Source organism: Quercus lobata, chromosome 3 (genome assembly GCF_001633185.2).
Source record: "Quercus lobata isolate SW786 chromosome 3, ValleyOak3.0 Primary Assembly, whole genome shotgun sequence".
Classification (NCBI taxonomy): Eukaryota; Viridiplantae; Streptophyta; class Magnoliopsida; order Fagales; family Fagaceae; genus Quercus; species Quercus lobata.
This window is the reverse complement of record NC_044906.1, coordinates 282,687-354,218: the sequence shown is the minus strand read 5'-3', so window position 1 is coordinate 354,218 and position 71,532 is coordinate 282,687. Positions and strand designations below refer to the sequence as shown.

The 71,532-nt window shown below is 38.6% G+C and overlaps 8 protein-coding genes and 1 long non-coding RNA gene across 9 annotated transcripts in view; 5 read left to right on the top strand and 4 right to left on the bottom strand.

The window, feature by feature from the left end:
• Positions 1–13,608: 13,608 nt before the first annotated feature.
• On the bottom strand, positions 13,609–14,835 carry LOC115979656. The gene has a single exon (XM_031101711.1). The coding sequence runs from the start codon at positions 14,833–14,835 to the stop codon at positions 13,609–13,611; it is 1,227 nt and encodes a 408-aa protein (XP_030957571.1).
• Positions 14,836–18,596: 3,761 nt separating this feature from the next.
• Positions 18,597–19,408, top strand: LOC115979655. The gene is made up of 2 exons (XM_031101710.1): positions 18,597–18,832; positions 18,976–19,408. Exons 1-2 carry the CDS (start codon positions 18,597–18,599, stop codon positions 19,406–19,408), a joined length of 669 nt encoding a protein of 222 aa, XP_030957570.1.
• An 81-nt stretch (positions 19,409–19,489) lies between these two features.
• Positions 19,490–20,074, top strand: LOC115979653. The gene has a single exon (XM_031101708.1). The coding sequence runs from the start codon at positions 19,490–19,492 to the stop codon at positions 20,072–20,074; it is 585 nt and encodes a 194-aa protein (XP_030957568.1).
• Positions 20,075–34,067: 13,993 nt separating this feature from the next.
• Positions 34,068–38,088, bottom strand: LOC115979645 (MDIS1-interacting receptor like kinase 2-like). Its single transcript, XM_031101698.1, has 2 exons — positions 37,533–38,088; positions 34,068–34,468 (listed from the first exon to the last, which is right to left on the bottom strand). Exons 1-2 carry the CDS (start codon positions 38,086–38,088, stop codon positions 34,068–34,070), a joined length of 957 nt encoding a protein of 318 aa, XP_030957558.1.
• Positions 38,089–40,463: 2,375 nt separating this feature from the next.
• On the bottom strand, positions 40,464–41,351 carry LOC115979644 (probable leucine-rich repeat receptor-like protein kinase At1g35710). The gene has a single exon (XM_031101697.1). It carries the CDS (start codon positions 41,349–41,351, stop codon positions 40,464–40,466), a length of 888 nt encoding a protein of 295 aa, XP_030957557.1.
• Positions 41,352–41,590: 239 nt separating this feature from the next.
• LOC115979643 lies at positions 41,591–42,139 on the bottom strand. The gene has a single exon (XM_031101696.1). The coding sequence runs from the start codon at positions 42,137–42,139 to the stop codon at positions 41,591–41,593; it is 549 nt and encodes a 182-aa protein (XP_030957556.1).
• Positions 42,140–46,390: 4,251 nt separating this feature from the next.
• LOC115982143 lies at positions 46,391–49,809 on the top strand. The gene is made up of 2 exons (XR_004089518.1): positions 46,391–46,934; positions 49,342–49,809. It is a non-coding gene; the product is annotated as an uncharacterized LOC115982143 (long non-coding RNA).
• Positions 49,810–52,967: 3,158 nt separating this feature from the next.
• On the top strand, positions 52,968–54,664 carry LOC115982453 (aldehyde oxidase GLOX-like). The gene has a single exon (XM_031105063.1). It carries the CDS (start codon positions 52,968–52,970, stop codon positions 54,621–54,623), a length of 1,656 nt encoding a protein of 551 aa, XP_030960923.1. The 3' UTR covers positions 54,624–54,664.
• A 12,410-nt stretch (positions 54,665–67,074) lies between these two features.
• LOC115979924 (serine/threonine-protein kinase EDR1-like) overlaps positions 67,075–71,532 on the top strand; it is a 16,965-nt gene continuing 12,507 nt past the window's right edge. The window contains exons 1-2 of the mRNA XM_031102043.1: positions 67,075–67,705; positions 68,941–69,363. Coding sequence (XP_030957903.1) covers positions 67,244–67,705; positions 68,941–69,363 — 885 coding nt within the window. The 5' untranslated portion in view covers positions 67,075–67,243. The remainder of the gene's footprint in view (positions 67,706–68,940; positions 69,364–71,532) is intronic.

Genomic DNA, 71,532 nt, shown 5'->3' with positions numbered 1-71,532 from the left:
TTTTTTGTTTTGGTTATATGCTTAGAGGCTAGTATTCTTTACTTTCTTTTATTCTTTCATGCAATTTGAATTAGAGGTCATTTACAAATGTTATTTCTTTTATTGTCACTATTTTCATAATACTAAAAAATTAGATATTTATGCTTGATGTGTTCAAAGAAAAAAAAGAGAAACTAAATGAGACATAACTTGCTTGGGAATCAATGTTGATGATTCCTTGGATATCAGTGGGTTGACAAGACTCGAGCGATGATCTTTGGGCTATCTCCTGTAATACAAAGAACACTGAATCAGAGGAGACCGGTGGGGACCGGCCAAAAATCCTCCGATGATAAAGTTAGTTACTTTTGAACTCTCTGTAAGGAAGAAGTATTCTCTCAAAATGAAATTGTCTGACTCCCCTTACCCTTCATCGAAGAAGCCTTATACAGTATACGTGGAACGGTTATCTGTTTAGTAACCGTTCCCAATGTCAAGGAGTCCGGAGAATTGGGGGTAACTTCCATAACCGCTGTGGAAGTTACCTGGGTTGGACGGGCCGGTGAACTCGTCCATCCTTAGTAAAGATGGACGAGACTTCCACGATGAACTCGTCCATCTTTAGTAAAAGATGGACGAGACTATCTTGGAAGGCTTGCCCTGCGTAAATGATGTGTAGGATTCCATGAGGTATTGTCCGTCCATAGATGGACGAGGTTAGCCAGAACGCTTGGAACATTCACTTTGCCTATCGTAGCTTCTTTCGTTGGACGAGACCTATGGACGAGTTATGGACGGATGATTTGTGACACCATCAGTTGCCCCCTCGTCCATGTGAGTCGTCCAAAGAGTTGGACGTCCTTGGACGTATATGTAATTGGCTAATAATTACTGCACCACGTGTCATTTTTTTATTGGCGACTGATTCCGTCAATTTATTTTTTCGAGGTAGATGCCACGTGTCGTTTTCATATTGGTTGGGTCGTTTCGAATACCCAGGTCAGCATCCTATAAATAGTGGAATGCCTCCCTTAACCCTCCTCATTCCAGAGATTTTCTTCCTTGACATCCATCGTCTAAAGCCTCGTCTAGGAGTTCCTCTGCGTCTAGAGTCTTCTTCCGTCTAGAGCCAGGTACTCTTCTTCTCCTCGTCTTTAGGTTCTAAGTTTCTTTTTAGAGATGTCTGTTGCTTCCTCGTCCACTGATAGCCTTGATAAGGCTATAGACGAGTACTATGAAGATACTAGTGATAGGTCTAGTTCTAGCAGTGCTAGTGATGATAGTGGAGGAAGCACGGATGAGAATTACTTTTCTAGGGCCCCTGGGTTCCCTATTGAGGTCGTCCAAGAACAACTTAGGAGAGCTTCTGGCTCTCAAGCTGGTTCTCCGTCCAATCCTACGAATGAGGTAGAAACCGTCTTCAATTGCGCTGTAGGCGTCCATTCTAAGACGGACGAACAAAGGTTAAATAGTCTTAAATCTTGGTATCAAATCCTAGACGAGTTTAACCCTAGGCTGCCCGTCCGTGGAGAGTGGTGTTATAAACCCCGTTTTGGAATAGGCATCTATGAATCTTACTTCCTAGATGGCCTTAGGTTTCCTTTAAATGCCTTCGCTAGAGAGTTATTAGTTAAGTTAGGTTTAGGTGTTTGTCAATTCAATCTTAATGCATGGAGATTAGTTATCTCCATGCAAATTTTGTGGAAGGAAGTTTTTGGTGGGGACCATCCTCTTACAGTGGACGAGTTCCTTTATTGTTATAAACCTTCTGCAATAAGTCAATCTGAGGGTTTTTATCAGTTTACTGCTAGGGGGAATGATTGTAGGTTAATCAAGTCCCTAGCTTCGTCTGATAGGAAATGGAAGACGGAGTTCATTTTTGTTTCAGGCTTCTGGGCAGGGAACCCTGTGGACATTGGCAGGGATCCCTTTCCCCCTTCCACTGGGGACCTAGGGAACCTTCATCCAGAAGGTACGTCCCTTCCCCTTGTTTATCTTTATTCTTTCTTCTATTTGGTACATTTACAATTTCTAACCTTTGTTTGTTCGTTGTGTTGTAGCTACCAAACGTCCGTCCTTGAGTAAATTTCACCGTGACCGCGTCCACAGGGCTCGTCTTCATACAGACAGGAGCTTTCGTTCTCTTGTCACGCTCAGACGTCTAGCCAAGTGGGGTTTAGGTCCTGAGCCTTCAGACGAAGCTATCGCCCACGAAGTTACTGTGCGAAAAAGTAAGTTTTTAGCTAAACCTCCTTTTCTTTTTCTTTTTTATGTATACATTCCTGATTTGTTCATCTCGTCCTAGGAATGTCAACAATGAAAGAGAACAAAGGGAAGGAAATTGCAGGAGAGGGGAAACGTCCTGAGGGTCAGGCACAGGATCGTCGTGAGGGTCAGACACATCCAACGGCTAGGGATAAAAGGAAGTTCTTGCCAAAGAACATTGACTTAGAAGGGCTCCCTAGTCGTCGAGACAAAAGAGTTAAGCAAGGCTCGTCCAAGGTGGTTAAGTCCAAACCTCCACAGTCCCAGCCTTCCATCCAGGTAGTTGACGTGGACTCGTCCACCCCTGTTGAATCCACTCCGTCCAAGACTCCTCCGCCCAGAACTCCTTTGTCCAAGTCTACTGCACCTGGCTCGTCCCAGCCTTCTACGAACATCATTGAAAATGAAGATCTGGCTTGGGAACGTTTTCAGGTGGCAGTTCAGGACAAGGACATAAACATGTGCTATAACATGGGCCTGAAGGAGTTTGAGCATTCAGGCGTCCATGACCTCTTTAAGGTATGTTAATATCTTTCGTCCTTGTCTAGTTATCAATTTTTCCTCGTTTAATCATCCCATGTTGTTTTTTCTATTCATAGGCCATGTCAAAGTTTATAGCAGCGTCCAGACAGGCAACAGAGCTGGATAAGACGAGGATCTTGTTGGAGACGAGGATTCAACAAGTGAATGCTGATTGTAAGAAATGGGCTGAGGCTGCTGCAAAAGCTAAGGACGACGTCAATGAGCATAACAAGCTGATCGAGGAGCTGAAGACTGATGCACTGGAAAAGGATACCCGCATTGAAAACCTGCAAAAGATGAACGACGAGCTGAATGCTCGTCTCTCCAAGGCAAAAGAGGACGCTGTGGCTGAATTCAAGTCGTCCCAAGTGTATACAGACACTTTGGATCGCAATTATGCAGCTGGTTTTGAAGATTTCAGAATGGACGCTATTGAGCACTTCCCTGAAGTTGATTTTAGCTCAATCAAGCTTAACCTTGCTGCTGGCACAAGCTCTCTTCTCCAGACCGGCTCTAATGACGTCAATGTGGAAGACGATGCCAGTACTCAGCCTCCTCAGGACAAGCCTGCTGTGAATGCTCCCCCTTCTTAGGACGAGACTTTTAAGCTTAGTGGTCTTTGTTTTCTTTTTTGCTTGGTTTTATATTTCGTCCTTTGTTTTTGGACCTTCTTTATGTAACAAAAATACATTATACTCGTCCATGGTTTTAGGACGGGTCTTTTAAGTAAACCATTTCTGCTTTTCAAACTAATCAAGGGTTTTTGGACGTAGGATGTCCACCCTTTGAATGAAATTTTATTTTCTTTGCATGGACAAGTGATTTCATTTTCTTTGCATGGACGAATGCTGCTAAACTATTTTAACTCCAGCTTTAGCTCGTCCATGTCGAGAATACATATTTTTCATGTAGTCTAACTCGTCTTAGCAGGTAGTATTTTTAATTAGCTTGATTCGTCTTAAGACTTACAAACTAATTTTACATACCATCTTACTTATTTTGCCCAACTTTTTCTCTCGTCCAGAATTTGGATTGTTTCAGTTGGCTCCGCCTTGTCCATGATTTGGACGAGCGTGGATGTGGTTTTTTCCTTGCTTTATTCAAGAAAATTTAGACGTTACATCTTTGCGTCCAGAGATTTTGTTCGTCTTGGATCTTTCAACCCTCTTGAGGATTGACTTGGACGACAATATCATGGAAAATATTCACACAACATTTTGTACATAACATAAATATTGTTTACAGATAAGGCACATGCACACTGATGCCTTTTTATTTAATAAATACATACTTCATGACTTCGTCCATAACCATAACACAACCATAATAAGTAATAAGATAGTAGTTTCGAACTTCACACACAAGCAACACCAAACATAGTAGTATCAAACACAAACAGCATCACACATAGTAGTACGTTAGTAGACAGATAAGACCCAGTCTCGTCCATAGGTTCACTCTTACTGGTAGTACCTCCTCAGGTGCTCCACATTCCAAGGATGTTCCAACTTTCTCCTGTCCAAGGCCTCCAGGTAGTAGGATCCTTGCCTTTTACAGTTGATAACTCTATAGGGTCCTTCCCAGTTTGGGCCCAACTTCCCATGTGCTGGATTCTTGGTTGACAAAGAGACCTTTCTCAGGACGAGATCTCCTATGTTGAAACGCCTAGGCTTCACCATCGCATCATACTACCTAGCTATGAGGTTCTTATACTTTGTTGCCCTGTGTTCTGCGTTTGCCCTTACCTCGTCTATTAGATTGAGGTTCAGACGAAACTGGTCCTCATTATCCTTGTCTTGATACATCATCACCCTGTGATTAGCCATATGTACTTCTGCAGGTATGACTGCATCGCTTCCATAGGCTAGCTTGAAAGGAGTCTCCCCTGTAGGGGTCCTCACTGTGGTCCTGTATGCCCATAAAACTCCTGGTAATTCATCTGGCCATACTCCTTTTGCCCCCTCAAGCCGAGTCTTGATGATTTTCAACAGGGATCGGTTTGCAGCTTCAGCTTGGCCATTGGCTTGGGGGTGTGCAGGAGAGGAGTAATGGTTCTGAATTCCAAAGTGTAAGCAAAAGTCCTTGAAGAGTGCATTGTCAAATTGTTGTCCGTTGTCAGATACCAATACCTTCGGCACTCCAAATCTGCATACAATGTTCTTCCACACGAAGTTTTTCACATTCTGTTGTGTGATATTTTCCAACGGTTCTGCTTTCACCCATTTGGTGAAGTAATCGATGCCCACTACTAAAAACTTCATCTGCCTTATTCCCAAAGGGAAGGGACCCAAAATGTCCAGTTCCCATTGTGCGAAGGGCCATGGTGCCACCATTGGGGTGAGGTATTCCGATGGTTGTCTGGGGACGTTGCTAAATCGCTGGCACTGGTCGCAGACCTTAACGTATGCTTTAGCATCAGCTTGCATGTTCGGCCAGTAATACCCTGCACGGACGACCTTGTGGACAAGTGATCTGGCTCCTGAGTGATTGCCACATGCCCCTTCATGAACTTCTCTCAGTACGTAATTTGCTTCGTCCAGAGCTAAGCATCTAAGGTAAGGTTGAGAGAAACCTCTCTTGTATAGCACTTCATTCATAAGGACGTATCTAGCTGATCTCACCCTCACCTTCCTGGCCTCGTCCTTCTCTTCTGGTAGTTGTCTGTCTTTCAAGTATGATATAATGGGAGTCATCCAATTTTCTCTGTTATCCACCTGTTGTACTTCCGGGACATCTATACTTGGCATATATTGAACTTCATCTGACTTCTCTAATGATTCATTTGCTGAGGCTTCTTTTGCTATAGTATTAGCTTCCACGTTCTCCTCCCTTGGAATTTGAACGAAGTCAGCTTTTTCAAATCTTTTCACAAGGCGCATCACCCTACCAAGGTATTTCTTCATTCGTTCTTCCTTCGCTTCATACATCCCATTCACTTGCCCCATGATCAGTTGGGAATCCCCCATGACACATATGGACTTGGCTTCCACAGACTTAGCCAATTCTAGCCCTTTGAGGAGGGCTTCATATTCGACTTCATTGTTAGTCGCTTGGTACTGTAGACGGACTTTATGTTTCAGTTTATCTCCTTCTGGGGATTACAGGACCACACCAATTCCTCCTGCATGCCGTGTAGACGAACCATCCACGTGGACGATCCATCTCTTACTGTCTTCTATCTCATTATGACTTGGGGTAAATTCCGCAATAAAATCTGCTAGGGCTTGAGCTTTTATGGCATGCCTTGGTTGATACCTGATATCGAACTCACTGAGCTCCACAGCCCACTGGATTAATCGTCCTGCAGCTTCCAGTCTATTCATTGCCTTCTTGAGCGGATGATCTGTCATGACATTAATGACATGTGCTTGGAAATAATGCCTCAACTTCCTTGAAGCGGTGATCAGTGCGAAAGCTAATTTCTCCATTTGTGGATACCGTCCTTCCGCTCCTTTCAATGCCTTGCTTGTATAGTACACAGGTCTTTGCACTTTATCTTCCTTTCTTATCAATGCTGAGCTCACGGCATGCGGGGTTACCGCTAAGTATAAATACAATTCCTCTCCCTCCACTGATGGACTCAGCAGCGGTGCCATGGTAAGGTATGCCTTCAAATCTTTGAAAGCTCTCTGACACTCATCGGTCCATTCGAATGCTTTTTTGAGAACCTTAAAAAATGGCAAACATTTATCAGTAGCTTTAGAGACAAACCTGTTAAGCGCGGCAACTCGTCCAGTGAGGGATTGGATTTCCTTGGTATTTTGTGGTGGCTTCATGTCCAATATTGCTTGAATTTTATCTGGATTTGCTTCAATTCCCCTATGGGAGACCATAAAGCCAAGGAATTTTCCTAACGATACTCCAAAGGCACATTTGCTAGGATTGAGCTTCATGTGGTACTGCCTCAGTGTGTCAAATGTCTCCTGCAGGTTGTCTAGATGCCTTCCCTCGTCCTGACTTTTCACCAGCATGTCATCTACATAGACTTCCACATTCCGCCCAATCTGCGGACGAAACATGTGGTTGACCAACCTCTGATATGTCGCCCCTGCGTTCTTTAAACCAAATGGCATTACCTTATAGCAGAATAAGCCTTGACTGGTGACAAAAGATGTCTTCTCTTGGTCAGCCTCGTCCATCCTTATCTGATTGTATCCTGAAAAGGCATCCATGAAGCTAAGCAATTTGTGGCCTGCAGTTGAGTCTACTAACTGGTTAATGCGTGGTAGCGGATAACTATCCTTGGGCAAGCCTTGTTCAGATCAGTGAAGTCCACGCACATTCTCCACTTGCCATTTGCTTTTTTGACCATTACTACATTGGCCAACCAATCCGGGTAGTACACTTCCCGAATGAACTTCGCTACCATCAGCTTTTGGACCTCGTCCTTGATTGCACCATCTCTCTCGGGGGCAAACACCCTCTTCTTTTTCCGCACAGGTTTGGAGGAAGGACATACATTCAAACGGTGGGTAATGACACTAAGGTCTATACCCGGCATATCCTCGTGACTCCACGCAAACACATCGATGTTTTTCTTCAAAAACTGGACGAGGTCCTTTTTAATCTTCTCTTCTAAATCTGCTCCAACCCTGGTACACCTCTTAGAGTTATCTTCATCCAAAGAAATGTCTTCCAATGCTTCAGTAGGCTCTGCTACAACCTTCTTTTCTTCAATATTCATGGCTTGAACTTGTTCATCCATGGCCAACATGGCCAAGTAACATTCTCTTGCTGCCAGTTGGTCCCCTTGTACCTGCCCTACCCCGTGTTCTGTTGGAAACTTGACTGATAAGTGGTAAGTAGAGGTAACGGCTTTCTAACTATTCAAAGTTGGTCTCCCAATTATGGCATTGTAGGAGGATGGACAATCTACCACAAGGAAGTTCACATCCTTGGTGATTTGTCGTGGGTATGTCCCCATTACCACGGATAAGGAAATAGTACCCATTGGTTGCACCTTCATCCCACCAAAACCTACTAGGGGGGAGTTCACTGGACGGAGCTAGTCTCGTCCTAATCTCATCTGCTGAAAAGCTGGATAATATAAAATGTCTGCTGAGCTTCCATTGTCCACAAGCACTCTTCCGGTTGTGTAGTTTGCAATTAATATGGAGATGACGAGAGCATCATCATGAGGGTGATGAATTCTATCAGCATCCTTGTCCGTGAAAGTGATTGCCCGCTCGTCCGTGGATCTTGCTCTCGGTGATCGTCCAGAAAGTTGGACGCTCTGTACTACCTTCAAGTACGCTTTCTTGGACTTGGACGACTGGCCAGTCGAACTTCCCCCCAACAATGACTCTTATCTCCCCGAGTGGTGGTCGTGATGATTCTTCTATCTTTCCCTTCTGTTTCTCGTCCCTCTGGTCTCGTCCAAGGAAACCCCTCAACTTCCCTTGCCTTATAAGATTTTCAATTTGTTGCTTTAAGTCAAAACACTCGTCTATGTCATGACCATGATCCCTATGGAAGCGACAATACTTGTTCCTATTGCGCTTGTTGGGATCCCCTTTCATCTTCTCTGGCCATTTCAAGGAAGGATCATCCTTGATTTGCATGAGAACCTGTTCAAGTGGGGCGTTCAAAGGGGTATATTGCTGGTTCCGTGCTGATGGGCCTGGCTTCTTACTATCTTGGTCTCTCCTTTCATCCGTCCGTTCCTTCTTTGGACGAGTACCTTGCTCGGCATGACGACTAGGATTTGGATCCATTCTTTCAGACCTTTTCCTCTTCTTAGCAATGATTGCATCTTCTGCATTCATAAAATTTTGAGCCGAATGGACAAGTTCGGCCATGGACTGGGGCTCCTTTTCATAGAGCTTATGTATGAACAGATCCGAATTCACCCCATTATGGAAGGCCGCCAATAAGAGCTTATCATCTGCTTCGTCCACACTCAGGGCTTCTCTGTTGAAACGGGTGATGAAGGACTGAAGGCTCTCGTTCTCCCCCTGCTCTATTGTCAACAAACTGGACGAGGAACGTTTGTGCCTCTGCCCCCCAATGAAATTGTTAACAAACAACTTACTCAATTCTTCAAAAGAACTTACCGAATTTGGGGGTATTTTGCTGAACCAAACTCGCGCCGGACCCTTAAGGGTGGTAGGGAAGGCTCTGCACATTATCTCGTCAGGCACCCCTTGAAGATGCATGGTGGTCTTGAAAGTGGCTATGTGATCAAATGGGTCACGTGTTCCATCATACGAGTCCAGAGAAGGCAACTTGAACTTCGATGGTAGAGGGTGACCGTTGATGGAAGCCGTAAAGGGGGAATCGATTCTGTGAACCAAATCTTCTATCGGGTTCGCCCTCCTCATATTCTCTTTCATTTCCTCCATAACTCTCTTCATCTGGTCCATTTCTTCCTTCAAATGTGGTACCGTTCGTGAAGTGGTGCCTCTGAACTGACTTCCAATTTCGGTACTCTCTCTACCGCCATGACACTGTGTTTGTCCTCCCTCTTCACGTTCTTCACGTGCCTATCTCCTCATATTAATCTCCATTCTTAACTCTTGATTTTGGCGAGTCAACTCCGCCATAGCGTCCGCCATAGATTGTGCATGTTAGACAGATGGCGTCTGCATGACCGGTGCAGACTGGCGATCACGATGAGGGATGCTGCTCCCCTGATGGCCTGAGCTAGTAGCCCTTGATCTAGTCCAAACCATCAACCCTTTGTCACGGAGAAGTAAACTGTGAAACAATCTCCTCCCCACAGAGGGCGCCAACTGATGATTTCTTGGATATCAATGGGTTGACAAGACTCGAGCGATGATCTTTGGGCTATCTCCTGTAATACAAAGAACACTGAATCAGAGGGGACCGGTGGGGACCGGCCAAAAATCCTCCAATGATAAAGTTAGTTACTTTTGAACTCTCTGTAAGGAAGAAGTATTCTCTCAAAATGAAATTGTCTGACTCCCCTTACCCTTCATCGAAGAAGCCTTATATAGTATACGTAGAACAGTTATCTGTTTAGTAATCGTTCCCAATGTCGAGGAGTCCAGAGAATTGGGGGTAACTTCCATAACCGTTGTGGAAGTTACCTGGGTTGGACGGGCCGGTGAACTCGTCCATCCTTAGTAAAGATGGACGAGACTTCCACGATGAACTCGTCCATCTTTAGTAAAAGATGGACGAGACTATCTTGGAAGGCTTGCCCTGTGTAAATGATGTGTAGGATTCCATGAGGTATTGTCCGTCCATAGATGGACAAGGTTAGTCAGAACGCTTGGAACATTCACTTCGCCTATCGTAGCTTCTTTCGTTGGACGAGACCTATGGACGAGTTATGGACGGATGATTTGTGACACCATCAAATGTCATTAACCTTTAATTGAGCCGAGACATATATGGCTTAATTGAGGAAGATTGACTTTGTTTTCTTTTCCTTTTGCTTTATTTCTTGGTAACCAAACAGGGGATAATTGCATGATTGCAGGAATGGAGAAAAACGAAAGAAACATTTGTTATTTAACTTGGGTATTATGCTAATTACTTTAGGCTCACCAGCAATGAAAGTGTCAATTTCAGTTTACATAGCATCTGTATGTAGAAATGCAACAAAGTGAGTGGACTGTCAAACCAGTTAGTATGCATCTTGTGAATTATCCCAAAAGATTTTTGGCAATTGAATTTCTAGAGTCCTGAAATCCATTAATCGTTCGTTCGTTACATTCCATGATTTCCCTTGTAAGTAAAAAAACATACAGTAATTTTGTTGTTGACTCTTATTCCCAAGGGGGTTGCAATTTTGTGAGATGTTCCTATGCATTTGGGAAATGAATCTATTCTTTTGAAAAAATGTCTGCAAAAAGAGTATTGCAATAAATCTTCAATTAGGAGTTAGGACTACATCACCATGACTTGAGCAAGCCATGTTCATTATTTCATATATTCTGTCGAAATTTAGGAACACCAACTTAAATGTTTCCCAAATAACACCTACTTAAATTGTGTTGGGTAAATACTTTTTGGGTAATCTAATTAAATGAGTCTTAATGGGTAAATTCATTGGGTACCCTTTTTTTTTTTCTTTTTTTTTAAGCTCTTCTAAAAAAAGTTCAAAATGTTTATAAGAAAAAAAATTCTAACCCTTAGTCCCTAAACACACACAGCCGTCAATCTCTTTACCCTCCCTTTCTAAGAGAAAATCTAATAAGCCAACGACTTTGGGACTTGTGAATTTGAATAATGGCAAGTCCTATTATTGTTTGGGTGCTTCCATACCATAAAACAATGCATGAGAAAAGCCTCTTGTGGTAATAAAAACAACACAACAGCCCAAGGCAAAGCACAATATATTGAGGTAGTAATTATTATGCACATTCATTGCAGCCACAACAACATTGTTAACATTAGGCAAACAAATTAAACACACAACCAAAAACCAATGAACTTGTGATAAAAAAAACAAAAAACAAAAAAAAAACCCACGTACCAAAACAACAATAAATCAACAAAAACCCCAACTTATTTTTATAGTTAGCAATCCTAACATCACTTCAAAGTTTTTCTTTCATATTTTCACAAACATCTTTTGTACATTTCAAAAGCAATATTAAAGTACAATAAAACAATAAATCGTCCATAACAGGAAGCACTGTTAGTGGTGTGGTGTGGGACTTGTGGTTACTGCAGCCACGGGTGACCCACAAAAAGGTATGGTGAAAGAAATAGAGGTTTTGAAATTTGGAGAATGTTGAGAGAAGAGAAAAGGCAAATGAGAGAGAGAGAGAGAGAGAGAGAGATGTCCCAAAATTTGAATAAGCTTTCATCGTTTCAACTGGTTAATAGAAGTTAGGATCTACAATGGTTATTTGTAGGTGAGCTAATGTAATCCATTGGTTGGGACTACAAGGCCAGCTTGTTGTGCTTGTAGTTTGAGACTACTTAATAATTTTCCATGGCTAGGGAAGGTTCAAGGCCTACACCACTTAGGAAAATGCCTAAGGCTCCCCAATAATAAAAGGCTCCAAATTGTATAGATGAATAATTGGTTTCATAAAAAAAAAAAAAAAAAGAGGTATAAGTGTGTTGTGTGCTCTCTTCCCTTAAAATTTTTAGTCAATAGAAATCTAGCCTAATTTTAAGTTCAAGTTATTTAAATGAGATATGTACACACATTATTCTTAAACCATTTCTCACAATTTTTAAGGGTATTTTTTTTTTCTGCATTTACTCTTTCTCTTTGTTTTCTATTTTATTTTTGTTTTCTGATTTTTTTGGTTGTATTTATTCTTTGTTTCATTGGTTATTTAAAAATGAAAATGTGTTATGGTTTTACTAGAAATGAAAATAGAGTGTTAATTCAGTGAGTCAGTTATATATATAGAACCCTGTTTCCATCTATCCGCAAATTTTGTTTTGTCAAAACCCCAACTATCAAATTCTTTATTTAAAAAAAAAAAAAAGGTTAAAATAGTCTATTACTCAAGCTTTAGATACATATAGGAGCCATATGTTGTGAAAGTGTTCCTTTGACGTAATCTTCCATTAACGAAGAGTGTGAGGAAGAGAGAAAAAAACATATTAAAAATATGGGTTGGACTCTTAACTTGAAGAGAGGCTATATGTATTAACCATCTTACATAGGGGTAGGTTCTGTGCTTGTAGAGTCAACCCCTATGTGAGAGGGTGATTATAGATTCTATGCACCATCTTTTTTCCATTTTTTGAGGCTGGTGAGGAAAGAAGATAAGGTAACTAAGTCGACTATTTTTTTTTTTCCTTTCTTTTTTACATCCCAAGGGGCATGGTTTGTTAGTTTGAGTTCACACCTGGCTTGGGCAGGAGGGGAGTTCTAGTAGTGGTAGCCCCATCATGCCCTGATGGTCCCAAGCCATCTAAGGGTAGTTTTAAGTGAGTAAGGAGCAATGATCACATGTGCAAGTCCCCTTTTTTCTCATGTATATATATATATATATGAGACTACTTTTTTATGAAAAAAAGAAAAAGAAAATAAGAAAATAAAAAAAGAGGTTTAGGTTGGATAAAGAGAAAGGTTGCGCCAAACAAAGAAGTTGAAAGGTCACTTTATGAGCTCTTGTTGTGTGTGTGTGTGTGAGAATCTTCATAAGGGTTCCATAGTAGTTAATGATAAATAACCAGTTGTTCTAAAAGCACAAGTTGTTAGGAAATAGTGAATTTATTTAATTAACCATAATTCTAAAAATTCCTCTCACATGTAGGCATAGGCTCTCCCTTAATAAGTGAGGCTAAACTCGTTAGACAACCCTTTCACAACACACATCTATGCATTTGGCAACTTTATGAGTTTAGTCCAAACAAAGAAGCTATAGACCTAGATGATGTACATTGCCTACAGGGGCATAGCCAGGAATACATACTTGGGGAGGGGGGGGGGGGGCCGGGTTGTAACTGAGATATACTAAATATAATTCTTAAGTCTATTGGATACAAAATTATCAACTTTCATATATCATTATATACTTGAACATGTTGGGAATTCAACCGAAATTTCAAACCTGTGAAAAACAAAAAAATAGAGAAAACAAAACGCCAAAAGTAAAACAATTACATGCACAAGACAGTATTTACGTGGTTCGACAATTTGCCTACGTCCACAAAGTTGCAGGGACTTCACTATTATAAAAAAAAATTACAATGTGCGGCTACAGTGTTTTTCTTTCTCAAAAACAACAACAAGACAAAACCCTAATCACCAAAAAAAACGGCTTTTATATCCTACGGACAAGATTCACAATGGGCTACAAAATGGGCCAAAAATTTTTTGTCGGCCCAAGCCTCCGCTGCATGGACTAAGCCTCAGTAAATTTCCCATTATTCGAGTCAAGTCAGGTCATCAACCGGATCAAATCATGCCTGACGATGATTTTTCATGGAATAAAATTCATCCATTATCATCTCTATAGTGAAATTCCCTGCAATTTCCTTCTCTATATAAACTATCATATTATCTGCCAAAAGCTCATCCTCCATTCTATTGCGAAGTCTTGTTTTTAACAACTTCATAACTGAGAAAGCTCGTTTTGTAGTTGCTGTAGAAACTGGAAGGGTCAACACAAGACAAATAAGTCTATCAATCAAAAAATAGATTTTAGACTTTCTTGAAATTTTTAATCCCCTACATAGCTCGGAAATTGTACTCATATTCTGAAAATCTGGATGTTTTATCACATCAAGCTCATAATGTTGCAATTGAGACTCCAAAAGTTCTTGTTCATATTCAGTGAAATCTTGAGGATAATATTTCTTAACCAAATTGCATATATCAACAATTTTGAATAATCTAAAAGCATCCTTGAGATTTAAAGTTGAACTAAGAATGACAAGTTCCATTGTTAGCTCACAAAATCTACTTTTCAATTCTTGCAATTGAAAGTCTATTGCAACTACAAATATGCCAATTCTAAAATGATGTTCCATTGTTAAATCGTCATCTTGATAACAATATCTACCTCGACCTTTAGTGTAACGAGCATTCATATCAGGAATATCAATTTCATGTTGCTCACAAAATGATATAACACTAGCAAGTAAAGGCTCCCATCCATCATCTCTCAACTTTTGAATAAGTGATTTTGTAGTTGAAACTAAATGCATGGCATTTAAAAGGTCTTGAGAATGTTGTTGCAAAGCTTGACAAAGAACATTAGTAATTCCCATTATCTCTTTCATCAAATGCAAGATTAAAATAAATTCAAATGATGTTAATACCTGATAAGCTCCCTCGGCATCACGGCGTTGTTTATAGTTAGCCCGTTCCTCAGAGATAGTGTTGATAACTTTGCAAGTAGCATCAAACATTTTAATCAAACTACAAATAGATTGAAAATGAGATCCCCACATAGTATCTCTAGCTCGTTGCAAAGTACCAATCTGGTTTGCACCTCTTCTAATCTCAATTTCATTAGAAGCAATCATATTCTTAACTTGTTCTGCTTGGGCATGTTGCAATTCATCATTAGGCTTACTAGAACCAACAACAATATTGATAATATTAACCAAATGATCAAAGAATTGATGAACATCTTTTACTTCTCTAGATGCTGTAACTAGAGCTAATTGCAACCCATGAGCCATACAATGTACATAATAAGCATATGGGCAATCTTTAAAAAAAAGAACTTGTAATCCATTCCATTCACCACGCATGTTACTAGCACCATCATATCCTTAACCTCGAATATTTTCAATGTGGAGGTTGTAACGAGAAAGGACAGCACATATCTCATTCTTTAAAGTCAATGCAGTAGTGTCTCTAACATGCACAACATGAAAGAAACGCTCTTTAATGAAACCTTCTTTATCAACAAACTTCAAATGATGGCCATTTGCTCTCTCTTCGACTCATCCCGGGCTTCATCAACAAACATGCAAAATTTTGCATCCCCAATTTCTTCACGAATAGCATTTCACACATTACTAGCAAGAATATGCAAAACCTCCTTTTGAATTGTGGGTGATATATATTTGGCATTTCCTGGAGCATTTTCCAAGACAACACTAGCTACTTTGTCGTTGAAAGTTGATGTGAATTTTATCAATTCAATAAAATTACCTCTATTTTTTGAATCAAGGCTTTCATCATGACCTCTAAAAGCACAAGCTTGGAATGCTAGCCATCGAGCACACTTTATTGAGGTTTTGAGCCGCAACCGATTATTCTCTAATTCTTTTGACATTTGTTTCTCAATTAGCTTGTCAATATTTCGTGAATAATTCTTTAAATCCTCGCAACATTTCATAGCAATTTTATGTGGGGAGTTTGGTTCTTTCCCTTCATGATGAATTAAAAATTTTAATTAGAAATTTTTGCTTAGTTATATGAATGTTATTCATACTAAAACAAAAAAAAACAAAATTTCCACTATAATTTAAATAGTCAACCCATTTTTAATACAACTTTAATTAATAATAACCCCTCAAACAAAAACAAAAATAATTTAATTAATTTGTCTTTTATAATGTATTGGTTAATTTAATTATATAGCTTTAATTATTGTTGTTTAGCGTAACAATAAACTATATTGCTTTAATTTCTTTGTCATTAATTATAATGCTTTAATTTGTTATATTGTTTAGTCCCTTGTACATATTACATTAAAAGAGCCGAACATTATACATTCCACGTGCAGCACAATAATTAAAGCAATGTAATGTGCTGCACATTACATTGCTTTAATTATTGTTTACCCGGCCCCATGAGCCCATCTACCCCCTCCCCACCCCACTCAACAGACAACAGACAAGCACAACATGCGCCCTAATCACAATAGCCAACTGCAATCAGAAAATTTTGCAATGCCAATCACAAATCACAACACAGTAAACACACGTTACACTAAAGACCAACAAAAAGGGATAAGATAAAGACAAATTTAAAAAGGCAAAAACAGGAAAAAAAAGGAAAAAAGAAAAAAGCAAAAGCTGAGTCAGCTAACCAATAAAAGAGTGAGATTAGATTACAGATAGGCTATTAAAGTTAAAGAATAAAGAGACTCAGAGAAAGACGTTCATAAATCATAAATCATAAATTTCATTTCAATTTTTTCATTCAATCATTCAGTGAGATAGAGAGAGAGAGTCAGAGAGAAATACCATGAAGGAGGGCCGAACTGCCGGAGGAATTAACTAGTGAACGAGCAACGCTGCACCGGAGCAGAGGCAGAGCGATCTGCCGTCTGCAATCTCCAATGACCGATCTACCGTCTACGATCTACAAAAATTTCATTTCATTTTTCATTTCAGTGACAGTGAGATAAAGAGAGAGAGAAAAAGAGAGAAATATCTTAAGGGAGGGCCGGAGGGAGCACCGAAGTAGAGGCAGAGCGATTTGCGATCTCCGATCTGCGATGAGGGGCTAACGACGACGAGCAAGCTGCAGCGTCGCGGCAACGTGACCGTCATCGTGGGTTACTGGGTTTGGTTTTGGTTTGTGTATTGGGGATTTTTTTTTTTTTAGATAAACACCTCTGTCGCTCTGTGTTTGGTTTGCTGTTTAGTTTGATTTTCTTTTGCTGATTTGCTGTTGAGTTTGATTTGGTTTGTGTATTGGGGTTTGATTTCTCTGCCAGCGACGTGATGGGTTCAATTTTCTGATTCTCTGTAATTTTTTTTTTGGTTGAGAATCCGTGGGCTTGCCGTGAGCGAGCCACTGGGCTCACTGTGGGCTTGGCTTGTCGTGGGCTTCTCTGTTAATTTTTTTTTTTCAGATTTTAGTTCAAATTTTTTTGAGCTTTTTTTTTTTGCTTGAAAGTAGAACAGATAATTTTTTTTTTTTTTTTAATTTAGGGTGTTCAAATTTTTGATTGAGGCCAGGGAGAATGGGTGAGAAATGGGTAGGGGGCCGGCTAGTCTAATGTTGGGGGGGCCTATTTATTTTTTCTTCATAGTCTAATGGGAATTTTTTTTTTTTTTTTTTTTTTTTTTTTGCAAGGGCCACGGCCCCCCCAAGCCACTATGTGGCTCCGCCCTTGACTGCCTGTACATTTGGTGATGATGAGACTTGTGGGGGTAAAATTCATTAGTCAATAGTTGGCCTTGGAACCCGTGCAGGGCCCAGCCATAACAGGAAGTGAAAACAGGGCCAGAAGACTTTCAGCCCAATCTTGTTGGGCCGGACCTGTTTAAGGGGCGTCCGAGGAGGAGTGTCTCCTCGGACGCACCAAATGGGAGTCCAACGCACGCCCTGTACACGGTGAGAAATCGTCCCAAGTAGAAGGAAAATGCTACACATTCAGAAGGCAACCACAACTGCCGCATTAAATGCAAGGAATCTACTTTTCCAGCCGCATTAATGTAGAGAAGACAGGTGAATGGTGTTATCTTGGCCAGTGCAACTCACAGAAAAAGAAGGGAGATGTCCGATGGGACAGGCACTCAAGTGGAGGCCCAGATGGTTAACAAGTGTAAGGCCACTATCAATTGAAGGATGCTATATAAGAGAAGAAAATCCCCATGAAGAGGGGATCAAAAAATTGATAGAAAAAGGAAGGAAGAGAGAAAGAGAGAAAGAATTCTGTAAACAGAGCATAAGAAGCACTCATACAGCTCCTCGGACTGTTATCTCATGAAACTTAATGAAGTATCCCCACGTTCAATTTGTTGCATGGCTTACTAATAATTACGTTCACTCTGTCAAGACCTAGTTCTGTGACCCATTCTCTACAAATTCATTGTTGAGAGTCTTTTGGGCCAGAACCGCCTGCTTGCTGGGCCTGGGCCCCAAAAACCGCCCTTACAATTGGCGCCGTCTGTGGGAAGAACTTGTGTCTCGACAAGTGAAGCCGCGAGAAATGGAAGGATCAGGTTCGCGCCAAACTGGACGTGCAGATTCCTAACAGCAGGACAATTTTTTGAATCTCGAACGAGAGAGGGACCAAAATAAACAACGAAGGGGCAGTGTGAACACCTCTCACACGAGTGAAAGCCGTTCAAAGGGGAAGGGTCATGCATCCCCTGAGCAAAACGATCGAAGGGCTCTACAGCAAGAGATTGACGACTTGAAGAAAAAGTTGCGCCAAGCGCAGCGAAAACGTCCTCCACCCGGCTCGGACAGTAGCAGTGATGAGGATAACGAATACAGGCAAAAATCAAGAACTCCTCCGAGCGAGACCTTTTCCTACGAAGAAGAGCGGCCTCACAAGTGCGGCCACAAAAGTCCATCTTACCAGGGCACGGCCAATGATGCCATGAGCAGGGCTTTGGATCGCATATCCCAATCACCTTTCACGCGTAGGATAGAGAGGGTAGTGCTTCCTCGGCGGTTCCATCAACCGGCATTCGCCATATACAATGGTCGGACCGATCCAGTAGAGCATGTAAGCCAATTTAATCAGAGGATGGCCGTCCATTCCAGGGATGAGGCGTTAATGTGTAAGGTGTTTCGGTCCAGCTTGGGACCTATGGCAATGAGATGGTTTGATGCCCTCCCACCAAATTCCATTGACTCCTTCAAACAGCCGACACAGGCTTTTGGATCCCGCTTCATAACCAGCAGTAGAGTTCCTTGGCCCCTAGATTCCTTCCTGTCCTTGTCCATGCGAGAAGGAGAGACGTTGAAAGCCTACTCAGACAGGTACTGGGAGATGTATAACGAGATAGAAAGGAATTATGATGACGTCGCCATTAGCACGTTCAAGAGGGGCCTGCCGACAGAGCACAGCCTAAGAAAGTCCCTCACTAGGAAGCCAGTCACCAGCGTGCGTCAACTCATGACAGGATTGACAAGTACAAAAGGGTCGAGGAGGACCAGCAGATGGGGAAAGGTAAAGCGAAGGTTGTCCCTCAGGAGAGGAGGGACTTCAGGTCGGAACGATTTAACAACAGTAACAAGCCAAGAAGAGACTATGTAGAGCAGCCCGGATCTACTGGGGCTCAGGCAGTCCATGCTGTGTTCCGAGAACCGCTTTACAAGATCCTAGAGAAGGTGAAGTATGAACCTTTCTTTCAGTGGCCGAACAAGATGGCTGGTAATCCTTTGAAACGCAATCAGAACCTGTATTGCGCGTACCATCAGGAGCCAGGTCATACCACTGATGATTGCAGAAACCTAAAGAACCATTTAGATCAGCTTGTCCAAGAAGGGAAGTTGAGACATCTGTTGCATCGTCCTGAAGGATGGCAGGAACCGTCAAACAATGAAACCAGATAAAGTACGTTAAGGCCACCCATTGGCACAATTAATGTCATTCTCGCCGCACCTGGAAGGACAGGCTCCGCCCCTTTCAGGGTAATGTCAGTGAGCAGGTTCCCAACTGAGCCAGACAACAGGGAATCTAAGAGAGCCAGGGTGGGCGTCACGCCCTTGATCAGGTTCTCGGAGGAGGATAAGCGAGGTACCCTTCAACCCCACGATGATGCCCTGGTCGTCACGCTCAGAATTGGAGGTTATGACGTGAAAAGGGTGTTAGTTGATCAAGGTAGCGCTGTGGAGGTAATGTACCCCGACCTATATAAGGGGTTGAACCTAAGGCCAGAAGACCTGTCACTGTACGATTCCCCTCTGGTCAGCTTTGAAGGAACAACCGTCACACCGAAAGGCATGATTAGGCTGCCTGTGCAAACGGACTCAGACGTGGTGGAAGTGAGCTTCATTGTGGTAGATGCGTATTCCCCCTACACAGCTATCGTGGCCCGGTCGTGGCTTCATGCACTAGGGGCTGTACCATCAACCCTGCACCAAAAGGTGAAATATCCATCTGGAGGTCAACTCAAAGAAATAATTGGGAGCCAAGGAATGGCCAGGCAATGCATGGTGTCGGCAATCTCACGACGACAAAACAATGAACCTTCCGCTTCAGCCGAGCACGGATTATAGCAATTAACGAACTCGATCCCAACCGCGGGTGATCGAGGACCAGCCACGGAGGTAAGCTGTGAGGATCTGGAGAAAGTACTCGTCAGATTAGACCCTAAGAGGTTTTTTCAAATTGGTTCAGAATTACCGCCCCAGGAGAAGTCAGCACTGATTGCTTTTCTCTGACAGAATGTAGATGTGTTTGCTTGGGACCCCTATGAGGCCCCCGGGGTCAACCCAAATTTCATCTGCCACCACCTTAATGTGAATCCGGCTATAACACCTAAGAAGTAGGCTCCTCGGCGACCGTCAAAAGAACATACCGACGCCGTGAGAGAAGAGGTCGCAAGATTAAAGAAAGCAGGGGCTATCAAAGAGGTCTTCTACCCCGAGTGGTTAGCCAACACGGTCGTGGTAAGGAAGAAGAGCGGGAAATGGCGGGTCTGCGTAGACTTCACAGACCTAAACAAGGCGTGCCCGAAGGATCCCTTCCCTATGCCCTGGATAGATCGGTTGGTAGATTCGACTGTCGGACACCCTAGAATGAGTTTTCTAGACGCCTTTCAGGGCTACCATTAGATACCCTTGGCTGCCGAAGACCAGGAGAAGACTGCTTTTGTCACCCCAGTTGGAAATTGTCATTATAAGGTAATGCCCTTTGGCCTGAAGAATGCCGGGTCAACCTATCAAAGGATGATGACCAGGATGTTTGAACAGCACATGGGTAAGAGCGTTGAAGTATACATAGACGACATGGTGGTTAAAAGCAAGTTGGTGCCCAACCATATTGAAGACCTCGGCAACATTTTTCAAATACTGAGGAAGTACAAGCTACGACTGAACGCAACCAAATGTTCATTTGGGGTGGGATCAGGAAAATTCTTGGGTTATATGGTGACTCACAGAGGCATAGAGGTTAACCCTGACCAAATAAAAGCCATCCATAGCTTGCAGCCTCCTCGGAATCCTAAAGAGGTCCAGAAGCTTACTGGTATGATAGTTGCTTTAAACCGTTTCATCTCGCGCTCAGCAGACAGATGCAAGCCATTTTTTCTCCTATTACAGAAGTGGAAGGGATTTGAGTGGAATGAGGAGTGCGCTATAGCTTTCCAACAGCTAAAGGAATACCTCGCCCAACCACCGATTATGTCCAGTCCCGACGCCGACGAGGTTTTGTTCGCCTACATCGCAGTAGCCCCTCATGCAGTGAGCCTGGTGCTAATCCGAGAAGACAGCGGCACGCAGCGACCGGTCTATTACGTGAGCAAATCACTACAAGAGGCAGAAACCCGTTATCTTCCCCTCGAAAATGCTATCTTGGCCATCATACAGGCCACACGAAAACTTCCCCACTACTTTCAAGCACACACTGTAGTGGTGTTAACTCAACTCCCCTTAAAGTCCATCCTGCGCAGCGCCGATTACACAAGCAGAATTGCAAAATGGGGAATGATTCTGGGCGCTTTTGACATTAGATACATGCCTCACACCGCTGTAAAAGGCCAGGTCATCGCCGACCTAGTAGCAGAATTTGCGGAGCCCACACTAGAAGGAAAGGAAGTGTCGGGACTACTAGGGGCTGATGAGAAGGTGATCAGCACAATTTCTCAGCATGAACACACTTGGTGGAAAGCACACATCGATGGCGCAGTGAATCAAAGGGGCTCAAGGGTAGGACTCGTTCTGCTCTCACCCGAAGGGATAACCATAGAGAAGTCATTGAGACTCAGATTTTCAGCCACGAATAATGAGGCCGAATATGAGGCGCTATTGGAGGGAATGTCGATGATCCGGAAAATGGGGGGAAAATCCGTGGACATGTTCTCGGATTTGAGACTCATTGTGGGACAGGTAAACGGAGACTTGGAGGCAAAGGACGAAAGAATGCAAGAGTATCTGGTTCAGGTTAAGCACCTACAGACCCATTTTCATCACTTCCACTTGACGCACGTACCCAGAAATGGAAACACTCATGCTGATTCTCTCACGACGTTGGCTACCTCCTCGGCTCAGCCCCTCCCTCGAGTCATTTTGGTGGAAGATCTCATCCATCCATTAACGGAGAAGGCCAACGGGATTCGAGTACATAACATCAGGACAGGACCGAGCTGGATGGATCCTCTAGTGCTGTACTTGAAGCACGATACCTTACCAGATGATAAGGTTGAGGCTGACAAAATCAGGAGAAAAGCTACTCGATTCTGGTTGTCTGAGGACTCCAAGCTTTACAGACGCTCGTTCTCGGGGCCGTATTTACTGTGTGTGCACCCAGAGGCTACTGAACTCATCCTGGAAGAGTTACACGAAGGAATTTGCAGAAGTCATACGGGGGGTAGGTCTTTGTCCCACAGGGCCTTAACGTTGGGTTATTGGTGGCCGAGCATGCATAAAGAAGCCCTGGAGTATGTGAAGAAGTGCGACCAATGCCAAAGGTTCGTCCCGAACATACACCAGCCTGGCGGAGAGCTGAACCCATTGTCCAGTCCCTGGCCATTTACACAATGGGGCCTAGATATACTTGGTCCGTTCCCCAAGGCAATAGGGAACAGGAAATTTCTTCTCGTCGGCACTGACTACTTCACCAAATGGGTGGAAGCTGAGGCACTGGCGAACATTCGGGACGTCGATGTCAAGAAGTTTCTTTGGGAAAATATTGTCACCAGGTTCGGCACCCCACACACTCTGGTGTCGGACAACGGACTCCAATTTGACAGCAAAGCCTTCAGAAGATATTGCAGTGAGCTGGGAATTGTTAACCGGTATTCCATACCAGCTTGCCCACAGGGTAATGGACAAGCAGAAGCCGTCAATAAAACCATAATGAATGGACTGAAAAAGAGACTAGATAACGCGAAAGGAAGATGGGTTGAGGAGCTAGCCCATGTCTTGTGGACGTACCGCACCACACCACACCTCGCAGGTCCACAGGGGAAACCCCTTTTTCAATGACCTATGGAGCCGAGGCTGTCATTCCACTAGAGGTGAACTTCCCAACGCAGAGGACTACCGCCTTCTGCCCCACTGCCAATGACAAACTTCTGGAAAAAAGCTTGGACCTCATCGACGAAAGAAGGGAAGGCGCGATGGTCCATCTAACTTACTATCAGCAGAAGCTCAAGCAAGGTTACGACGCCAAGGTAAAGTCCAGACCATTGGCGCCAAGGGATCTAGTACTGAGGAAGGTCCTGGGCACCGCGAGGAACCCCGCATGGGGAAAGCTCGGACCAAACTGGGAAGGACTATACCGTATCACTTCCGTAGCCGGCATAGAAGCCTACTTTTTGGAAGACTTGGATGAACATGTAGTGCCACACCCTTGGAATGTAAACAACCTGAAAATGTACTGTTATTAATGAAAGATATAATTCTTGATGCTGTATTACTGCACAGCTACTTAAACTAAGTGTTAAACAGAACCCAAGTCCTGCAAGGCTCCTCGGCCACGGACTTGGAGGAAATTAACCGCGAAGCGATTCTCACTAATTGTTAAACAGAACCCAAGTCCTGCATGGCTCCTCAGCCACAAACTTGGGGGGGAAATTAACCGCGATACTGATTCTCACTAAGTGTTAAACAGAACCCAGGTCCTGCATGGCCCCTCGGCCACAGACTTGGGGGAAATTAACCGCGATACTGATTCTCAGTAAGTGTTAAACAGAACCCAGGTCCTGCATGGCCCCTCGGCCACAGACTTGGGGGGGAAATTAACCGCGATACTGATTCTCACTAAGTGTTAAACAGAACCCAGGTCCTGCATGGCCCCTCGGCCACAAACTTGGGGGAAATTAACCGCGATACTGATTCTCAGTAAGTGTTAAACAGAACCCAAGTCCTGCATGGCTCTTTGGCCACAGACTTGGGGGAAATTAACCGCGAAGCAATTCTCACTAAGTGTTAAACAGAACCCAAGTCCTGTATGGCTCCTCAGCCACAGACTTGGGGAAAATTAACCGCGATACTAATTCTCATTAAGTGTTAAACAGAACCCAAGTCCTGCATGGCCCCTCGGCCACACACTTGGGGGAAATTAACCGCGATACTGATTCTCACTAAGTGTTAAACAGAACCCAGGTCCTGCATGGCCCCTCGGCCACAGACTTGGGGGAAATTAACTGCGATATTGATTCTCAGTAAGTGTTAAATAGAACCCAAGTCCTGCATGGCTCCTCGGCCACAGACTTGGGGGAAATTAACCGCGATATTGATTCTCATTAAATGTTAAACAGAACCCAAGTCCTGCATGGCTCCTCGGCCACAGACTTGGGGAAAATTAACTTCACAGCCATTTTTGTCTAATTATTAACTATCGTTATTTTCACGTATTCATTCATTTATACTTGGCTTTCAACAGTTAATGACAGAATAGACACCCCTTCATGATGAAAACAGAAAAGAATAAAACAACGATATCTGAAGGAAAATAACTCTTATCATTAAAACCCAAAAGCGGTTCTTTTTACAAACGTTAACAAAACAAAACAAAACAAAATACAAAAGGTAAAACAAATAAAATCCTACACTACTTTCCTAAGAACCCTGAGTAGGAGCGGGCTAATCATCTGCTGCTTGGGGCCCCGGGGTAGTCTCCTTGACTTGTGCAATGATCTCACTGATACAAAGGCTGTCCTCGGGTAACTTGCCCTGCGTGGCCTGCTGCGTACCCCCAGCTTCGGGAATGGAGGAGTCTGTTGGAAGAGGCTCTTTGGAGGCAACCTCGTCGGGAATCTCACGTATGTCCTCCGGAAAAAAGATGTTCTCAACCTTCCGGAGGTCGGATTCCGCCGGGACAACTGCCCGATCCAAGGCTACACCCCAGGACATGGTGATGTAATCCCTGCAAACGGCGGCCACCTCCTCGGTCAGCCTAACCTCAGTATCACGGACTCCACGGTCATATGAGGCCGCCACAGCCTTCTCGGCCACCTCCCTGGCCAAACGGGCCTCCTCTTTGATTTTCGCAAGCTCGGCCTTGAGCGCTGAAACCGCCTGCTTCTCTGTCGTGAGTTTTTCCTCAGATTAGCAGAGCTGTATACGCAGATCGTCAGCCTGCTTGGTGGCATTCTTAAGGCCAGCCTCCGCGCTTGCATGAGCCTTCTTCGCCTCCTTTACTTCATTATTCAGGCAATCAAAATCCTGCTTGAGATCGCCAGCGGTCTTCTCGGCAGCACAGCGGGACTGAGCCTCCCTATGCAAGTCCTCACGAGCCTTCTTGGCCCACTCCTCAGCAATGTAAATTTGTTGAGTGACCTGCGCCCAAAAAATAAAGACCTTGTTAAAAGATGATGATAAGTAGATACATAATATGAGGATGAGATAGAAGATTCCATTTACCATAGCCATGTCCCTCTTCAGTGACATGAAGAGGTCTGGTTAACGAGTATTCCTGAGACCCTCCATATCACGAGGTAAGAGAAGAGGCTGCTGCAACGCCTCAGCCAAGAATGTTGCCTGCCCTCGTTGGGATTCCCACAGGGTCGCATCCCAGGAGATCGGAGCACCCTCTAATTCAAGCCGCGGCGACCATGTTCGTTGTTCCCTCCGAATGGCCGCCTCATCTCGGCTATCGACGGACCTAGTCCTCTTCTCTCGGGGCTCTTTCGTCTCCTTGCCCTTCTTCTGAGGCCGGGCCTTTTCGCGGCCAACCTCTCCCTCCTTCGGTTCTTCTACAGGCCTTTTTCGCCTCAAATTGGGCATAGGTTATAGCACCGCATCCGATGTGGGAGGGAGAGGAGGAGTAGGAGCCTTAGGGGCAGGTTGTTCCTTAGGGACGTCCTTAGAGGATTGTCCTTTGTTCCTGTTGGATAGAAGGCCCCTGAGGCCAGACCTTGGTTTCAAGTCCATTCCTTCTTCCTCAGTGTCTTGGCTGGTATCAACTTGTGCGATGACTAAACCAAGGTCAGGGGCTGCTGAGGCACGGTCTAAATCTGTGTCGGAGTCCGAGAGCTCTACTACCCTGGCCGACACCTCTCCCTCCTCGACAAATTGGAACTGGTTTATTTGTTCCTCTAAGGATGAGTGCAAAGAACCAGCCTCCTCCTCCGGGACAACTGCTGCGGGAAGGGCACGTTGGGCAGGCAGCTGAACGGGAGGTAAGTCTGTCGAAGCAAGAAACCCCGGTATGGATACGTCAATACGTGCCAATCTTGGACTACCAGCCCTTATAGCTTGACCGGCCTCCACTAAGGATCGTGTAAGGGGAACGTAGTCCAAAATCAAGGGAGCCGACCGTAATTGTTCGTCCTCGCTTATGAAAATCTCAGATCTCAGGAGGTAATTTAGAGCCGGGACGTTAACCAAGCTCAACCGAGGGGATGTTCGCTCCTTGTCTGCAAAGACCGTAGAAAGGGTTATGTTAGTCCGAGGAGGCATGCAACCAAACCAATAATTAAAATTAAAAATAAAATAAAAATAAAAGAAGGGGGGAGAGCTCAAAACTAAGGTCCCCTCCACGGAATCTAGTTCTATGACACCCCACCTGGCGTTCCTGCCCTAGTCGGACAGTGAATGCCGTCGTGCCATGGTCCGGAGACGATCAAATGGTCGTCCTTCAAGCCTTTGCTGGACTTGGGAAGGCAGGATATCAACCTCACTTCGTCGGACCTGGACTTTAAGTAGTATGAGTCGCCGACCTTATGGCATTCAGAGAGATGAACCACGTCGTGCCACGAAAGGCCGAGGTTCATCTGATCGTTCAGGGCATCTGTGCATCCCAGGATCCGGAACAAGTTCGTGGTGCACTGGTGGGGGGCCAACCTATGACCAATCAAGTAATCCCTGGTTATTCTCCCCATTGGAATCGTCATTCCTCCTTCCACGAAGGCTATCATTGGAATGGCGACCTGCCCTATCCTCCTCTTGAGCAAAATTTCCTCCCGGTGGCAATACTCTAAACCTATCTCCGGTGGAATACGATACTTCGCCCTGAAGCCCGCCATACCGACCGGAGAGTCTATCATTTTTTCAAGCTTACCCATCCCCCCTAATCCTAGACAACGCGAAGGCGGTTTGCTTAAAGAAGAGTAACGAAGAAGAAGCGCGCACTTACGGGTAAGAAACTTGACGGAATCTTCAAGAGAACGACGGCGAAGGTATGAGCGCGTTGAAGGAGAAGGCACTGAGATGTTCTGAGTACTGGAGTGTTCGTCAAAAGTGAGGAATGAATGCCTCCAAAACCTTATATACTCAGAGGGAGTTAGACAGACATACTCCCGCCTAAAGCAAATAAAATATTGTCAACCGTTGATCTGGTCTCCAACCGTTGGATTAAAGGAGCGTAAAACTCCTAAAGCCGCAACTAACTCCCCCCGGGTCATTAAATGCCTTCAGTATTAATGAGGCACGTAAGGGCACACCCCCGCACGGGTGAAGTAGGAATCCACAATAAACTATCCTGTAGGTATCAAAATCCCGCCTTTCCTCCTCGGACCAAGGAGAAAAAGCTGGAATTTTGAAAGGCTATTGTGGGGGTAAAATTCATCAGTCAATAGTGGGCCTTGGGACCCGTGCGGGGCCCAACCATAACAGGAAGTGAAAACAGGGCCGGAAGACTTTCAGCCCAATCTTGTTGGGCCGGACCTATTTAAGGGGCGTCCGAGGAGGAGTGTCTCCTCGGACGCACCAAATGGGAGTCCAACACACACCCTGTACACGGTGAGAAATCGTCCCAAGTAGAAGGAAAATGCTACACATTCAGAAGGCAACCACAACTGCCGCATTAAATGCAAGGAAGCTACTTTTCCAGCCACATTAATGTAGAGAAGACAGGTGAATAGTATTATCTTGGCCAGTGCAACTCACAGAAAAAGAAGGGGGATGTCCGATGGGACAGGCACTCAAGTGGAGGCTCAGATGGTTAACAAGTGTAAGACCACTATCAATTGAAGGATGCTATATAAGAGAAGAAAATCCCCATGAAGAGGGGATCGAAAAATTGATAGAAAAAGGAAGGAAGAGAGAAAGAGAGAAAGAATTCTGTAAACAGAGCATAAGAAGCACTCATACAGCTCCTCGGACTGTTATCTCATGAAACTTAATGAAGTATCCCCACGTTCAATTTGTTGCATGGCTTACTAATAATTACGTTTACTCTGTCAAGACCTAGTTCTGTGACCCATTCTCTACAAATTCATTGTTGAGGGTCTTTTGGGCCAGAACCACCTGCTTACTAGACCTGGGCCCCAAAAACCACCCTTACAAGGCTACTGCCCAATACTCATCAATGGATACATCAATTCTGAAAGGCCTAAGTTGACTTTTTAATTTAATTTCTGTTTTCAGAATTAAGACTACTCCAATTTTTTTATTAAATCCCTCCATCAATGTGCTTGGATCCACAAAATGAACTTAATTTTAATTTACTCCCATATCAAATTAGCATAAAATGCAATGTATATAACTACGCTTGATAAATCTAGTTTGGGCATCAGCAGAGCTTTCGGCACTTGTTGCACATCAGTTTCAAAAAAAGCCTCTAGGATCCCAGTTTCAAGAGCAAAGGAAATAGCTCGAATAGCACAAAATGCAGTTGCTCAGCCATACCTAATAAGAAAGCTCTTCTAGATCGAGCACATAGCAGCTGATGACATTTCCTTTGTCGTCGAGTATATAAACACCCAGCCTTACGTATTCCAAAAATCCTGCATTATAACAGCAGCAGCCCAGTTAATTTTATACCCCCACAAGGAAAAGATTTACATCCCACTTCTACAATAGGATGCTACGATTGTACTTCCAACCTTGCCATAGAAGCATGTTGTCTAAAATTTTGCATCAAGCAACTGGCTACCCATGAATGGCAGTGTTTCATTGATGCCAAAAGCACCCGGCCGTAACAACAAAGGCCTCTAGACTTGCACTGCACCCACCAGTTTCTGCAGAACTAATAATATGAATAAAAAAAGTGGGTAAATCAGCTTGATATGTAGCCCATAAAAACTTAATTGACTGATATATGTCAGAATGCTTGGTGCCGAAAATGTGTTCTACCCCATAAAAACTTCTCGAAGGCATGAAATGGTTTAGGTGGATTAGGATTTTTTTTTTTTAGGGATAATTACAGCAAACCCACCTAAGGTTTGGCCCGTTTGCACGTTACCAACCTGTGGTTCAAAACTTATCACTTTGCCCACCTGAACTTCGATCCGTTACCCACCTCACCCTCAGACGTTAGAAAAACACCATTTTATTAAAAATAGAACATAACACGGATCAAACACGAACCATCAAATCTTTTCCCCACAAACACAAGAACACAACATTTGTAAATATAGTTCAAAATTTTCAGTTACACACATCCAAAACCAATTAAATCCTCTGAATCCATACCAAAATCCCTCACATTTTTCAAACCCAAACTGTAATAAAAAAGTTTTAGAACCCAATCATAGATTAAACAGAAAATAGAAACAAACCAAAAAGAGAAAAACAGCACCATTGTTCATCCCGCCGATGGTGGTGTTCGAGTGCTTTGACCTAAAGTTTGATGGTGGCTTGTACGGCGGCTTGGCTGTCATGGCGGTGGCTCATAGTGGTGCTAACGGCGGCTATGGAGGTCAACCACCATTAGCAAGCCAAAATCAAATAAAACCCACAACCAAAAAGCCAAAAAAAAAAAAAAAAAGTTGAAACCCATGAAGCATTGCCGCCCACTCCACCACCATCACTATTAGAACCCACAACTCAACACCACCACCACGCCCACAATCCACAACCACCACAAGCCACAACCCATAACCTCACCATAATCAAATCATTATCAAACCCACAACCCAAAAGCAAAAAAAGAAAAGAAAAAAAGAAAACCACCGCCGGCCAAGACGGAGGCCGAGATCGAGCTCCATTTTGGCCGAGACGGAGGCCGAGATCGAGCTCCATTCTCTCTAAACCACCATCGGCCCTCTTCCTGGATCTGCTCCAAACCGCCAAGACGGAGGCTGAGACCAAGACGGATGCGAGAACGAAGGAAATCTAATGAACCCACAACCAAAACCACCAAAAAAAAAAAAAAAAAAAAAATGAAATGAAACCCATGAAGCAAGAATGAAGGAAAATGAAACCCATCGTTGTGCTTTGGTCAAGGAAGCTTTTCTGGGAACGAAGGGCTATTTGGGTCGAGTCCTTTGCCTGCTTGTTCGTTCACCAATACATCTCCAATGGCTGCATTGGCTTAGACGGTGCCATCAAACCCGAGCTCGTTACCAGAAGCAGCTGTAATGAGTGAAGCAAAAGGAAAGTTGTCTTTGAAGAAAGGGTTAAGTACTGGTGTGATTGTGGCTGTTGTGATAGTTGGCCTGTTGTGAAATTGTTGATATTGTTATGGATTAAAAATAGTTTCATTGAGTCATTTGATTGGTGTGTTGTTCCTCCACTTTGTTCTTATTGAAGTTCATGAGGAATGAAAAATCCTAGCTTTTTTATTCTTGTTATATTTGTTTTAGCCTAAAAATGTGTTTTTCTAACGACAAATGGAGAGGTGGGTTACGGAAGGCTAACAGAACTAACTTCAGGTGGGCAAAGTGATAAGTTTTGAACCACGGGTAGGTAACGTGCAAACGGGCCAAACCTCATGTGGGTTTGCTGTAATTATCCTTTTTTTTTAAATTAAAATTTTATTACCACTATTTTTCTAGCTCTAGTACCAAACATTTTTAGATGTTTATTCATTTTTGGAATTGCTGATATGTAGGAACATTTTTTTTTTTTTTTACAATGTCCAAATTCTTTTATTATGAAAATTAACTATGACGCTGAACTAGGAAGTGCAAACTAATTGAGATATAATACTCTTGGTGCCTAATATGCACTAAAATGACAATTCTTGTGCATATCCTTGTGTACATTAAAACATTATAAAATTGTTATTTGTATAAACCACAATGACGGTCAATAGTAAAATCATGTGGAATTTGTGGATGTTTCTTGGGAACCTTTTTCAATTTTTGACTAAGCCTTTACAACATTAACACTTCTACGGCTAGAAATTGAAAAAACTTCAAAGTTATTATTATTATTTGAAAGAAAAACTATAATTCAAAGGTATAGCTATCCCAATTACCAATTTTTTTTTATTTTTTAAAACTATTAATAAAAGGTAAAATTGTAGTATAAATACTTAGCAAAAATTTATACAAAAATTTTAGTTATTGTAAGTCATTAATGTTGTAAAATATGAATTATAGATATCAATTAATTGTAAAAACTGAAGTTTTATTATTAATTTTTTATAGGAAACGACCTTTAGATAGCATTACCATACAAGATTGATGGCAAAATATGGTTTTTAGAAAAACATCCAAATTAAATAATACTGTAGGAATGAAAAAAAACCACAAGGAAAAATACTAAGATAGATACAAACACACAAAAAGGAATTCCAGGATTTATGTGGTTCGGCCTTTGGCCTACGTCCATGGGCTGCAACAAGAAAAAATTTCACTAATAAATATAGAGTATAAAAAATGGTGTGGAAGTATTCCCACAAAACCCAATCCCATTACGCCCAAAATTATTCTCTCATACAAGTAGAAGCTCTCTCTCTCAATACAAAGCATAGGGCTGATTACAAAGTTCAAGACTGCACCTAAAACAAGGAGAAGTTTTCGCTTCTCTAAAATTGCTGCACAGCCTCCTTCACACAGCCCTCTTCAAAGAGATCTTTCACACTCGCATTTTGCCATGCCACTCCAATCCTTTACAACTTTTGCTACACCCAACCTGTTAGACTAGCCACACAAACCAAATAAGAGAGCATCAGATACATATTTAATCAAGAGGAAACCAAAGTGAACAACGACGGATGGGCCGCTGTACACACAAAGATATGCATTTAATGTAGGCTTGAAACTAAAGCCACGCATGAATGGTCAAGCCAAAATTTGACAAACCTCCAACTTAACTTGAATTCAGTCAAACCTGAAAAGCAAAAAATCCTCTGTCACCTTCATCAAAGCCCCTATTGGTTATCTCAAATTGCAAACCCCAAATATTCAAAATATGAATATAACGCAAAATCTAACAAATCTTCGCCATACAATCGTTTAGACAAGTTAATTAAATAATTTCTCCTTAATTCAAAAACAAAAATTACAAATTTTGACAAACTCTACAACCATTCTCCACAGTGGATAAATTTTTAGATCACCAATTTTAATCAAATTCTTGTCTAGCTTGTAGAGACTTCTCTCAAGCCACTAATGTTTCAAATGCCAAATCAAAACTAAGCCCAACCATCTGACCCAAGTTCAAGTTATTTCCAAATATGCCAATAGGCTGCAAATGTGTTCAAAGATGGTCTTAAAACCAAATTAGAGGCCAAACAAATGAACAAAATGCACATAATCCCAAAGTAACTCCAAATATGCCAATACAAGCAAAATGCATCTAATTTCTAATAGTTTCATCTTTTTAATATCCTTTTGTACTTATTAATTTTGGAATTAGGGTTTTTTTTTTTTTTTTTTTGGTGAAAAGCGGGAAGATTTATTTAGAATCCACCTCTTTTCCCAGGACTTCATCCTTTAAATCTAATCCTAGCTTCAACATTGTCTTTAAAATAGCTATGATCGCCTCCACAAAAAGAAACAAACAATTCACCATAAATGTTTCTTGAGGCCGTAAGTAAGAAACCATTTATTAAAAACCAATAAAAATCCAATTGAAGAAAAACTCCACAAGGTCAAAAACACTAATACAACAACCAAACCTGGAATAAATTTCTAGCTACAATCTCATGGTAGGAATTGACAGAAGTAAAAGATTTCCATTTAAAGATGGGATTTTTTTTTTTTCTTTTAAAATTCTTTTGTAGATTAAAAAAAATGTTGCTAGTTGTTGGGAAGTTACGTAAGAGTACTACACACCTAAAATTCTATCATCCAAACTCTAAGACTTTTTGGACAGAAGAAAATTTTTGACAATTTCATACCACACATTCATAAAAAAATAAAAAATAAAAAAAAAAAATAAAAATAAAAAAAAAACAGGGCATTTTAAGTTTGTCTTGATAGCTTGTCCAAGTCTAGCCATGTGTTTCATACAAATTTTTGTTTTTAAACATAGCAAATCATTTTTCATGAACCTGGACAGAAATTGCGTGCTCCAAAGTATTTTTGTATTCCAATCTTCTCAGGCTTGGTTCACCTGCACCCCAAAAATCTATTGTTAAACTTGTTACAATTCTTGAGCTTAAAATACATATAGAAAAAACTACCTGGGCTGTAAAAGGATCTCAATCAATCAAAGTAGGTAATTCATGCGCAATGCTTCCCATGCCTCCACTAGTGAACCTCTTCCCTCCACTGCTACCTATTTAAATTAAGGCTCCCCATTGTAGTTCAGTTTTGCCTGTTTCCCTGGCCTTATCTTTTGAGTTTCTTTCATTTCATTCCCATTGGAAGAAATTTTCAATGCATAATTGTCTAGATGTTCAGAATCCCATTTTACATAGCCATAGGCCTAAATGAATTACTTTTGGCATGTTTTGGATAGTAACAAGGAGGGGGGAAGTCCTGTTTTTATTCCTGTCTTGTCGATGAGTTGTGTGGTCAGAAACAATGAAAGCGAGTGTGAAGATACCTATGACATTGGCAGAGAGAGACAATTGAGAACTAATTCTCTAAAACTTGATACAACATCTCAAATGGCAATCTCATATAAACATAATCAATAAGAACTGTAATAAAATAGAAGGAACCCAAAGAACATACCATGATAAGTTCGAAGCCAGTGTCCTGATTGACCTTGGCCAAATATGTTTCCCACACCTTGAGAGCTTTAGGACCACAAAAAAGAGAATGAGCTCGGCTTCCATTTGGGTTGAAGAGCTTTGGTCAACAGGCATGGAGGCTTCGACAGCAAGATGGAGGCTTGGATGGGTCGAAGATGAACAATGAAGCTGCGGAAGATGAATAGTCATGTAAATTGTGGTTTTTGAAGTATTGGCCTTATAAGTATTTAAAACTTTACATGAGGATGGAATGTATATAAGCAAAATACTATACATGAGATGTGTAAACACTTATGAAGTTTCATTTAAATTCTCGAGATCAATGAGCTCTCTTAATGTGATCATGCGCAAAGGCTTTGTGAAAGGAGATTTCCAATTTAATAGCTTCTGATAAACTTGTTGCATGGTGGGACGAGATTGTGGACTGGTGTGTAAGCATGTTAATGCTATCTTTGCCACTAAAACCACCTTCTCTGCAACTCTATTTGTAGGATGTGCAAGACGTTGATCCAATACATCTTCTAGTAGCACATCATAGGACGATAATGAGAATGATGATGATAGAAGTGATGAGATCAAATCACCCGGATGCCTTCCAATAATTGCTTCCAACGCGACTACTCCAAAACTGTAAACGTCACACTTTTCACTTACTTCACACTTTTCACTTACTTCCATTGTATGTGCAAGCTCTGAAAGTAAAATATCAGAGTTATATTCTACTTTCACCATGTAATTCAACTTACCACACAATCTTTTGGTTGTGGTACATATACTACTTCTTCAGTTTATACAAATTCGTAACATATGCTAACATATATATTGATATAGGAACAACTCTACAAGTTAAGCTGAAAGTACTAAACTCTTGAAACTATTAGAATTTCGGAATTAGGTGGGGGAGGCAACTTCTAAGGGAATTACTAGCCGATGCTAAATTTTTTAAAGGCCACATAAGAAAGTGTAGGGGAAGAACTGCATGTTCAGATTTAAGATAGCTCACATGGTGGTTCGAACCAGATTTAGAGAGTTGTGTGAGGCCGCAAAAGAAGTAAGAGAGCTTTGTGTTCAAAGACCACCGTCGATGGTGGCAGTGGCAAGCAACATTGAAGGGGCTTACAGAGTTTCAGTCATGCATGTCGAGCCAATAGAGAGATACAACTCAGAGAGAGTAAAAGTGAATTACAAAATGTTGATTTTTTTAATTACCATGCGGCAGTTTGTGTGGAAGTCCAGGTGGCATAAAAATAATATTTTAATTTAGCCGTTAGTCATGTCAGTATTTTCCATCCATCATTTAATGGTAAGAACTATTTAGACACAATGCCAAAAGGTTAGGATCCAAATTGACACATAACCTAAAAGTTAGGGACCAAATATATAATTTACCCAAAAAGATTTGAAAATATTTCCGTAGGTTCAGTGTATTCCAAAATCCAATTATTGATAAGTATATATTTTGCAAGTGACAGGTCCCAACCGAGCTCTAACTCAAGTGGCACTTCCTCCACCCCAAATAATGGAATGGAGAATGAGATCATGAGTTAAGACCCAGCCCTAATTCCCTTAGGGGCAATACTTTTTTATTTTTTAGAGAGAGCATGGGTGGGTCTATATGTCATCTTACAAACTTTGCGTTGAACCCAGGCCGTATAAGAAATAATTATCCAGTTTGAAAGAATTGTACAATTAGAAAACAAAGCTTCAGGAAGTAAAATGTGATTCTCTAACCATGAATTATTTGGCGGTATTAATGCACAATTAACTTCATCTAAAAGGATTCCAAAAAAAAGAAAAAAGAAAAGGAAAAAGACTTTAGTCAAATAGATTAAAATCTTAACTAAATTTAAGCATAACCTTTTATTTTCTTATTGTACTTGTGATTATGATCACAAATAAAAAAGAATGATGTGACTGTATAAAATATCATAGATTGCAACTACCAAATTCCTCAATGCCAATCAAGATGCTACAAAAAAATATTTTTCGTCAATAAATTAGCAGAATACTCTAATTATTAATTGAACCTCTTAAACATAATTATTTTTTTTAAGAGATAATTACAACATGCTGCTAACCCTACAACTCAAACCATTTCCTCCCTAAATTCCCAAGCACTTTATACATGGAGAAGTATCAATTCAGCTACAAGGCCTTTGGCTCTGAAACATAATTATTAATCGAACCTATAGTTCAAATTGTGACAACTATACATCACATTATGTAGTGTGACGAATTTCGATAAGGCCTCTTTGAAGGCAAACAATGAATAACATTAATACAAACATAATCAAAACGTGAATTGTATAAAAGAAATTATATATATATATATATATAAATTATAAAAATACATACATAAAAATTATATTTATTATAAAGTTGGAATATATTCAATTAATAACCAATTTAATGATTACTATTTTTTTAGAAATTTAATGATTACTTATGTAATAATATTTAAAACTAAGTAAATAAGTCAAATTAACTTTATAACATACACATTCAAATTGATTAAACTCAAAAGTGATAATACATGATATCTGAGCCAAAATAACAGGGATCAAATTGACTGTTACCAAAATGTAGGAATCAAATTTATCGTGATCCCAAAATGTAGAGACCAAAATGGTGTTTTTACCTACATGATATATGAACCAAAATAATAATTTTGTGTCATCATCTTTCCTAATCAACTCCATCTAAGTCAGTGTTATTATGATGTTCATCATCTTGCAAAATTATGTTTTCATTGACATTTTCTTCATTATTATCGACATTTACCATTTTTTTTTCTAATAAATTTTTGTTTATTTTTTTTCTTGGAATTCTAACTTTTTAGACTTATAACAATAATAAAAAATAATTATATTTTTATTTAATACATTATTCATAGTATAGAAAAGAAATTTGCAAATATGAAAGTGAATTGTCATGTGTATAGTCCTAATTTTGTAGGAGAAAGAGAAGAGGGGGAAAAAAACTCATGGACAAGTTATTTTATTAGACTCAATTAAATTTCCCAGTAATATTTTGTTTAAAAAAAGTCTAAGAACTTGGTTTCCCAATAATCGTGTTAAAAAAAGTATAACAAGTTGTTTAAATCAAAAAAAAAAAACCACAAATTTTAACCCAAAAAAAAAAATCATTTTAAACCTACATGACTACGCATCGTACGTAAGATTTACAAATATTATAAGACTTATAAAATACACACTTATGTATTAGAGGATTTATGAGCACTTACGATACAAAATTTTTTGTACACGATAAGATACACATCGTACGATGCATACTGCATATCGTACGATACTAACGACTATGAATATGACTAGAGATACAATATTTACATAATTAATGATTTAAAATACTTTGATGATTCATGAACACTTACGATACGAAATTTTTTTACACTATACAATACACATCGTACGATACTGACAACTATAAATACGACTAGAGACACAAATATTTCACATAATTAGTGATTTAAATTGCTATAATTGGTACTAAAAAAAGAGGTGTTAGAAAGTCTATGTAAAAGCTAAAAGTCTTGTAGCTAAACTAACATCTTCTAATGTTTCCAACTGAAATGCCTAGAGTTCAAATTCCCCCACCCTTGATTATCAATTTATCTAAAGCAAGAAAAAAAAAAAAGAAGAAGAAAGTCTATGTATAAGTGATGTTACTTCAATCATAACTTGTCATATTAGCTATTGTGAAAATTTTAATGTTGCCAACATTACTTAAATAACATACCTGGAGCAGTGTATCCAAAGGTACCAGAAAACGAAGTCCAATAAGATGTTTCAGAACTCATAATCCTAGCCATGCCAAAGTCAGAGACATGAGATTCATATTCTGAATCTAGTAGAACATTCTTGCTTAATATATCACGATGAGTTATTGTACTGGAGCAGTCATGATGCATATAAGACAGAGCACTTGCCACAACTTTAACAACATTTACCCTCTTAACCCAATCAAACTCCAGTGCTAGTTCATCATTGTTTGATATCTTTTCCAAGCTCCCACCATCCAAGAATTGATAAAATAAAAGCAAGTGTCGTGAATGTGAGCAAAAACCATGAAGCTTTACAATGTTGCGGTGTCGTATTTCAATTAGACTACGTATCTCACTAGTGAAAGCTTTTAGATTGACCTCACTATCTTCTGAGAGTGGGTGAAGTTTCTTTACAGCAACAACTTGACTTCTAGACAATTCAGCTTTATAAACAATTCCATGGCCACCTACACCAATAATATGTTTGTCATCAAAATCCTCCGTTGCTTCAATAATTTTTTCATAAACCATTTTCCATCATAGCTCCATATTGCAAACATATTTTGATGTTCTTCTTCTTTTGGCTTAATTTCTGTCTTCATCTTTCTTGAGCGAATATATAATGTGATTCCAACAATGATAAATATAAGTAAGACAATGCCCAAAAGGATGAAAATCAGTGTCATAACTTTATTCCACTTTTTAACAAGAGGATTGTGGCTAATTGTAGAAGGGCAAGCTTTTAATCCAGTGGCGTAGCCACACAAGCCCTTATTATTTCTAAATACTTTTATAGGTGCCTCATGAAATGCATTGAAATTTGGAATAGGCCCCTCCAGTTTGTTGTACGACAAATCAATGGAGGTCAAGCCTAAAAATTGATCAAAATTGGATGGAATATTGCCAGAGAGTGCATTGTGGGAAAGATTCAAGAATTCTAACTTTTTCAAATCTCCAAGTTGTTGTGGTATCTCTCCCATTAGAAGATTTTTGCTAAGATCAAGATTTTGGAGATATTGCAAATTGCCAATTTGAAGTGGGCTGTATTTGCTTAATTTATTGTTGCTCAAATTCAAGACCAATAGGTTTGTACAATTCCCTAGTTCGGGAATCAAGCCGCTTAGACTATTTTTGGCAAGATTAAGATGCATTAGATTTGATAGCATCCCAAAATTGTAAGGAATGTGTCCAAAAATTTTGTTATTGGCTAGATTAAGCTCTAACAAAAATGTTAGCTTACCTAATTCCATTGGAATCTCTCTATATAGCTTATTTGAGGAAAGGTCAAGCCAATGTAATTTACTTGCATCTCCAAGCTTTGGAGATATTCTACCTTAAATATCATTGTTAGAGATTTTCAAGCTTGTCAAGTTTTGATATTGCCCCCAATTAGTTGAAAGTTCACCATAAAATTTATTATAACTCAACTCCATGTAATCTAAGTGTGGGTACACTCCAAAATTGTCTCCTATACTTCCAGTAAGTTGATTTCCTTGAAGCCGGACTCTAAAAAGGCTAGTGCAATTTCTCAATGATTTTGGTATTGAACCAATAAAATGATTATCGCTTGCGGTGAATTTCTCAAGCAATCCATCAAGGCACACATTTTCAGGCAAATGACCGGTGAATTGGTTGTACAATAAAGAAAATATTTTTAAGTGAGTGAGATTGTTCATTTCAAAAAAAATAGAAACACTTAGCGTATTTGTGACCAATGACAAAGGTATGAGTTTGGTTAAGTTTCCAAAAGAAGCAGGGATGGTACCTGTGAGATTGTTTCTTGATAACTCAAGGTCAGTCAGAGAGCTTAACATTCCTAATTCTTGAGGGATGGAACTAGAAAGTTGGTTTGTATAAAGAGATAGAGTGGTTAGGTTGTTTATGTTTCCAAGAGAAGCAGGGATGGTACTTTTAGATTGTTTATTAATAAGTCAAGGTCAGTCAAAGAACTTAGCATTCCTAATTCTTGAGGGATGGAACCAGAAAGTTAATTTCTAAAAAGATATAGAGTGGTTAGGTTACTTAAGTTCCCAAGAAAAGCAAGGATGGTACCTGTGAGACTGTTTATCGATAAATCAAGGACAATAAGAGATCTTAGCATTCCTAATTCATAAGGGATGGAACCTGAAAGTTGGTTCGAATGAAGATATAGAGTGGTTAGCCTGCTTAAGTTTCCAAGAGAAGCAGGGATGGTACCTGTGAGACTGTTTATTGATAACTCAATTTCAATAAGAGATCTTAGAGCCTGTTTGGGTAAGCTTTTTTCATCACTCAATTTCCGTCACTCATCACTAATCACTCATAACTCATCACTTATTTTTTCACACTCATTTGGCAACATCACTTTTATTTTCATCACTCAATTTTTTCACACTATTCATGGGTCCCACACCTGTCAGCCAGTACAGTTTTTTTTTTTTTTTTTAAGTACCCAACTCACCGAAGCTAATATTAAAAAAAATAAAAAACCGAACAGCCAACCCAGGAAAGAAAAAGAAAAAAAAACTACTGAACGGCCAACCCAGGAAAAGAAAAAAAAAAAAAAAGCCAACGCCAACCCAAAAAAAAAAAAAAAACTAAACGGCCAACCCAGGAAAAGAAAAAAACAAAAAAACAAACAACCAACGTTAACCCAAAAAAAAAAAGTAAAAAGGTGGTCAAAAGTTACGGCTGTGGGTCCTCTATGTGTGTTTAATTACAATATTTTAGTTATGAGTTATGGAAACTGAAAACAGCTAAAAATTATTTTCAGTTTCCATAACTCATAACTCAAAAATCAGAGAATTGAGTGATGGAAACAGAGTTATAGAAACAGAGTTATTGTTTGCCAAACAAACTTTTTACTATGGGTCCCACCATTTTTGAGTTATGAGTTATGGAAATAGAGAATTGAGTTATCAAAAAACTCAATCCAAACGGGCTCTTAGCATTCCTAATTCATGAGGGATGGAACCAGAAAGTTGATTATTATTAAAAAATAGAGTGGTTAGGTTGCTTAAGTTTCCAAGAGAAGCAGGGATGGTACCTGTGAAATTACTTTTTGATAATGCAAGGTCAGTTAGAAAACTTAGCATTCCTAATTCTTGAGGGATGGAACCAGAAAGTTGGTTCCCATAAAGATATAGAAATGTTAGGTTGCTTAAGTTTCCAAGAAAAGTAGGGATGACACCTATGAGATTATTTGACGATAAATCAAGTTCATTCAAAGAAGTTAATCCTCCTAATTCTTGAGGGATAAGGCCACTCATTCGATTTGCAGCAAGGTAAAAGATGTGAAGACTTGTCAATTGGCCTATTTCAGAAGGAATTCTCCCAGCGAATTGATTATAAGAAAGGTTTAGAACTGAGAGTTTAGAGAGGTGAACAATATTTGAGGGGATGGTTCCAAATAGTGAGTTGGAAGAAAGGTCAACACTAAGTAGATTGGGGAATGATTGAAAGCTTAGATTGTGAAACGTACCTCTCAAACTGTAACTTGAAAGGTTTAGATGGGTGACGCTTCCAGACTTGTCACAATTTATTCCAACCCAATTGCAAGGATTGCTTCCAGCCCAAGAGAGCAAGAAAGGCTGTCTTTTACTTTGAAGGTTGGTTTTCCATTTTAGAAAAGCCCCTGCTTCCTTTCTTTCTTCTACTAACTTAACCTTATTATTAGTGTAAAGGAAAGGAGAAGTTACAGAGGAAACAGAAGCAGTGGATGAACAAATGAAATCAAGGATGATGACAACAAGGAGGAAGAAGACTAGAGATGAAATAAATTGGTTGAAGAGGGATTTGTTTGAAAGGGATGTCATTACGTCGGTGGATGAAGGATGAACTTTTACACTATGGTTGGAGTAGTGGATGAATGATTTCAAATGGATTGAGAGGTATTTATAGAAGGGATTGGAATATTTGGTTGGCTAAATTTTTGGTTAAATATATTTAGAGGAATCTTCTTACGTGTTTGGCTATTACCTTTTTTTTTTTTTTTTTTTTTTTTTTTTTTTTTTTTTTGAGAAACCTCCCTTCTCAGGAAGGGAGAAGAAAACAACTACTGCAAATCTTTAACAACAAAGCTGAAAACATTTGGAGGCACTTCCTCCATCCAAACTCTTAAAGGAAAAGAAAACCTAGCATCCCTAGCTAGTGCATGGGCTACATGATTGCCCTGCCGCCTTACATGGATGATAGAGGAGGACTGAAAATACCCCCTTATAGACATAAAGTCTTTTACTAAGTGGCCTGTCAATGCATTAGAAACCAACCCCGACTGCAAGCATTTCACCACTAACTCTGCATCCCCTTCAAAACAGACCCGGCTAAAGCCTAGCTCCCTTGCAAACAGAGCTGCTCTTCGTGCCGCCATCATCTCGAGGACCTCAACTGTTGCTGGCAGCCTAACCTTTTCCGACAAAGCCGCCAGCACCTGCCCTTCACAGTCGCGAAGCACCACCCCAATACCGGCTTCTTGCTCCTCCCCGAAAACCGCCCCATCAAAGTTAGCTTTTATGGAATTCTCTGTCGGGGGCTGCCACCGCACCAGGCCAACTTGCACCCCTGCAACCCGCCTCTGTTTTCCTTGCTGGAACTCAGCCAACATGGATGAGGCTAACTAAGCGATTCTTGAACAAGGCTGAGTAGCTTCATTTGAGCGCAACTTGTTTCTTCGCATCTAAATAAGCCAAGCCGACATCACAAACACCTCCATATTTTTACCTTCAACCTTCATAATACTCACGAGGTCCCACATATTCTTCACAGTTAGGTACTTATTCCTCACATCAGCACAGGAGGACTCCCACACTACACGGACCTGCACACAGTCCCAAATGGCATGGATCTCATCTTCCTGCAAACAGCCACACTAATCACACACGGAGGAATCTACCACTTTCCTTTTTTTCAGATTTTCCTTTGTTGGAAGCGCTCTTGAGCAAGCCCGCCAAATGAACACCTTCACTTTGTTAGGAACCTTCAAGTGCCATATGAATTTCCAAAAGCTTCTTACCCCATCAGAGTCGGAGCTAGAGGGCAGAGAGCTCATTTCCGTTTCACATAGCATCTGGTAACTTGTTTTAACTGAGTAAGACCCCGACCTGCACCTTAGCCATGATAAGCAGTCATCTTGGTCCGTAACAGACAAAGGAATGCTTTTGATTCTTTGAGCTTCAAAGGGCAGAAAGAGGTCATCCACAAGCTGCTCATTCCATCCTCCTCCCTCCGGCTCTAGCAGATTTGCAACTACCCAATTTTTCACCTTCTCAATTTTTGGAGAAACGACACAAGCCGAAGCCTCCCCAGGCAGCCACCTATCATTATAGATATTAATCTTTGTACCATTCCCCACTCGCCATAGCAAGCCCGATTTGACAAGCTTACTAGCCTTAACAATGCTTCTCCATGCATACGACCCCGAAACTACCTTTGCATCGAAGATTGACCCACTTGGGAAGTACTTGGCACTAAAAACCCGGTAAAAGAGGGAAGATTGATCTATTAAAAGCCTCCACACTTGCTTTGCGAGCATAGCCTCATTAAATTTTTCCAAATCCTTGAAGCCCATACCTCCTAACTCCTTTGGTTTGCACAAAGTTTCCCAATTCTTCCAATGAATCTTACGTTGGTTGCCCCGTTGACCCCACCAAAATTTCCTAATCATCATCTCAATATCGTTTAAAAGACCAGATGGGAGTTTGAAGCAACCCATTGCAAAGGTGGGAATAGCTTGAACTACCGCTTTTAGGAGCACCTCCCTACCCGCTTGAGAAAGGAGTTTTTCCTTCCAACCTTGGAGCTTATTCCATACTCTCTCTTTGATGAAATTGAGACTCGCCTTTTTATTTCTCCCCACAACCGCCGGAAGACCAAGATACTTCTCATATTCCTTCACTTCACTTACCCCCAAAGCTTCGATTATCTCAAGCTTCTTTTCCTCCGAAGTAGCCTTACTAAAGAACACGGTGGTTTTTTCTCTATTAAGCTTTTGACCGAAGGCTTTCTCATACAATACCAAGATACCTTGAATAACATCCAAATCACCCCTATTTGCTCAGCAAAATAGTAAAGTGTCGTCGGCAAAGAATAAATGAGAAATCTTAGGGCCATTTTTGCATAGAGAGAATCCCTTAATGGCTTCGGACCTGGCTGCCTGTTGCAGTTGGCAATTTAAAGCTTCAGAACAAATTAGGAATAGGTAAGGAGAGAGAGGGTCTCCTTGCCTAATACCCCTAGTTGGCCGGATATCACCCTTAGGAACTCCATTCACTAGGATTGAGTAGGACGCCGAAGATATGCAACTCATAATCAAAGCCACCCAACTCGCATTAAAGCCCATCTTCAACATTGTTGCCTCCAAGAAATTCCACTCCGCCCTAAAATGATCACGTGACAATTAAATCATTCTGTGATCTAAAAATATTCACGGATATATATTAACTCAAAAACCTCATTTACCAGATGATGATGGCGAAACCCAAGATATTGCTTACTTTTCCATATAGACCGTACTAATAAATTTAAGTCAGTAGAAACAATATTAACTATTGCTTACTTTTCCCTGTAGACCATACTAAAAATTTTTTTTTTTTTTTTTTTTTTTTTTTTTTTTTGATAGTGACCATACTAAGAAATTGATTGCAAATTATTTGGAACATGTCAACAGGAATTGTTATAAATTAATATTTATTTAATATTTTGTATAATTTTTTTTAAGTAATAATGTTGGATTTCAGTAATGACTGTGTCTAGAGAACAATGAGAGAGAGAGAGAGCGAGAGTTTATTGACTATACTCACCTTTTTTTTATGTCTGGGAGACTGGAAATTTGCACTCTAAAGGTGCCACAGATAGAATAAAATGCGTTAATACTAATTGAGTGCCCAACATTTGAAGAATGATCGTTTTTTAAAATAATTTTTATTGATTGAAATTTGAAGGCTTCATAAAAACTTGTCAACGTTAAATATACAGAGAGTGCAATTGGGTAATTATGTAAAACACCGTATAGGCCCACCTGGTCAGACATATCTGTGAAGTGTCTCATCTCTTCCTCTCATAGATATCACCCACACAGTCAGAGCTTCAACCCAGCGGCATTAATCTGACCCACCGCCATAACTCTCCTCACCGACCCATCTCACCGTAGCCAAAGGTCTCTCCCTCACAACGGACCGCCACGCCATTGATTACTCAACCCCAGCGCCATTAAAATCCTCACCCACCCATCCAAAAGCGTCTTCTACGCGCTGTCCCTCACACCGCATCACCAACCTCAGTCAATCGCATTAACCCCTTGCTCAGAATCATAATTCCATGCCCAACTACCCCTCACCGGCACGGATTGGAGTCCACCCACCCCCTCCGTTCTAAATCAAACTCACACAGTGTCAAGGGCTTGGTCAGGTAAATATTTTTAATTTTCTTAATTTCTTGTTGCAGCTTTCTTTCACATCCCAATCTAACTCAGATCAGTTCACATTAATCCAGTTTAGGGCTTATTTTTAGTCCCACATCTTCGTTCAGATGGAAGCCTCATCCTCATCCTCTTCCTCCTCCACCTCTCTCGTGTTATAACAGTGTTCAACAACACTTTTTAAACAACAATTTTCACATCATTTTAAAAAACAATTTTTGAAATTCATGACCAAACGGCTCTATTATTTTGTTTTATTAACTAATGGGTCTTTTTTAATCTATATTGTAAAGGTCTGTTATTTATTATTTTACTGAAACTGAAAATTTTTTGCTAAAAATTTGTATGTAAAGACAAAAATTTGTATGTAAAGACAAAAGCTGAAATAGTAACATGTGAATTATAAATAATATCAAAAAATATCAAAAAGTGTAGTAGGACTCATAAATAGTAGTAAAAATAAGCTGAATAATAAAATAAGTTGGCAAAATTGTACGTTTGGTATGATTAATTTTGTCAACTTATTTTACTATTCAGTTTATTTTTACTACTATTTATGGTCCATTATAATTTTTGGCACTATTTATAGATCTATTGAACTATTTCAAATTTATCTATAATATTTTCAGCAAAAAAAATTTCAGTTTCAACAAAATAAGCGAATCTCCAACAAACACTAAGGTTTGTAGTAGAAAATAGATATTTTTCTTAGTTAATTTGCTTGTCTGTATAGGAATTAATTGAACTTTTATTGGGTCTTGTTCACTAGTTTGGATTCATTTTAATTGATTAATGAATTCAGTTGAGTACTTGATTTTGCAAAGCAAAGTAGGGATTGATAAGGATTCTATGATATGAACTTCCTCAAGAAATCTAAGATTGATGGGGTGTTTGGTATTTTGATTGGGCTTTATGATCTAAGTAATTTTATTTTACTTAGATCATTCATTTTTGTGACCCATGCACAATAAATTGCTGTTTATTTTGTTTAAGATATAGGTGAGGAACCTTTAATCCCCATTGTTATGGATTTCACAATTGAACTGTTGTTTCAATTCTTTCACTGATAAAATTGGCTTTTTTCCCTGCCATGGCCTCTTTATATTGATTATTTAGAAGCTATACTGACGAATTTTTTCTCAAGTCACTTATTACTTATGTTGAGGATGGCAGCACTGAGGAGGTATGCACTCTCTAAATTATTCAACCTTGATTTGGTAAAGTCCATAATTGTATGTGATGATAGAGTTTTGTTAGTACATTCAATTAGTATATCATGTGTTATAATTTTTCAGGATTTCTTTTCATGTTATGCAATTTGACTTCAAATGTCGGTCTTATTATAGTGTCTATAAAATGGTAGAGAAACTATGTTTTTTAAGACCTTAGTCAGGTTGGTGCAGCACTCAATCTTTTCCTTTTTTTTGGTGGCCCTGATCACCATAGTTGATGGTTGTTAAGTTTTTCTCAACTGGTCAGGATTTCTGTAATTTTGATGTCACTCGCTTGAATTCTTCTTTGCGGATGGATATTTTTGATGATGGGCATTTTTGTTTGGTGAGAATCTTAGGGTTCACTGTAGTCTTCCATTGGTTAAGGGTTGTTGGACCATTTTATCACCTGATATTGGAGTCATTATTGATGCTGCGGGTTTTGAGACAATCCTTAGTTAGTTAACTTTAATTAACTTCCAAATGTAAATTTTAGGCTAGGAACATCTGTTTTGCATCAAACATGTCTACGCTAGGGGCATTGGCCCATTGGTTTTCTGTGCAAGCATGTCTAAACTAGGTCTCTGCTTATTCATTTGAATGTGAGTGTAATATTTACTATTGAGTGTTGGGGTTTCTGCACTTTCTCTAACTCTGCAGGTAGCCTATAAACTGATGGTTATGCATGAAAATGTTTGGAAGGGAAGTTTCAGTCTATTGAAAGACTAAGGGAAACCAATCAGCAGAAAGCTGCTGTTTATCATGTCAGACAGGTGATTATAAGTAGAAATCTTGGACTGAATCATTTATGCTCCTTAGGCAGAATAATTTTTCTTATAAGGTGTCATACTTTTGTTTTTCTCTTAGATTCTAGTTGATTCATGCTGTTAAACCTGTATAATAGTAAATAATTTTCAACAGAACCTAAATGGATCAAAAACAGGTGGATCTGTTGATATGATGTAGGTAGTTTCTTGTATTAGTTGTAACCAAATTATGACTCTGTCCTTTGGGTCAAAAGGCACCTCTGCCCTTGGGGTGGTGTCCTAATTGGTAAGTTCAGGAGTTCAAGTCTCATGGATTGTGTGAGTTGCTTATGTATATAAGCATGTATTGATTTGATGCTGCTTCACCATTATTCTAAGAGTGCTTTTACTAGGAGGAAAAGAATGAGAATGGAAGAATGAATAGCAAATGTAAGATGGATTGCCATTTCACTAGTTTGGTATAAATGGAAGGAGGTAGAGGGGGATGGATTGGCATTCTTCACTTAGGCCTACCAATTTTTAACTCCTACAATGTTGGGATGAAAGGACAGATAATATTATGCCTAAACCTAAATAGCTCGATAAAGATTACTGAAGATAATTTTTTTTTTTTTAAATTAAATAGAAATTTAAGCTTGACAAAGATAATTTCAAATAATGATATGATAGAAATTTAAGCTTAACCAAGATAATTTTGAATATGGATATATTTATCAAAAATAAAAAATTTGAATAAGAATATAATAGAAATTTTACAAAAGATTATTTTCATCCTTCACTTTTCCATCCATCATAAAGGTTTACTAGAGACTTGTATTGGGATTTTTTTTTTTTTTTTTTTGATAATGGGAAATTGAAATCTTTCCTTTGTGTTCTTCATCCTTCTCATGCTTTTTTCCCCTCACTTTTACATCATTCCTACCAAACACAGCCAAAAGATTATGAGGTCTGGACTTGTAGTTGATGATCCTTTAATCTCAAGAGTAGCAGTGGTAAGTGCCACTGTTTGGCACAACATGGAAAAGGTTGATCAATACATTTAGTTGTGCAAATGTCCTGAGTGACCATTTTAACTTTCTATGGGAGGCTGCAAATTGTAATTCTAGAGAACTCTCTATTAATGAGATTTTTCAAAATTTATATTCAAGATGCTTAGATGAGAATGTATCAATCAATTTTCATTTGCTTAAGTAGAATTTGGATTGGCAATTTTGTCTGTTTTCTCTGGTGTAAGATATACTTAAGAATTTTCAAATAGTCCTACCTTACAAAATTTTCCAACCTATTGTGAAAACTATGAGATCACCGGTTCATATTCTTTATATTTCTTAGGACTTTCTGTACTGGCGCCCCCTTTTCCCTTAGAGGATGGTTTATTTTACTTTATCAAAAAAAAAAACTTGTCTAATGTTCAATTAACATTTAACAGTGAGTCCCATATTAGTACTGTGTTTCCAGTCAATATCAGAGACTCAATAGAAACCTAAGCTTTGTTAAGTTAAAAAAAAAACAAAAAATCAGGAAAATAAATTTTTTATTTATGGTGGTGTGTGCCATTATGTTGAAAATGGTGTAGTGAATGATGCATGGACTATGTTGCTGGTGAGTTTTCCACAAACAAAAGAGGCAGGGGGGGAGGAAAACACCGAAGTTACTTTACCTTTTTCTGAGGGAAGTTTTTATCTTAATATCTAATTCTTGATGATAGAAGCCCATCTTTCTATTAACTGCTGCAGCAATGAACCATGATGATTAGAGTTTCATAGACTCAAAATTTTGTTGGATCTTCCTTGATAAGATGAACCACAATTAACATGCCTTCCTACATTTTTTGTGTGTATGTATTATTGACATTTTATTAGATAGGACATTAGGATTCTTTCATTTTTTTTTTTTTTAACAAAGTTTCTCTCCAAACTAGTTTAGAGAGAAACTCTTCAAACTTCTCATATATTTCTTTTTTGGGTGTGAATTTTGAAAATCTAACTGTTAAATTTCATATTCTTTATGTTCTTAACATGCATATCAAATTTCGTTCAAACCGGATATTATTTACTATTTGATCAATTAACTTATTTTTTATATACAACTCTAGATTACAAAAACTTGAAATTATAACATTTATTTGATTACATAGCAATTGATTTTTTATTTTCTTGAAATTTTGTAAGCATTAAGGATGTAATAAAAACATGAAATCTAACGGTTAGATTTTCAAAATTCACACTCGATATAAATATATATGATGAGTTTGTAGGGTTTCTCTCCAAACTAGTTTGGAGAGAAACTTTGTTGTTTTTTTTTTTTCTCACAAGTTAGTGCCCTAAGGCCATGAATCAATAATGCAGTTTACAAGAATTTAGAAGTTGAAATGCTAATAATTATCTCCTCTTTTTTACCTACTCTATGCCAGGTTGTGAATGATGATGATGATGATGATGATGATGATGTCAGCAGAGATGTCGCCGATGAGAATGATGATTCGTCAAATATGATGGTGGATGTACTAGAGTCCGAATTAAATTTGAACCCTGTAAATATGCAAATGACCCTAGGCCAAAGGGGGCAGACGAAATAGAAGATGGATGGGTCCAGGTTGCAGGAAGACGGAGAAGGGGTAAAGGAAATTAGGTTGAAACAATGGTAGTACTCTTTCGATACAAATAATATCTCGTCTATTTATTTTCATTTGCTTCTTGTTTCCCTCCAACAGTATAAAGTTGTCTTATTGTAAAAGTTTTGGTTTTCCAATTCTTGAGAATATGTTAGATGAGGTTTTTCTTTGTGCATACATGTTTGGATGCCTTGTGTGAACTCTTTAAGAACCCTGTAAACCATAGGCGATGCATATCAGATTATCCTCGTATGCTATTTTGATTGAGTATTATCTGGCAATGTGTATCGATGGAATTTGGCTCCTCTACTAATACATCAGGACCTTGCTATAGAAGCCATCCTAAATCCTAATCAAGCAACTTCCCTTTTCTTTTGCTTTCCAATTTGAAAATAAACCAGGCTGGTTGGACAACTTATAACCAATCCTAGTTTTCTTTCCAAAATAAGCTGTTGTGTTCGGATTGAAAGGCTGAAGAGCCTGTGATTTAAGTGTTTGAGCGAACCATAATTATCATTATATTAATCCAAGGTATTATTTTTATTTGACACGTTTTGAAAACAAAAGTTATCTAATTTCGATTTCTTTCATCCCAATTTGGAATTCTCAGCCCACCCCTGTGAATTAAGGTAAAGGAGCAGAACAAGGTACTGGTGGTATCACTGTTCAAGATAGAGCGGCAGTGCTTAGTTGGTTTGCTTTCAGACTAAATGCAACAATTGTCACATGACATTATGTATGTTATCATATACAAGAAATAAAATTTTTAACTATAAAGTAGACTTGAAACGGCAAGAATCGTATTATGTGTGTTGAGACTTTCACCTGACATTGTATTAATCCTTTCTATTGTATGCTATCATAAACAAGAAATAAAATCTTAACCGTAAAGTAGGCTTGAAATAGAAAGGATCTTGTTATATGTTGAATAATGCAATTATGCAGTAACTAAAATCTCAACCGTAACTATTTATATACCAAAATGAACTAATACACAAGCAAACATGTAAATAACACAATGCAGATTTCTAGATGATTAATGGTTATCTAATTCTACTAAAAACTGTGATCTTATGGTTGAGGAACTCTCATCTGCACCATCCCTCTCTCTACAATTTCTAAACAGTATTATCTTCTTTTGTGGAATAAATATCATTTCTAGCCATTAATGGTGCCTAGGCAAATATTTAGCCCATTGTTATATAGCCTACAATTTCTGAACTTGAGAAGGAAATGAGCATTATTTCAGCTGCATATATTTAGCTTTAAGAAGTATATACTATTTCCTTTTAACCTTTTGGAAAAAAAAAAAAAAAAAAAACCAAAAATAAAAGTATCATATTTCTTGAGCTTATGATGCACTTTGTCAATAACAATCCTTAAACCTCTTCTTTTTCTTTTCTTTTAAGCCATATATTACCAGTTTACCACTAATACCTGTAATGGTTTTCAATGGGCCTAACTTTCACGTTACTTTTGTCTACGGTGCCTGTTTCAAGGTTTTCACCCTATCCGTAGTATATTATATAATATAAATCTATCCTAAGTTTTTTTTTTTTTTTTTTTTTGGATGAACAAGAATTTTATTCACAAAATAAAGACAAAATTACAAAGAGGAAACAAGAGCCTCATCCTTGATGATAAGCTCAAAACAAGGAGAGCCAAAACCAATATCAAAAGACCCAAAAACATTGTTCAAAAATGACCACTTAGCTAGAGAGTGAGCAGCTTTATTTGCCCCCCCTCCCCTGAGGGATCTAGGTAACATGACAACCAGGGATAAGCGAAATCAGGTTGAGAATTTCACTGCAAATACCTCTAATTTTCCAAGAAACCTTTTTGCAAGAAGGTGCTAGTACGTTGACATAGTCTTTTGAGTCATTCTCCACGATCATAGCAGCTGCTTCAAGTCTTTTTGGTAAGCTTAAGGCCCATTTATTAAGCATTTAGGGGCTAGTGGTTACATAATGGTTTTCAATGTGGGCTTTCTTTCTTTCTTTCTTTTTTCTACCTTCTTTCATTTCTTTTCTTTTCTTTCTTCTTCTTTCTTTTTTGTTTTTGTTCTTCCGTTAAGGATTATTTTTTTCTTTTGAGGCCCAAGATAGGTTTTAGAAGATAATTATCTTGATAAACCATATATAAATAAAGGATCATGCTAAGGAGTACCCTTAGAACAATGGTTAACAATCCATTTTAGGAAAGTTTTCACACCATTTTTATGAAAAATGAAAAAAACTATCAAAATATTAATTTTTTTTTCTTATAAAAACTTTTTTTAAATAGATTGTTAACCATTACCTTAAAAGTATCCGTTAGTATTTCTCATAAATAAATGGGATATTTTGATTTGCCTAGTAGTAGTGTACATTTAACCAAAGGAAAATCATAATAAAATGTTCTTATACATATATAGTAATTTTATGGCATAATCAAAATGACAGGCACATGTAATTCACCTTCATCCATATTAACTAAAATAAGTGTTCCTCCTTAGAAAGCCCTCTTCGCCATATAAAGACCTCCGTATGTGGGTGCAAACTTGCCTCCCATATTTGACAAAGTTTATTTATGCTCCCAATTTAAAAAGAGAGTTCTAGCTAGCCATAATTAACATTGTATTAATCATTAGTCCTCAATTTAAAATTGATTTATTTTATAGTTCAAATTAATTATTTTAAATTAAAGGTGTAGTTTACATTATGAGAGTCAAACAAAATCTAAATTGTAAGATAAACTTAAAATGCAGAGGATCCTATGACATGATGAATAACGTGATTTTGTAGTAAATTTCTTATCACTCCCGTAACCTATTTGCATACCAAAATAAATTAATACAAAAAAATTGGAGCAAATCAATAAAACAATGCAGATTATACGAGATATATATATATATATATATATATATATGGTTAACATTATACTAGATATATGATTAACGGTAAACAACTATTGAATGTGATTGTAATTGTAGAGGAGCTCTTTCCATTTCCTCTAACTTTCTCTGTGTGTTGGGAGTTAATGATGGAGATTATCAGTATTCATTTTCTTTTGTGGAATAAATCCCACTTCTACTGAATGCTGCCAAAGCATTTAGCCATTGTTATGCGCCCCTAAAGTTTCTGAACTTGCCAAGGAAATGAGCATTATTTCAGCCGCATATATGTTAAATATCATATTTCTTGAGCTTATGATGCACTTCTTGATTGAAACTTTTTAGCTGCCAAATAGTCCCTGAAAAGATTAACTCTGCTTCCTCGGTTAATTGTTATATATTCAGTATCTAAATGCTTATTATATACATATCAATAATCACATTTCCTTCACTGTTCTATCAACCTCACTGCACCAACTCTTTCACAAACCAGAAACTTCAACCATAGCCCACCAACACTTATCTTTCTCTTCTATTACTTGCCACATTAACAATGTCAACCGGCAATATGATCACCTTCTTCCTAACTTTGGTCTCATACATTGTCTATAACACCTTGGTTTTTTGTCAAACACTTCCTCCAAGTACTGGCCGCCAAGGCGAGTGGCATCTTTTGCATGCATCCATAGGTATATCTGCTATGCACATGCAAGTCTTACATGACAACAAACTCATCATGTTTGATCGCACCGATTTTGGCCAGTCTAACCTCTCACTCCCTAATGGCCTTTGCCGGTATGACTCCCAAGACACTGCACTCGAAATCGATTGCACTGCTCACTCTGTCCTCTACGATATTGACACCAATACTTTCCGACCTCTTATGGTTCAGACTGACACTTGGTGCTCTTCTGGGGCTGTTCTTCCAAACGGAACCTTCATCCAAATCGGTGGCTTCAACGATGGTGACCATGTTGTTCGGTCATTCACTCCTTGCATCGATGAATATTGTGATTGGATTGAGTTTCCAAATTACTTAATTGAAAGAAGATGGTATGCAAGTAATCAAATACTACCAAATGGTCGTATTATTATTGTTGGAGGGAGAAGACAATTCAATTATGAGTTTTACCCTCAAATGTACTCTTCATCTTTAGGCCTTTTCAGGCTGAGTTTTCTAGCTGAAACTTCGGATCAAAGTGAAAACAATTTGTACCCATTTCTACACCTTTTACCAGACGGAAACTTATTCGTTTTCGCTAATACAAGATCGATATTACTCGATTACAACAACAACCGCGTTTTGAAAGAGTATCCTCGTATTCCCGGCAATGATCCTCGCAACTATCCGAGCTCAGGCTCATCAGTATTGCTCCCTCTTGATGAAAACTTACCCAATGTTGTAGCTGAAATCATGGTCTGTGGTGGTGCACCACAAGATGGCTTCAGTCGTGCTGCACATGGGAGCTATGGACAAGCGCTTTCAACGTGTGGAAGGCTAAATGTTAGTGATGAAAACCCTACTTGGGTGATGGAAGACATGCCAATAGCAAGAGTCATGGGTGACATGTTGCTCCTACCTACAGGAGATGTCCTTATAATCAATGGTGCAAGGCAAGGCACCGCCGGATGGGAAAAAGGTCATGCCCCGGTAAGAGCCCCCGTCCTCTATCGCCTTTCTCAGCCCCCCAACGGGCGGTTCTCATTCATGGCCACCTCCCCAAAACCAAGATTATACCATTCCTCGGCTGTTTTAGTGCCCGATGGACGGGTTATAGTAGGCGGTAGCAATCCACATATGTATTATAACTTCACTGGAATTGAGTTCCCCACTGATCTAAGCTTAGAGGCCTTTTCGCCACCCTATTTAGCGGAGCAGTACGGGGTGGTTAGGCCGAGAATTCTGACTCAAAACGAGGTTTTAGGGTATGGGGAGTTTTCCGCGTTGGTGTTCACGGTGCCAGAGTACTTTTCAATAAAGTTTTTGTCTGTAAGGCTAATTGCTCCATCGTTCACAACACATTCATTCTCTATGAATCAGAGAATGGTGGTGTTGAAATTGATTGGGGCAACGCGTGTGGCACCAAATACGTTTGAAGTGACAGTGAGAGGGCCATCGACGGCTGAGATTGCGCCGCAGGGGTATTATATGTTGTTTGTGGTGCATGCTGAGATACCAAGTTCTGGTGTGTGGGTGAAGGTGCAGTAATGAAGGGGAATGTAGTTGTGGTGGTGGTGGTGGCAGCGGCGGCGGCGGCGCTCTCTTATCCTGAAAATGTTTAGTTTAGTTTTGCACTTTAGCTTAATGCATGCTTGCTCCCTTATTTATGTACTTCAGAAAAAGGGGTTGGAAGGAAGGTGTGTGATTACTTAATTATAGTTAGAATTTAGTTTTATCAAAGTTGAATGGTGTGTTTTGAACTTTTGCTTTAAATAAAGCAATAGTAGTTGAAAAAAAAAAAAAAAATCCAATGCACTGTATACATATAATGTTTTCTATTTCAAACCAAGTGTCCTTTTTCTTTTCTTTTCCATATGTCCACACGTATTACATGGTGTACATAAACAATATAGATTCAAAGGGAGTGTTGAGGAAATTATGGCCCCAAAAACACTATTTGGGGTTAAGGTTATAAATGAGTCAAGCTTTGTCCAATATTAAATGTTTAATTTTGGCTCGACGATAAATTTAACATGTTCAAGTTTGACTAATCAAGTCTATAAACAATGTATGAGCTTGAGCTTGTTAGAGAGTCTAATAACTTGAGCTCAACTTAGTTTGGCTTGATTCATTAGTCAAGTCAAGCTCGAGCTCAAACTCAAGCATAATATCAAACTCTTGAGATCAAGATTCTATACAAGTAAGATATGTAGTGTTTTGTCACTTATGAGCCGACCCTAGTAATAGGCGTAGCCCCATTGGTTCTATACCGGCCATTTTTGGATGTTGTAGTGGCGATTTATAATGGTTGGTGCAAATCTATTTTTAGTGTAGCATCACTTGTATTTTTTTGAAAAAAGCTAAAAGTTTTACTAATTTTACTACAAAAATTATTACAAGTATGCATGACAAAGAATGTCATAGTAACATATCAATAACATAATAAATAAATTTCTATATTTTTTTGTGTTGTGTTTAAAATTTGACACATCTATTTGTAAAGCCTATAAATTAAAGGTGAAATATCCATAGCATTACTCCATTTGTTTTGTATTTAAAAACTGAAAATTTGATTTGTAAATTTGATTCTATTATACATCAAAAAATGAAATTATTACTCGAAAGAGGTAAAAAAGTGAAATTATTATACACCCTAGAAAAACTCATGCAATTCATGCATATTCCATACAGACCAAGGTAACACAAATAATAGTCTTTGTAAGATTATGTGATGGTGGCAATACGTACCTACACCTAGCTAGATGATATCAAATTTCTCAATTTAAAAAATAAAAATAACTAATTGGTCAATATTTTCAATTTAATATGGTATGAAAGTAATAAATGACTAAATTTTAAAATTAAATAAAAAATAAATAAAAAAAGGTTATGACTCTGGCATGAAATTCCTAATGTATAACATCCAATAATTGGCGCATCATGCTGTTAAAGAAAACATCAATTACGATATAGACTTATAGAGTAGACACTACGGATTAACTAATTAAATCTAACAATTTAAAACTTTTTAAAAGATATATTCTCTTTTTTACCTACCCAAAAAAAAAAAAAAACTGCATATAATGAGAAGCCTTGACCTTCAAATTAATACGGCTGGTAACGTTTTGGCTCATAGAATATTACGTATTTTGTCTCCAACTTCTTTAATGGCTTCCAAGATATATGGCTGTTTCCTATATAACTAGTCAAGCTTTAAAAAAGTCGTATACAATTTGTTTATCTATAACACCTACCTCGTTTTCTCTAGTCTTTTGGAACCTTCCCTCTTTCGGTCAAGCAAGGTACCCAATTTCATAGTATGAGACTTCCTTGATCTGTATTAGCGAAACTGTTAATTTGTAAAATCTTTAAAAAAAAAAAAAAAAAAAAAATCAAATCAAATTTTCATATGCATTAGCTTTAAAACCAACTTTCACATTCATGTCATCAAGATCGTGTTGAAAAAATCTCTTTGTTTTCAAAGGAAAAAGTCTATCAAAACGAATTATGAAATTCTAAAAGCGACCTGTTTATTTTACCTTCCCCAGTTAAGGTCATAACTTTGTGTTTGGTTCGTTTAATTAAGGATTTTATTTCTTTTATTGTATGTTAAATTTCGTAATATATAATCTCCTATCCTAGCCTTGTGGCTTTTTCAAGAAATCTCAAAATTAATCTGCTCCAATTTGGACAAACATATGGTGGTCCTGTTTTATCATGTGAATTTGCCATCCTTACTGATCACTAATTTACAGAAATGAAACAATTTAAGCTGAATTATAAGTCATAGAAGATAACTATGCTAAGTGAAACTTGAGTAAGCTAACGTTAAGTCCAAATTTCAATAACCATTAAGGGTCTGTTTGGATAAAACTTATTTTGCTGAAACTGAAAATTGAAAACACTGTAGCAAAATAATTTTTAAATGTGTAAATAGTACCGTAGGACCCATTTTTAATGAAAAAGTTGCTGAAAAGTGTAATTTGTAGGTCTGTGAACAGTGCACGTATACACTGTTCACTGTGGAAAGTCAACATTTGCGGTTATAGTGCATGAACAGTAACCGCATTACTCCAAAATGCGTAAAAAAAAAAAAATAAAAGAGAAGGAACGAAAACGCGTAGCTTAAGTGGAATCCAAACACACACTAAATGTGTAGTAAAAAATTTTAGTAACTTCCACATAATTTCTTTGAAGAATAAAAAACCAAACCTGTCCTCATAATTAACCTCAGGAGGAAGACCCTAGAGGGAATCTAATTTAGTGAATTTCAACCTTAATTAAATTCACACTATGAAACGACTTTAGATTTGATTTTAGCCATATATACAAGCCAATTATAGCTAAGCTGAAAGGAACTTGGGAAGCTTCTAAGCTCAAAGTTTGGAAATCATACACATGCTTTTCTTATATAGCAAAGACAAAGTATATTTTGGTGATCTGGTCAGTTGAATCTGACAGGTGTATATATATATATATATATATATATATATATTTATATATATAACCCTACCTTTTTCTTCTTTTTTTTCCAAAACGCGTGAAAACATGTATTGTAAAACATGTATAAAGGTCTTTTATAATTAATGGAATTGGTTGTGATAAACTCAATCTTGATTTATATTAATTAAGTAGCTAGGTTGTGCTCCTCCCTTGCAATTAACTACTTAAAAAAAAAAGTAACAAAACGACCTACACTTATAATTTAGTAAACTTGACAAACTTAAATAGGCTTAAATCTATATCTTTTGTTGATGTTGTAGACCAAATGATAAATAGATTAAAATACCCCAAGATTACAATATTTTTTACAACTATTTAAATGATTTGGTACAATCGTAATGAAGCTCGACAAGGCACAACATGGCCTAACCCTGTCTCCCTATCCAGATCTGCTACTGCCGATGCTTTAGAAGATTTAGAAGCTAATTTTGGTAGTTTTGTACTTGAGGTTTTCTAAAAGTTTAGTTGTTATGTATAGGAAGTATTTCCTTTTGTCTTTGTTTGTTGTTAAGGGAATTAGAGAAATATGGCAGAGGCAAATGGTGTCTCCTCTCCTCTAGCTCGAATAGTATGGATCCAATTGTATATATAGCTTTTGTTTTTGAATGAAATTTTGTCGTTTATCCTATATATAAATATATATATATATATATATCAACTTTGAATTCGATATTTCGATCAATTTTAGCTATACAAGAGCATTTTAACTAATTAAGCTGAGCGTAACTGGAGTAAACTTATCCTAAACTCAAAAATTGATCACTATTATACGTGTTTGTCAAGCCAAAACTTTGATTAACATGTATAATCTATGATGTCAAAAATCATAAGAATAACTCGTTATTCATGCGTGACAAAATCAAAGGCCAAATGCTTTACTTTCGTCCAATTCATTGGACAAGTGAAAAGTGAAAAATCCTACTTTATTGTCAAAAGCGTGTGGAATTCTAAAACATGTGAAAAAAAAAAAACCCCAATGATTATAAACGTAAACTTATCCATTTAGTTGTGAATTAACGATAAAGTCTATATTGATTATTATTTATTAAGTACCTTGGTTGATTATTCATTTCGGTTGGATTTGGGGCTCACTCTTATAAAACCTTCATTTCCTCCTATATATTAAAAAAGAAGAAGAAAAGTCCGCACCGTATACCCTGATAAGGAAGATACGAGAGGGAATATAATTTGGTGAACTTGTCAACCTTGCTTTAACATGGTGAAACAACAACACCATAAAAAAAAAAAAAATGGTGAAACAACTTTGGATTCAATTATTTATACTAGCCTATCTGCTAATTAGTTGAGTGAATATGCACAGGTATAATTAAAAAAAAAAAAATACACACACTATATATATATATATATAAGTTTCTAATTACCTAATAAATAACGATTGTTCATAATATTATGTAAAAAGTTGATAAATTCGAATTATTTTTAACTAGACAAGATCATTTATATTGGATTCAGTGGCAGAGCCAGGAATTTATCTTTGGGAGGGCTATATATAAATTTTGTTTTTTTGTGTGTATAAAATATAAAATAATAATGTACAATACTTCATAACTCAATATGTGCTATAAACAAAAATGTATTTCTATTTTCTGACTCATTAGGAGTTGACGCTTCAACATTATAACCTAAAAGTGTACTATTTTCTAAATTATCGTCTTCATTTTTTTTGACAATTGAGTCAATAGTCCTAAAGTAGCCCATGAACCTAGATTTAACAAATTAAATTATCACCCATTAAATGAAATGACTGAGATTTTAAAAAATATACTAAAAAAATACTAATAGTCCAACGATTGTTAAATAAAAGACAAACATTCATTCAAAGGTCAATTCATAAAAAAAAAAAATATAATAAACAACAACTAAATATATGCTAATATAGTAGTATATACTGTGTATAATATATTGATTATTATAATAATAAATAATATATTATAAGAAAAATAAAAAAGAAAGCAATGAAAAGTAAATTAAAAAAAAAAAATCAAAACAAAGCAAATTGTACTTGGAAAGAGTTAAAAACAATGGGTATCAGGGCATAGATAGAGTCGGTCAACTATAGGGCATAGATAGAGCACTGTTGCGCAGTTCGGGGACCTGGGGATAAGGATGAGGGGCCCACGACACAAACAAAAGCTTTAATCTTTTACCTGTGACTTGTGTACAAAAAAAAAGATGAGGCAAACACAGAGAGAGAGAGAGAGAGAGAGAGAGAGATTCAGAGCTTGTTTGGCCAACCATTTTTCATCACTCAATTTCTATCACTCATAACTCATAACTCATCACTCATCACTCAATTTTTCACACTCGTTTGGCATCATCACCAATTTCCATCACTCAATATTTTTCACACTATTTGTGGGTCCATACCTGTTAGCCGGTGTAGCTTTTTCTCTCTTTTTTTTCTTTTTTCTTTTTTTTTTCAGTACCCAAACTCACCAAAGCTAAAAAAAATTAAAAAATTAAAAAAAAAACCCTAAATTGAAGACCGAACAAGTGAAAAAAGAAGAAGTCAAAAGGTGGTCAAAAGTTGCGGTTATGGGTCCCTCCATGTGTGTTTATTTACGAAAATGCCATTGAGTTATGAGTTATGGAAACTGAAAACAGCCTTTGGTTGTTTTCAGTTTCCATAACTCATAACTCAAAAATCAGAGAATTGAGTGATGAAAACAGAATTATGGAAACAGAGTTATCGTTTGGCCAAACAACCTTTTTGCTATGGGTCCCACTATTTTTGAGTTATGAGTTATGGAAACTGAGAATTGAGTTATCAAATTTGGTTGGCCAAACAGCCTCTCAATCTTTCACCTATGACCTGTGTACAAAAAAAAAAAAAAAAAAAAAAGGCAAACACACACACAGAGACTCAGAGAGAGACTTGTGTGGAGACTTGGTGGTGCAGTACATCAACAAAGTTTCTAACTTTTCAATTTTTCTGTTGCTATGTACAAATAAGCCCTAAATATGTTGGAATGAAGAAAAAAAAATTGGTTCTATTTTATTTAAATAAAAATTATGTTTATTTTTAGACTTTCTTAAATATATATGTATATTTTCAGGTATAGGGGACTGTAAGGACACAGTTTGTAACGAACCGTAACAGGGTTGGGTCCGCACGTGAAAAGGCCCAAACAATATCATTTATAGAGTGTGGGTTTGAAAGGCTAGGCCTTAGTCACCAGACGGCGGGTTTTTCGTGGCGTTCATACATGGCTTAAATCGTGTTCGCCCTAGGAGTCTTTCTCCTGGAGGCGGGCTGGGAGGCTCTCGTTTTTTGCCATTTTTCCCAGCCCCTTCTTTAGATTGCTTACTTTTCCTTTTATACTAGCCTAGGTTCCTTATCCTTCTTCCACGTGTAGGATCGACTTCTCTAAGACTAATACTTGTCCCATTAGTCCATATCCAGAGTAGTTGGGGGTGGTTGTAAAAGCTAGAGAGTATGGCTCTGTCAGGTGCAGAGTATTGAATGACAGTAAGGGCAGCTTTCCTTGGTCATTATACTTTCCAGCATACCCTTCTCTATTGACTTAGATATTTTAGATTTTTTTTCCATGCTGTTCCTATACCGTTTTTGCCCTTCTCTCCAATGAGGCCTCGGATATGCCGAGGACAAAATCATCCTCGGCTGTGTCTCAAAACTATTTGGACTTTAATTACCCCTTCTCGGCCATAACCTTCCTCGACCCGGGCCTTGAGCCCCAATGTAGAAATGGGGCAGGGTCTCAAGTTATTGGACTCCACAATAGCCCCTCAAAATCCTGCTGTCCGACCCCTTGGTCGGAGAGGAGGGTTTTGGTAATGCCACGTCTTTATTGCGGTCTACTTAAATCTGCCCTTTATCAATGTGGGTGTCCCTTCATCTACCCAGGAAACATACCGGGTTACGAGACATTCCTTTGAACTTATTCATGAGGTGTTCCTGCCACTTCATTATCCGAAACGCGCTTTTAATGATTTCTATTTACGAGACTATTTACATTCGACAGTTATTGACGGCGTGAGGAAGTGGAACGGGCATATTCCCGTTTACCGATTCTCTTGGAAACTTGGACGAATTAAATGCCTCCTGGTTTGCCCTTTATATGAGAAAAGAAATAAGAGGTTATTTCTCTTGTACAGAGACCCTTTTAATCCTCCTGACACCTGAAACTCATAGCCTCCCCCAGAGTTTACTCTATCCGCTAGTTACACCTTAAATCGTGATACGCTCAAGATAGGAGTAAGTAATGAAGGAACCATACTCTTCCCAGAAATACCATGTTCTTATGAAGCTAAAAATGGCTCGGTCAGGGCAGGGATGGCAGAGGCTCAAGATCCTTCTTACCCTCCTTTCAGCCAAAATCCGAAGCGGGAGCTCGTCGCGTCAAACTTTTGGCGCGACTGAGCTGGGGTCACCCATTATCAGTACCAGCCGCTCTCTTATGAACATAACTAACATGGCACCAGTGTGTTAGGAGTTAGGACTGACGCAGGGACTAACTGCCCCTGCTTCTTCATCTCTTTGTTCACTGGTGCCTCCTTTTGTCTCTCGTTCTTCTTCTTTTCACCACCAGATCCATCCTGGTGCTTTTCCTTCTTCCTCTTCTTCTCCTCTCCCACCGAGGAAGGTCCTCCTCTCAATATGGATGCTAATGGAGCAGAGTTTTGGAAAGTCTTGGGAGCAGAGCTTAAAAAGATCTCTGGCTGTTCGTTTGTTTTTTTTTTTTTTTTTTATCGTTTTAGTAACTCGTTTTTCTATATATGCTTGTTTAAGCCCTTCTTTGTACACTGTAATACCCCTTTATATTAATAAAAATCATCATTGCTTTATTTCGTATGTTCTATCTCTTCTTTTTGGAATGGATATGTTGTAAATAGACGCGCTACTTTGCGACTTCTTTTTTATTTATGTACTTTGAATAATGCTTAAGGCCAAAATCCTAGTTAAAAAAGATCTTGCTCTGCGCTTATTGAAACTATCCGGCATAATAGTGCCGATTTAAACAAATGATGTTTTGGGTGGAAATCCTTACTAAGAAAAACATAAAAAGATACTTATAATGAGCTTATTAGAGCTGTTTGGCATAATGATGCCGACCTGAGAAAACAATACTTAGGGCCGAAATCCCCTACTAAGAAAAAAGACGTTACTATGAACTTACGAGAGCTGTTCGGCACAATAATGCTAACTTGAACAAATAATAATTAGGGTTGAAGCCCTTGCTAAGAAAAATATATTATTATGAACTTAACAGAGTTGCCTGACACAATAATACTGACCTGAGAAAATGATACATACCCCAAAATAGCCGAGACGATAGCTGAATGCTCAGTGTGGTGTTAGAGGTAATCATCCGAAGACATATAACCAAAAATGAATAGCCCCCATAGGTTGCTGAGTAATAAGGTGTTTTACCATCTTCCTAATAACCTTCATAGCTTTAACCTCTTCTAGTATTTGATCCGAGGATTGAGTAACTTAGAATTTTTATTAAGTAGCCAACCCTTCCATAGGTTTGAGTCTGAGGACTATGCAATACCTTGGTTCTGTCCAAAACTTGATTTTGATAAGTAGTTGGTTTCCCTATAGGTTTGAGTCTGAGGACCATGCAATACCTTGGTTCTGTCCAAAACTTGATTTTGATAAGTAGTTGGTTTCCCCATAGGTTTGAGTCCGAGAACCATGCAATACCTTGGTTCTGTCCAAAACTTGATTTTGATAAGTAGTTGGATTCCCCATAGGTTTGAGTCTGAGGACCATGCAATACCCTGGTTCTATCCAAAACTTGATTTTGATAAGTAGTTGGGGGAATTAACCCCTCGGCTATGGCATGAGACCTTGGTTTTGGGGGAATTAACTCCTCGGCCAAGCCCCTAGAACCATCTGTGCGGCTGACGCTACAAAGCGTAGCCCCTAGTGGAATTTTACGCTAAAACGCTACAATCGGTCGTTGAAAATGATAAAGGGACTCTCTCGACCTACCGCCTGTGCTAACACACAAGCCTTCCCCACAGACGGCGCCAATTGTAAGGACACAGTTTGTAACGAACCGTAACAGGGTTAGGTCCGCACGTGAAAAGGCCCAAACAATATCATTTATAGAGCGTAGGTTTGAAAGGCTAAGCCTTAGTCACCAGACGGCGGGTTTTTCGTGGCGTTCATACATGGATTAAATCGTGTTCGTCCTGGGAGTCTTTCTCCTGGAGGCAGGCTGGGAGGCTTTGGTTTTTGGCCATTTTTCCCAGCCCCCTCTTTAGATTGCTTACTTTTCCTTTTATACTAGCCTAGGTTCCTTATCCTTCGTCCACGTGTAGGATCGACTTCTCTAAGACTGATACTTGTCCCATCAGTCCATATCCAGAGTGGTTATGGGTGGTTGTAAAAGCTGGAGAGTATGGCTTTGTCAGGTGCAAAGTATTGAATGGCAGTAAGGGCAGCTTTCCCTGGTCGTTATACTTTCCAGCGTACCCTTCTCTATTGACCTAGATATTTTAGATTTTTTTCCATTCTGTTCCTATACCCTTTTTGCCCTTCTCTCCAATGAGGCCTCGGATATGCCGAGGACAGAATCATCCTCGGTTGTGTCTCAAAACTATTTGGACTTTAATTACCCTTTCTCGGCCATAACCTTCCTTGGCCCGGGCCTTAAGCCCCAATGTAGAAATGGGCCAGGGTCTCAAGTTATTGGACCCCACAGGGACCAAAATGATAAGGTTACTTAATAATTTTCAAACTATATAGGATATTTCCAAAAAATAAATTTTAATTTTTTTCAAAAATTCCTCGGCCTTTAAGTGGCTACTCCACTTATTGGATTCCTTGTATTTTGTACTAAATTAATTTACTTAACACAAAAATTAAAAATTTTAGATGAGACATAATACAAAATTAGACTACAACTGAAATCTATTTTAGATTCTAATTAATTAGATTTTATCTCAGTTTTTGCTTTAAATACATATATGTACTATGGTTGCTCAAGGGTTAGTAAAGTTCGAGTTTGGGGTGAGCTTGTCACTTGACTCGATTATGTCAGATAACAATTTTGAACCTGCTATCAACCACTAGATTGGGTGAAAACCATTTACTTTGGGTGGATGCGGGGTAGGTTCTCAGCCAAGCCATTAGGTTAGAAAAAGAAAAAGAAAAAGAAAAAGAAATTATCAAATAATTTTACAAATCTCGTGTGAATAATCTTAGAACCACAAATTATTTCACAATTACTTTGTTACAATTTTAATGTGATAAACTATGAGCAATTAACCATTACTTAAATATGAACCCACAGTTTTTTTATTCACTAATCACGCTCTGCCATGCCTTGCAAAAAATTGTAAACAATTTGTGTTCCTAAACTTTTTCTTCTCATAATTTTCTTACTGACAGTGACACATACATGCTGACAAGTATAAGACATCTACTTAGAAAATATAATTAGATGAGTTGGGTTTAACAGATTTATTTGATGGAAACCTGACAACCTGACTTGATGTAATCAGTTTTTGTACCTTTTAAACCCATTGTTAATTGAGTTTTCTTTTGAATGTGACCATTTTGGAATTTGGATTAGATTAAACCGGGTCGAATGGTAATACCAAAAAAAAAGAAAAAAAAAGAAAAAAAAGAAGAAGAGAGAGAGAGAGAGAGAGAGAACAAAGTAAATCACTCATTGATAATTAACTTATTTAAATGAAAGTGGTTGGTATAGACACTGTCTTGATTGATTAATTAGCCTAGCCACCTATTTAAAAAAGATTAGTCTCAAGTTTAATTATTAACAACTAAGGCTTGATGTTAGCATCTGAGGTGATATTCCTAAGTTGTAGTAACTAGTAAGTAATCATAGAGCAAAAATCATAGTGTTCCACCTCAAAAAAATATAATAATAATCACAGAGTTGGTCTCTATTATTTATTACTTTTTTATTTACGGTAAAAGGTAGAAAGTAACCATAGAGTTTGGATAAGTACCTTTAGACTCCAAAAAAAAAGGACTATTGACAAGTAATTTGACTGTCATAATAAAGTTAGAATTTATTTTTTATTTTTTAAGAATCAATACTGGAAATTTTATTCAAATAACTGAAAGATTAGAAGTGACAAAAAAAGAAATGTATGATGGAATAGAATCCATCCAAACTATCAAACAAAAATTATAAAGTTTTGTTCTCCTAGATGAGATGTGAGCTACAAATCCCTGCCTCCTAATATAAGAGAGAGAAAAAAATGAGTTTGTAAATTTTAGAGAAATATTATGTTTACAATATTTTCATAATACTTTTACAACAAATTTTAAGTGGTAAGTTTTCACGAGTTGTTATTAGTAGACAAAAATGTAATTTTAATAATAAAATCAAATTAGAACCAATAACAAATAATTATCTATGATTTGTTATAAAAGTAATGTGAAAATATAGTAGCAGTCAAACTTTTAAATTTTTAAATTTTATAGTCACACCTTTCCACATCCTTTTGCTCCCTTACTACACTGCAAATTTTAACGTGCTTGGGTGATGTTATATTTTTTGTTGTTACGTAAAGAATAGGTAGGGGCTATCTCAGTAATTCAGTATGCAAAAGACCATGTTTGGATTTGACCATAACTATACCTACTTGTTAGAAAGCCAATACTTTGAAAGTTCTAGACAAGAAATGGAAGGCTGGGAGATAGGGATATTATAGACACTCCCTCAATTAAGTTTAGCCAGAACTTAATCTCTATTCCACCAAAGTTTCAATAACTTCAACTAGTGGGCATTATGATAAATCTAAAGTTAATAGTTTAACGACAACACAATGAAAAAACCTCACGAACTTATGAACCAACTTAATTTGACAAAAAATGAAATGATTAAACTAACTTAATTTGGATGAGTTTATAGTTATTCACCATTATTAATTACTTTACTCATAATGAAACACTTAAAGCTCGGTTTTAATCACACGCTGACACACACGTCAGCTAACCAATCCAGGTATAACTTGAGCAAACAACTCAAAGTTTAAAATCTCAATTATCATCATACGTGTTTTTCATGTTGAAACCTCGATTAACACGCACAATCGTAACGTCACAAATATAATTTAATAAAAGAAAATTGTAGCTTGTAATTTATAATGAAGGTATTATCATTTTCATATGAACTTATTATTAAAATAATATTTATTACTATTACTTAGCAATTGTAGATAAAGTTAATGAAAATTTTTGTTAGTAAAATTGGTGGGTCTAAGTCAAAGACTAAAAATGTATAAAAATTACCTTGATGACGTGGACAAACACCTCCACGTCATCCAATCCGGTTCTTTCCCGTACACGAAGCTGTGGCATTCTGATTGGCGCATTTAACTTTTTATTCTCTGTCGACCCCAGGCGTATGTGAATAGTGAAAGAGAGAATGGCATTTTCGTAAATTAGAGAAAGAACGTGACCCTTTAGTTACCGCCCGATATATAATACCACTGCGCTAAGTTTTCCCTCCTATAACACTTTCCTCTCTCTCGAGGGCCTTGACTCCCAAAAAACCAAAGAAAAGTGAGGGAAAAATTAGAGAGAGAGAGAGAGAAGTAAAAACATTGAAACAGTGAGAAAGTAAATACAGAGAGAGAGAGAGAGTGAGAGAAAGCGAGGGAAAGCGTGGGAAAATTTTACTGTGTGTGAGAGAGAGATGAAGCACATTTTCAAGAAGCTTCACATAGGAAGCAACCACGACCCGAACCGATCAAACGAAAACCCTAACGTGACGTCCGCGACGGCATCGACGCCGCCGTCTTGTGCCCCCGATCAACGGCCGGTTTCTGTGCAGACTTCCGGCGCCTTGCCTCCGGCGAGTCCTTCGGCTTCGTCGTCGGCGACTACTTCTCCGGCGAGCAACGCTGCTGGTACTACGCCGTCTTCTGCTGTCGCTGCTGCGTCTGCGGCGGCTAATAGAGCTGACTATATCTCGTCGGAGGAGGAGTTCCAGGTTCAGCTGGCCCTAGCGATCAGCGCGTCGAATTCGGAGTTCCGAGACGATCCGGAGAAGGATCAGATCAGAGCCGCGACGCTGCTGAGCTTGGGAGGTCATCGGATCGATTTGGTGAGGGATAAGGATGAAGTTTCGGCGGAGACTTTGTCGAGGCAGTATTGGGTGAGTTGAAATTCAGTGAAGTTTTGATCTTAATCGAAGTGAATTTCTAGTAAATGATCTTGAATTAGGTGTTTCTACTTGGTGTTTGTTGTATTGAGTATCGAATTGGTATAAATTAGGGCTTTTTTTTTCCTGTTCTATTCAGTCAACAGTTTGAAATTTAATTAAATTGCTATTGAATTAGAGGGAGCTTAGTTTGATGAGTTGTGATTGAGAATTTCATGTAGTGAAATGTACAATACGAGCTTGAATTAGGAGCTTTTGGTAGTTGACAATTTGTACTGAGTTGGGGATTGTTGTAGATTAGGCAATAACCGTTCAAGTATGCCAAGTGCCTAAATTGTTTAATTTAACTTTAAATAAAGGGTAGTTTGTTTCATTGAGATGTTGCTGAGTGTTGGATATAGTGAGTTGTGTTGTATGAGCTTATTTTATGGTGGTTCACTTGGTATTGATAAGTCCAGATTGTCAAAATTCTGCCTAATCTAAAGCTAAACTGGGTAGAATCTGGTTCATGCAGTAATAACATTATAAGTGGTTGAGTTTGATTTTCTTGAACCTTTTCTGAATTTTGTGGGTTTCTGGATATTACCTTGTGCGTTTAGCTTACCAATATTTACTTGAGTTTAGGGGGAAAATGTACTAGCTTTGCACTACGCACCATTACTTTAGGCAAAGTATTCTGTATTCAAGCAGAAAGCTACTGAAGCTCTTCTCTGACTGAATTGTGCACTTGAAGTGTTGATTTTGGTAAATCAGGAGGTGTTTTCCTTAAAGCTTTGTTATGCATCTGCGTCTCACAGTTTAGTCAGTTTGAATTTGAGCTTAGCTTGATTATCGTAACTGACTTACTATGTAGTCAACTTTTATTTTTTATATATATATATATATATATATTTTGGGTGATGTTACATCATAACAAGAGATAATGTGGTTTTGACCAAAACACACATAGAGGAAAGGAGAGGAAATGGTTTCAAAACATCCCACTCTTTAGATTTTCTTTCCTTATTCATATTGTAATTTAGGAGGCAAAAGGCATTTTAGATGTGTAAAATCTATATTGAAACTGGAGATTACCACATATTTATCATGATGTTCTTAGATGTTAGCATTTATGTTACTGCTTGATTATGTTTTGCTCACATATCAACTGATTTAAAAAAAAAAAAAAAAAAAGTTTTCGTGCTTCTTCTATTTTGGTTTGATTTCTGTTGGGTTCTTTGGTTCACCAGGAATACAATGTTCTTGACTATGAAGATAAAGTGGTGGATGGTTTTTACGATATATATGGGCTCTCCACAGAATCAGCAAACCAAGGAAAGATGCCATCTATCACTGATATTGAAACAAACCTTGGTAGTTCTGGCTTTGAAGTTGTAATGGTTAATCAAAGAGTTGATCCTTCCCTGGAAGAGTTACTGCAAATTGCACACTGTATTGCTTTAGACTGTCCAGTCACTGAGGTTAGTGTGTTGGCACAGAGGCTTGCTGAACTAGTTACTGGACATATGGGTGGGCCTGTGAAGGATGCTAATATTATGCTGGCACGGTGGATGGAAAGGAGGACAGAGTTGAGGATGTCTCTTCAAACAAGTGTGTTGCCTATTGGATCCATCAATGTTGGCCTTTCTCGACATCGTGCTTTGCTTTTCAAGGTCAGCTATCAGACTTACATTATTGATTTTAGTGTTTTTAGGCTGTATCTTATTTGACCTGATTTCTTGTGGCTATATCCTGGTTATTGAAAAACTCAGGCCAAATTTGGTATAGGCCCTGCTACAATATTTTAAGGATACTTTCTCCCCCTAGAACTTCCAATCCATGGTGTTGATGAACCACACCAAATTGAGCATTACCATCTTAGTTGTTTGTAGCAGGGTGGCTTATTTACTTTGTGTGCTTCCATGGTGTTAATGTTATAGGGTGCGATTTTCTAAGATGGAATTTTAATTTTGTTTTCAATTGCATTTACTGTACCTACACATTGCTTTTGAAGGTGGGGTGGGGATGGAATAGGTTATAGGATCAAAACTTATCGAGAACAAAATAAAACCCATGTGGAGTATGTGTCATTAGTTTTCTTTGATAAAAGAATCTGTATTTTTTGGATGAGGGGGTGGAATAGGGGTACATCATAGTGTTATAACTTTTTAAGTGCAATTGCACAAAAAGAAATGAAAAGAAAAAAAGAGATTGATTTTGGGAAATAAATGCAACATTGATGTAGAGAACATGTTGATATGTTTCTTTTCATTAAAATTTTAAAAGAAATACCCCTTTTTCATGGAATTGACTAAACTTAAGGAGAAATACCTCCTTTATTGGGAGATTTTATAAATTGTTTCCCATGTTTCTATTATAAAGTTTTATTGATTATGAACTTACAAAGAAGGGAATGTGATGCAATTATGGTAGATTAATTTGCTATTACTTTGCAAATTTTCCTATTGAAGAATTATATTATGGAGTGCCAAGAGCCTTGTAACTCAACTAGTTGGCACCTCTTGGCATTTCCAATGGAGACATTAGGGTTCAAATCTCCCCTTCCCCATTTATTGAATTATCAAAAAGAATTATTTTATGGGGTTCATGCATGAAGTCCAATTGAAGTGAAAGTCGTGTGGTTTTAATGGTCTAGGTATGAGTCTTAGGGTTAAAACAGTTATTTTATTTTATTTTATTTGGGTTTTTATTTTATTAGTTATGGTTAGTTTTGTAGTCACGGGTAAATCTGTAATTTATGCAATTACTGCAAATTAAGCGTATTTTGGTAATTTAGTGGAGTCTAGAGTCACTTAGGAGATCCTAAGTATCTTGGGTTTTATTTTCTTTGGGTCCAACTTAGTCTTTTATTAGGTTTTTAGTACTAGAAGTCCTAATACTAGTAGGAGCCCTAATACTTCTAGTACATGAAAGAGTCTTTATATATTTGTGCTGAATGCCTTCAAAGGGAGGAGTTGATTAATAAAATTATAGTGTTTGAGCATTGAGGCATGTTGACCTTTATGTGACTTCTCTCTCTCTAACTCTCTCTTTTTTTCTTCTTCATCTCTTTCTAATGGTAGCGTTCACGGAAATTGTTCAAACAGCCCCTAAAACACCATAAAATCTCTCTCTTTTTTCTTCTTCCTTAAAACCCCAAATCAAGCTGTTTCTTTTATCTATCAAAACCCTAAATCCCCACATATTTTCTTCTATCAAATAACTCATCAAACCACCTTTTAATTCCTAACACAACCCTTAACTCTTTTTTCAGCAACTCTTAAATCCAAAATCCACAAATCTTCTTAAACCTAAATCCACCACAACCACATATAGGCGAATTCCCCAAATTGTCCTACGTCAACATGCCCTTGAGAATTTTTGTCGTCTTTACGGGGCCCAAGGGGCACCCCACTTTTAGTGGAAGGGTGAGGTCTTATCCAAGTGGGCCTTCTACCACAGACGAGCACCACCTAAGTGTGTGTGGACTAGGCCAGTCCGTCCAATACTAACATTATTTTTATTTATCAAAAAGAAAAACTTTTGATTTCTTTATCTATGATAATTATTCTGCTTGGAGACAATAGGTATGCCAAGTTCTAGATGATGTAACATCTTTGTGCGCTGAACTTCTACACCTGTCTGAACACTTACATAGGTGCCAACTTTATTTAATCTTAAAAATTACAATGATTAAGTGACTACTGTTAATCAGGGCAAATTACAGTTAAGCCATTTGTGGTATAGAGTGAATTTTGTCTGACAACGTGTGCTTTTAAATGGGACAGCTTATCCACCTGATGTTCAAGCCATTTGTGTTAGTTATACTTAGTCTTTAAATA

Excerpts from the sequence above, each read along its gene's own strand:
- LOC115979656 (XM_031101711.1), bottom strand. The coding sequence starts at position 14,835 with ATGGCTCATGGGTTGCAATTAGCTCTAGTTACAGCATCTAGAGAAGTA.
- LOC115979655 (XM_031101710.1), top strand. The coding sequence starts at position 18,597 with ATGGCCGTCCATTCCAGGGATGAGGCGTTAATGTGTAAGGTGTTTCGG. Across the intron at positions 18,833-18,975 it reads TTGAAAGCCTACTCAGACAG|GATTGACAAGTACAAAAGGG; the intron begins GTACTGGGAGAT and ends AACTCATGACAG.
- LOC115979653 (XM_031101708.1), top strand. The coding sequence starts at position 19,490 with ATGTCAGTGAGCAGGTTCCCAACTGAGCCAGACAACAGGGAATCTAAG.
- LOC115979645 (XM_031101698.1), bottom strand. The coding sequence starts at position 38,088 with ATGGTTTATGAAAAAATTATTGAAGCAACGGAGGATTTTGATGACAAA. Across the intron at positions 34,469-37,532 it reads CTTTGGATACACTGCTCCAG|AGCTTGCACATACAATGGAA; the intron begins GTATGTTATTTA and ends TTTTACTTTCAG.
- LOC115979644 (XM_031101697.1), bottom strand. The coding sequence starts at position 41,351 with ATGACATCCCTTTCAAACAAATCCCTCTTCAACCAATTTATTTCATCT.
- LOC115979643 (XM_031101696.1), bottom strand. The coding sequence starts at position 42,139 with ATGTTGGCTGAGTTCCAGCAAGGAAAACAGAGGCGGGTTGCAGGGGTG.
- LOC115982453 (XM_031105063.1), top strand. The coding sequence starts at position 52,968 with ATGTCAACCGGCAATATGATCACCTTCTTCCTAACTTTGGTCTCATAC.